The 72089-nt window shown below is 40.9% G+C and overlaps 1 protein-coding gene across 3 annotated transcripts; it reads left to right on the top strand.

The window, feature by feature from the left end:
- Positions 1 to 19259: 19259 nt before the first annotated feature.
- MSL3 (MSL complex subunit 3) lies at positions 19260 to 67740 on the top strand. Of its 3 annotated transcripts, none has more exons than XM_067566138.1 (13): positions 19260 to 19690; positions 22725 to 22807; positions 23992 to 24087; positions 24534 to 24634; positions 25812 to 25903; positions 26807 to 26929; positions 27393 to 27553; positions 37111 to 37269; positions 37799 to 38061; positions 41075 to 41184; positions 41928 to 42027; positions 42689 to 42773; positions 61966 to 67740. In XM_067566138.1, exons 1-13 carry the CDS (start codon positions 19592 to 19594, stop codon positions 62063 to 62065), a joined length of 1572 nt encoding a protein of 523 aa, XP_067422239.1. In that variant the 5' UTR covers positions 19260 to 19591; the 3' UTR covers positions 62066 to 67740. The 3 variants fall into 3 exon arrangements, with proteins under 3 accessions (XP_067422239.1, XP_067422240.1, XP_067422241.1); XM_067566139.1 differs by lacking the exon at positions 19260 to 19690 and adding an exon at positions 19751 to 20424; XM_067566140.1 differs by lacking the exons at positions 19260 to 19690; positions 22725 to 22807; positions 25812 to 25903 and having other exon boundaries at positions 23998 to 24087.
- The last annotated feature ends 4349 nt before the right edge of the window (positions 67741 to 72089 follow it).

The following is a 72089-nucleotide window of genomic DNA, read 5'->3' as shown; positions in this document are numbered from 1 at the left end:
AGTGCAGCGCACCATGGGTAGGTATCCCAATGTGTCAGTTCAGGGCCCAAGCATAATTTTTTCGGGCCCACTACAAACTTGTAACATGAGCCCTCTCCCACACACATACCACAATCCCTCATCCAATACATACAATCTCATGAGCCGTGAAAACAGTTTGAATTCTGAAATTACTGTAACATATTTTACATTTCTGAAAAATGCCCTCCCTTTGCTATTTTTGTTTAACATAACACCCAGCCTGAGAGTCCTACAAGTTTGCTGACTATTTTGTAACTTTTTGGTCATTATAAAGGTATTATAACCTGTCAATATCTTGACTTTTTTATTCTAATGGACCAATGTGACTGCAAACATTTTATAATTAGGCCAATTAACTTTAAAGCTTTATTTTTCTGGCCTTTTTCATTGCAAAATCATGAATTAGCTCCCCAAAGTCAATTTCTCTTGCAAGTTCACACTCAATAGACAAGACAGCTAGGTGGCTTAACCGTTCTTTTCTGGCCACAAGCTGTGTGGCTTCTCAGGCCACAAGCCTGGATCTTTAAAAAGACAAGAATCAGATAGTGTAGCACTACTCTCTCCTGCTTCTTGTAAACCTTCTGAATGTGGTGGTGCTAGTGGTGATTCTACATGACTATCTTCAAGCATTAGATTGGAGTCACAGGATGCATGTTCCAGCAGCTTTTCTTTGTCATCAATTGCAAGTGCCACAGACAGAGTCTCTATATTGAAATCATTTTCATCTTGATTATGTTCATCTGCTTCCCTAGTTAGTATATTGCCTGACTGCAGAAAGGCCTTGTCTGATTTGAAAAACTGGAGGATAGATTGGTGTCCTTTAGCTTCTTTTAGTGCCCTTTCTTTTATCTCCTTACATTTCAGGCTGCCTGATTTGTATTTATAGACACCACCAGACATGGCAGTATGAGGGGGGGGGGGGAGGGGGGGAGCGGGGTGACTGTGAGTGAATTAGACACTTACTCACATATATTTTGGGCCTGCAAATCCTACCAAAAGAAGCAGCACTGGCTCCCATTATCTTATGGTGCTTTGTTTTGCCCCTCCCACCAGCTGTCCCTCCTTCCTGCCTCAGCACAAGGAACTCTGGGACTGGTAGTTCTTGATCTTGATATGATAGACCATGTCACAGAGAGGAGCACAAATCTCTCTGTCTCTCAGTCTCAAACTACAAGTCCTAGTTTAACTGCACAAGCACATACTCTCTATTCTAGAGAAGGGCCTGGGCTGGTAGGCCCAGGAACTCACTGTTCAGAATGTATCTTGAGACTGCTCTAACAGGGCTTCTGATTGGCTCCAGCAAATCTCACAGGATCTGAACAATAGATACATAGATACAAGGAAATAAGTTTCTATAAATATCCTCAGGCATGATTTACAATTTAGCCTCAATTTTTTCTTCATAGTAATGGGGGTTGCAGCCTGGGCTGGGCCCCCCAGGACCTCCGGGCCCTGGTAAAGTGTACCCTTCCCCTCCCATGTGGGGGCCCTTGACAGCTCAATGTCTTTTGGGAAATGTTTGCGACGTGTTGCAGAGTACACACAAGTCCAGCAGGGAAGAAGCGGGGGCTGGGAGTCAAGTCTCCATCCTATACCGCCATCCAGATCCCATAATTTTCATGCCTTTTTTAAAAATCCCACAAACCCACGTGGCACTTGTCACTGTCTGCCATCTCTGACAGAGGCAAGCAGCCAGCACAGCTCTGCATTATTGTCATGAGCATTGCAAACACAGGATGAATGATCCTTTGGTATTTGCAGAGCCACAGGAAGTACTGCAACAAAGGGGAACATGACTATTTGCTTGAGGAAAGATTGCTGTGGGGCATAGCGAAAAACAATTCAAAGTTGTTGGTGGTGTCCACAGAGCAGCTGCAGAGGCTAGGGCACCGCTTCTGGGCCCAAGAAACGAGCACTGGCTGGTCAGATCACAATGTAATGCAGGTTCGGGACGACAAGCAGTGGTCGCAGAACTTTTGGATGCAAAAGGCCACATTCCTGGATCTGTAGACCAAGTTTGTCCCAGCCCAGCAGCACAGGAACACCAGAATGAGAGCTTCACTGACAACTGAGAAGTGAGTAGCGATCACACTGGAAACTTGCAACACCAGATTGCTGCCACACAGTGGGAAATCATTATTGGAGTTGGAAAATCCACAGTGAGGGGTATTGTCATGCAAGTGTGTAGGGCCATTAATCATACCCTGCTATGCAGGGCTGTGACTCTAGGCAGTGTGCAGGCAAAGCACACTGTGTGGGCCCCCAGCCCGGCTCCAGTGGCATACCCTGTGTCTCTGGTGCCCAGGGGCTAAGCCTGCATTGCTCCCTCCCTTGCACACGGCAGGAGGGGTCCCCGGCTCCCACAAGATGACACCGCCCCCCAGCTAACCCAGGGAGGGGGGTCTGTACCTGCGGATGGTGGGGAACATACCTCTTACCTCCTCCTGTGCGGGGTGTTACCAGGAGAATTTTAGAGTATGGGGTTACCCTAAAAACTACCAGTCAGGTGCGATGGTCTGCCCTATTGGAATTTCCAGGGAGACAACCTGCCTTCCCTTGAAAGGACACAGACACAACCATCCACAACAAGTTGTGTTACTTCGAAAACAGATGTTAAGTTTATTTAGAAGTGAGTGGTTACATTGAGTAGAGAGAGATAGAAGTTAATATTATAACAATAATACATCTATATTCTTAACAAACACTATAACACTTAACACTATATTTAGACAGCAAGTGTTAGCTAGATGGTTGTTGAATGGGTACTAGAAGGAGGAGAGTCTGACGCTTGCTCCAAACATTCTGTCTTCTTGACAGGCCTATTCATGCATCTTTGGATGTATAATGGATTAGAACTTACAAAATCTCCTGCTCTTCTTTTGTCTGGGGCTCCTGCTCTGTCAGCTGCTAAGAGGGTTACCCCAGGCTTAGACACTGTGCGGAGTCTGAGTTAGCCTGTCGCATACAGCCTGTGGTAGTTCTTTGCTTAGCAGGGCTTTCTCATTTTCTAAGGTTGGTTCTTTGCCTCATTGATCTGTTCTTTTGACTCCTTCTTTTTGGTTCTTCATGTCCTCTGATCTTCGAATGCCTTCCTTCTTCTGTCTCTTCCTTCTTCTGGTACCAAAGCAGCCTGTCGGCTGTTGCCCTTATATACAGTTTGGCAGTTGAGAAGGAAGGGGTCATTCCAGGAGGGAGTGAGAGAGGGAAGGGGTCTGAGGGAGCTATTGCCATTACCAGATTCACCATTAATTTTCTATCCTAAAAATTATTTTCCTAAAACTTATTATCGTTTAATCATCACAGAATGCCTAGACACTGATACCGCTCTTAGTTTGTTTAATTAATTAATTAATATTCTTCTTCTCCATTTTCAAACCTCTTTTGAGGTTTTTCTGCAAACCTTTTCACCTGATCATTCTTTTTAACGGATTCAGACAACTGAGACAGAAATCTTTGGCTACAGGGGCTCCGCCCCCCTACCCTCACTTACTCCTCGTGTGGCTCCCGGCTCTCCCATTCCAGGCCCACAGTCCGGCTCAGACAGGGCAGCCTCACCCCCTGGCCTGGGGGGGGGTGCCAGGCTGGCCCTTCACGATGCGCAGTTGGGACAGGGGGTGCAGGAGTCTCTGAGGGGTGGCTGGCTGTGCCCCCCACTGAGCATCATTAAGGGCAAGCCTGGTGCCCCCACCGGCCGGCGCCCGGGAGCCTGGACCCCTCATTACGCGATTGCCCGGCTTCCACCAGGTCCCAGTGCAAAGCTGCGACTCTGGCAGCAGCCACCCATCTCCCACCCGGTCCGGTGTGCAGCCGGGAGGCAGGCTGCAGCCATCTGCCTCCCACCTAGTTCCTGCTCCCAGCCAGGAGGCAGGTTGCAGCTGCTAGCCTCCCACCCGGTCTGGAGCAGGTCCCCCCAAAGCGTGGGGCTCGGGGCGGTCACCCTGATCCACCCTGACCTAGGGACGACCCTGTTGCAGGACATTGTGGATGGATTTGCAGTTGTGGAGTTCCCAAACTGCAGTAGGGAGATAGATAGACATATTCCTATTTTGGTCACAGCCCACCTTGCCACAGAGTACAACAACAGAAAGGTTTACTTTTCTATGGTTATGAAGTGTTGGTGTATCACCAGATATGTTTCACCTATTAACATGGGCTGGTCAGGGAAGCTGCATGATGCTCACATCTTTACAAACACAAGACTGTTCAGAAAGCTGAAAGCAGGGACATTTCTTTCTGTCAGATGACCATTGGTGATGTTTATGACAGTTTGTACCCCTTTGTTCACCCCTTTTACAATATTATGATAGATTTTGTACAAAGTATGCCTTGTGAGGTATCATTTGAAAATTCATAATTTGCTGATCATTATTGTCCTGGTAAAATATGTGTGGCAATATGGTATGTAAAGTTATAAGATTCTACTGTGTGATATTACTAAGACATTCCACATTTCAAGTCTGGAGAGCAGTCCCACACCAGTTCCCCAGAGACAAAAGGCTAGCTAATGCCTCAGTGAGGTGTCAATGAAATCAAATGGGCCATCACCTGGTTAAGTGGCCATTCTTTGGCAGGAAAGAGGGTGTGGGTGAAAAATCTACATCTTGAAAAAGAAACAGCTTTGGGTTCCCATCCAAACTGAACCTCAGCTGGAGATGATTCTCAGAGAAGAGATATATAGAAAGAAGAAATATAAGAAGGGAGAACAGACCCCCCCACATTATCTCTCCCTTTCTCTCTACCCACAGCATCAACAACACCTGAAGAACAAGGAAGCAACACTGGACTGGGGGAGGGATTCTGACTGAGAGAAATTCAGCTGGTAAGACTGCTGAAACACGTGGTGAGAGAGACCTTTGCTTTGAATTCATTTAGCTTAAGTTAGGCATTAGTTGCATTTTACTTTTATTTTCTTGTAACCAAATCTGTTGACCTGTGACTGTTGAGCCTGTAGATTCAACAAGGGTTTGCAGCATTTGTATTTGCTGCCCATTATGTCCTGGTGCATCTCCCTCTCCTTTAGCTGCTGGGACTCCTGGGCCCCTTTTCTTTCTGCTCTTTCTTTCTCCAAGCTGTCTGCTGTATTCACACTCCAAACCCTCTGCACAAAATCCGATGAAGCACTGGCTTGAAGGATCTTGGTGAATGTCCACTTCTTTCTCCTCCTCATCAGGGTCAGGCATTATGCAGGTGTGGAAGGATGAACCACTCAAGATTGCAATGGTACCAGCATACCAGATGTATGTACAGTCACAATGGAAAGCGTAAAATAAATTTCAGAACCTGTCTTCCCTGATTCCCATATGAGATTTAAATAAGACTTGCTTATTAACACTTCAGCACAGCTCCAATCTCCAGCACCACCAATGGGGTGAGCATGGTCCAGCAGGGACCAGGTGGGAGTGGTAATGAGGGGGGAATTGTTCAGCTGTGTAAAACAAACAAATTTCAGCCCTGGTTTCCAGGGATATGGAATGGGCAATGGCACCAAGTACTTTCCACATGAGGTGGTAATTCTAGATAATATCTCACTCCCGAGGGTTCCAATTACTGAAGTCTGGGGCGGCTTTCGAGTAGAAACAGCGACGGTTTTCCAAATGGAATGTTCCAAATGGAATGTTCTCCCAGCTGCTGTTGGAGGATCCAGAAGCTGTGTCCAAGAAGAGATCCCAAAGAGTCCAAGCCTCTCCCCCCGACACACATTTATCCTTGTTAGTAGAAGGTCAAGAAAGAGGAAAAAAAAGTTTCAAAAGCTAGCCCTAAGGTCACCAGAGTACTTAATTCCTTGATTAACTAGATGTATTCCTGTAGAATCTGTATATCTTGAGGCCCCCAGACAAAAATCTCCCAGAGGGCATGTATAAATAAGCTTATTGGTCTTTTCCTGAAACACAGATTCCAGCACATCCACCAGAGACGGGGTGCAGGATTAGGCAAAAGTTGAGCAAGAAGCTCCCCTTCCCTCCTGGTTTAGTTATGCCAAGGTTGCACAGGCCTGCAGAAAGGCTTACCAAGTTTGGCTGCTGTTAGCAACAAATATGATAGTCAATATTACCATTTCAAGTGGTCTCTGGCCCTTTTACTGGTCTGTCAAAATCTCTCTGTACAGTTTGGAGTGGTGGTGTTACTGTGCCGCCATAAATGGGCACTTACATCAGTGGGAGACAAATTTGAGTATAGACGTGTACAAATAGGTCGATGCAAGGCGGCTTACATCAAAGTAACTTTTTAGTGTAGACCTTGCCTCAGTGTCATGGGATCATACTTGTACCGCCCCTATAGGCACCACTTTCAAAAAGGTTCCTGCAGCTCAGTAGCATCAGAGGCATACCTGGAAATATACAGAGGCCACCGTATAGAAGAACATTCTTTGTTGTTAAAAAAGAGCCACTCTCAATTTCTCTACTAGCAGCTCTTTTAATATAAGAAGCCAAAGGTCAGGAAGAATGTTGGCATATGTGCCTCCACAAAATAGGTCTCCTTGCAAATTATTCTCACAGGAAATCAACTACTAGCAAAACAAATGCTACCTTAATTACAGTAACATCAGTTATAAAGAGACAGTTCCAGTTTCTGGGAACCTTATTGCAAGTTTCAATGGCACGTTTAAATGTGAAAGCAAACACAGTGCTTTGGATGGGGTGAATATATATGCTTGCCAGTGATAATTGTGGCAGATGGTGTGCTCACCTCTGCTGCTAAGTAGGTGGGCTAATTAGTGTCTTCTAGGTTGTTTGATTATCCTTCTATTCCCATTTGAAACAGCTACAAAGGAAACACAGGGCAATGATTTATCCACAGCAAGTCATGCTGTAAATCAGATATTTAAACTCCCTCAAAAAGTCAAGGAATCCTGAAGAAGAGTAGAGACTTGTTTTCATAACCATGGTGGAATACTTGACTGTCAGACCCTGGAAAGGCTTTAGAACAAATGTTCTGAAATCAACTTATACTCACAATAAAGGACAAGAAGAAAGCATCCACCGGTAGTTAGGCAATCTGTGTCCAGTACTTGTTTCTGACACAGTCTTTTTTCCTGGTCTTGGAGAAGTTACCACTCATATAATAATTCTGGGTGAGAACCTCACCCCTGCTCTGGCCCCTGTGCACCAGGTAGAAATGCCAGAGCAGCATAAGGGGATTCTCAAAGCTTTGGATCTGGCCAGGGGAGAATTCCCCTGGCACAGAAACAGAGGAAGACACCCCATAAGGCTGAGGATCCATTTGCAAGCTTTGGAATGGGGGGAAGGTGGGGCTGGTGGGAGGAGGGGGATGTCAGGTGTGAGGCCACAACACGTAATGCTGTGTAGATTTTTGGCAGTCCTATTGCTCATAGCCAGCCAGGGACAAGCTGCTGTGACTTAAATAAGCCCGTAGGGTTGTCCATGGTATGCTGAGTGCAGCTCAGAACAGGGCGTGTGCAAAGTTGGCTTAACGCTATCATAGTTTTGGCCCCACTCCCAGGGTGTGAGGTCTGTGCTGTGCTTCTAACTTCATTCTCTGGATGCATCTGCACCAGGGAAACAAAAAAAAGGTGTGTTCTTATGTTGTGTTAGTTCAGATATGGTGACTAACAGGAGGTAAAATCCTAGTGAAGACAAGGCAACTTGTAGTTTTCACATGTGTTAGCTCATTGTTGCAGTTGCACTGTTCTATGTGCACTTATCCTATGGTTCCCAGCACATATCCCTTGTGGAAGATTCAAAAAGGCCTGGAACCAAAAGGAAATGTGAAGAAGAGGTCAAATTCCCATAATTGTCTGGGAAACTCCCATTATTTCCCAGAAACCAGCACCTTTTCCAGGTCTTTTTCTCAAGATGGAAGCTAGGGTGAATGTCTCATCATTCTTTGTTCATCAAGAGAGTCTGTAGCTCTTGAAAAGTAATCACAAGGTATCTTTGGCTCCAGTGAGGTAGTGGGGTTTATTCCAACAGTATTGCCAAAGACCAAGACCAGCACAAAATGATTGCTACAGCAATCATGCCATCCTCAATCTCTGTCATAGCTGGATATGGGTATCTTTTAAGGATACGTTCACTAGGTGGAATGCTGTTTTTGGGTCAGGGTCACAACCAGAAATAGCTGGGACCAAGTGCTTTGAGACTGAAGATGAACATTAGTATCTACATAACTACTGACTGAGGAAGAAGACATTTTTGTAGTGATGTGGTGTATTTCAACATCAAACCATGAAGCTGAATGCTCTGCTCCCCGAGGAGAGTGACACTTGCCCTTAGATAGTTACTAGTCTGCAGGGGAGCCCAAATATTTATGCAAAAAAAATATTTGCTTGAAAGTTTGCAAATAGTGAATAAAAAACTGTATCTGCAGTATTCAATCTGCTCAACTATCAACCATTATTTTGTATTTGGAGTACATCTTCAGTGCACAGTTGCATAGTTACAGGACTCTGTATAGGATAGCCAGTGCTGAGTACTTAACTGACAGAAAATAAATCCGGAAAACTTCCCAGGGTATGCATTTGCCTTTCTAATATACACCTCAGAGAATAAGAATGAACAGGGAGGAGCTCAGGACAATAAATAACAGCACTGGACTATTCTATTTCTGTAGAATAACTGTCTCTCCTGCATGTGCATGTGTGCACGCACCCTTGCTCTCCAAATCTGGCGTATTCTGAATCAAGTATCTGTATGCCAGACATACATAGATGTGTTTGACCCGCTGATAAACCATCTGCAGAACACACCACAAGCTAGATGTTTGACTGGGGGGGGGGGGGGGAATCTGGAGAAGGGGTTACTGAGGAGGAGTGGGGGTGAAAGAAAGTTCACAGCTCAGTTAAGAAACCTTTGAATAAAAATTCTTTTCACTGCTTTTATTTCCTTCCTTCTCATATTCCTGTGTTTTTTCCCAGATTTAACATAAAAGTTCAGTCAAATGGTAATGAAAACACTTGGTTGCAATCTCAGGCAGTCATTTTTCAAGCAATTTTTTTTTTAGACTCACCAGTGAACTCATACTTTTATTTTTAAAGATTGATTATGTTGAAGTATTTTGATGGGTCAGGTATTTAAATTCTTGCATTTTTAGAGGCCTACAGATACAATATTTACATCTAGAAATATGATTTATAGTGGCAGTGTCCCTTTAAACTTCCTGGGCCAGATTTTATGCTGATTTATGCTAACCCACTGCCTTGAATGGGATTGCATGGGTTTGTAAATCAGTGCAGGCTTAATGGTTATAGTTCAACTTTCTCTTTCTAGTTCATAGCCATTAATATAAGCAAAATAAAAGCACAGGTAAAAGCATTCAGTGCCTCTCTCTCCACTAAGTTGGGCAAAATTCCATTTTCTCTGTTTTGTTCTGTTGCCAATTTCTTATTCTTTCCCATGGCCCAAGCAGGATCCCTGCTGCCTTTAGTTTAACAGGTCCATTAAATGGAACCGTATTAAAGCCTTCCTGAAAATCTAGATCATCCACGTTGTATGCATTTCCCATTACCCAATTCATCTGTAAATTCCTCCAAAATATACATATGTATTTAAAGCCAAGGATGTTAGTTAGATTGGATCTTTCTATTTAATTTGCATATTTTCCCTACTTTTAATGCTCTAGGTCCTGGTTAAGTAAAGCATTTAAGCAGATGCTAAACTTTCAGGATGTGCTTAAGTGATTTGCTAAATAGGGATGGACGTAAACACATGCTTAACTTAAAAGTTAACTTAAAACAGGTGCTTAAGTGCTTTGCTGAATTCTCGGGCCTTACTGTCTTCCAGCAAAGCAACTCTTGGACGTCTGTGAATCTGTCTTTACAAGAAGTCTTACCATTTTCTGTTTACAGGGTGCCTGATCCTTGTTAGTTGCAAATGGTGAAACAAATGTTTTGTATGGTGTTTCCTTTTCTTAAGCTAAGGAGTAACAGTAGTACTCTTAAATCAGCTTAAGACCCCACACTAGAGGGGATGCAGAGATTTAACTAAATCAGTTTCTATGCCTATTTAAACTGGTGTTTAAGGAGGTAAGATGTAATTTCAGGATTTCATAGTTCCCTCACTCTAGTCCACAGTAAATCTCCCACCCATGTCAATAAGTTTGCACAGAGATCAAGCGGACAATATAGTCTTTTATGCAATAACTAAATTTTTATTTATTATTTTTTCAATAACATTTCTTTCAGTATCAGTAACTAAAAAAAAAATATCAGTTTTAGGCCACTGCTGCTTCTGCCTTTAGTTTCTCTCCCTTTTGTTAATGGGGTATCTGTAGGGTGGTATGGGAGAATGAAGAAAGGCAGCTGGGAGAAAAAAAGGAACAGCTTGAGGAGAAAATTTCATAGTTTTAAACTTTCCATGCCCCCACCAAGTGCTACGCTCCCCTTTAGCTACAAAGTGAGGCCTCAAACACTTTTCCCCCCTACTTTTTATGGTATAAGCCATACCAGAACCTGCAATATTTTTGGCATTTTTTTCTGCAGTAGCAATTGAGTTGAAAGTGAATGGTGAGACCGGGCTTTCCAATCCTCTTCTAAGGCTCTGTCAGAAGATCAAAGGGGCTGGGGTTCCTCTCTGCAAACTTGTAGTTGCCTGCTCTCTATTCACCACACCAACTCCTTGCCTCCCCTGGGTAACATGACTCCTGCAGGACCCATGATGCCAGGGCTACCCCTGACTCATATTTGCCCCAGAACCTCCTTCCCACTGTATGGTTCTATGGCCTAGGAGGATGAAGTAGTGTTAAGACACTAAAGACTCTCTGTCTGCAGTAACTTGTCCCAGCTTCTCCCACATATCTGGGTGGAGTTGAAAAGATGTGATGGAGAGTTACCAGCCCTCAATACTCAGTGCACCCTGATCTGTCCCTTCCAAAATCATAAAACCAGAATCACATGGATCCTGAGTGGAGGGTTTTTCTGTGTATTTTGAGGGGAGGAGGGTATTTGAAATGGAAATGGCACTCCCATTCCAAGCTTGGATCCACAGGATCCCTTCTGCACTTACATGATGGGGACCACAGGGTGATGGCCTTAGTTATTTCAAAACCAAATTTTTATTGACCAATTAAAGGAACATTTCCCCATTTACAACTAAGTGCATGCCAAGTTTTGGTGTTTAAAACCAAAGTTAGTTTGGGGTTAGTCAAGCCAAAAGGGAGTGGGGGGAGGAATCTGAAAAAACAAACAAAAAAATCAAAAAAAAGTTTTTAAATGTTTAGATAACTCAGAAGAGGCCTAACAGACTTTTGTGAAGCTTTTCCAAAGAAAAAAGTCACTTAATCATGTGTGATGTGACAGGGTGCTGACTGAGCCCTGTGGGTTAAGCCAGCCTGCTGCCACAGAGCCCTAGATAAGAGGGGAGTGGAGCTAACTGGGAGAGTCTGCAGAGTCTGGTAGGCTCACTCAGTCTAGCCCTATAAAGGCTCAGAGGAGCGTGGTGCTAGGGGGGAGCTGCAAGGGGGTGGGCTCATCTTAGCTTAGCCTGGATGGTGAAGTGGTAGTTAGAGGCAAGCTGCCCTAATTAGGGAGTTAAGGCTGTATGGCCCTAGCCTGGGACTGTTGCTGTATATAGTTGGTGGTGGGGAAGCCTGTAAATAAAGAGCAGTGGTAGGAGCTCAAAGCTGAGGACTGTATGTGGTTTGTGGGTGCAGAGAACCTGACTGGCAAGGGGCCGTGTGTGAACCTGCTACATATGGGCTAAATCAAGCATGAAAAATGTCAAACAATTTAGGAGAAAATTATAAGCAACTGAAAATGGGGATTAGAATGAGAATGCCCTCTCAGTCTTAACTATAACATTGCTTCTCCAATGCTATAATAAAAATTGATTAAGTTAAAGAACAGTCTCCTGAATGTGGGTTTTTGCCCATTCAATTTGTGTAGATGTGATTCAGAGTTACTCAGGTCACGTGAGATGAAAGAATCTCAAGAGTACTGCTTGGAAATATATCTTCATTACACGTGTCATTGTAAGTGATTTTTCACTAAGGTTGCTTTGGTATCCCTGTTTCATACGCTTCCCAGAGATTGCACAAGTCAAGGACCATCTGTATTGAAGACATCCAAACCTTCTTTGTAAAATTCTAAAACATATTTGTTACTGTATATCATGATTTTTTGGAGCCTTGTTTTGTCTGATTTGTTTAGTATACATGTACTGAAGCCAAAAGAGGAATGGAATATCCTGTTTGGGTGACCCCAGAGCATAAAAGTAAATATACAATAAAATATGTTGTTTTAAAATGATCTTTTGATATCTTTTCTATTTTCACTACTCTGGATTAAGGAGTTGGCTTTGTGGGGTGGAGCCCGGAGTCTCAGTAAACAAGGAAGTCCCAGGCTCAATGTCTAAACTAAAGCTGCCCAATGATGATTTGATCATATGTCTCCCAGTAGAAATATAGGCAAATTTACCAGCGGACACCTGGGTGCCTAGCGACTTCAGATGCCTACAGAGTTAGGTGGCAGCTGAGCAGGGGTTTTGTGAACACCAGTGGCATCAGTATGTTGGCCTTCGATGCCTAAAGGGGCAGTTAGGTGCCTATGTTGCGCTTGTGAATCCAGCCCTCAGACACTATAATCATAGTAATAGTACCTAGTTCTCATATAGCATGTTTCATAGTTAGATCTCAAAGCGGTTTACAAAGGGAGGTAAGTATTACTAGCCCCGTATTACAGAGACCTGAGACACAAGGGTGAAGTGCCTTGCCCAAAGTGTGATAATTTTCAGCATGCCCAGAACTGTCACCTTGTTACCGCCCTGCCACCAGAGTGAATGAAACTCAAGATCAGCACCTTGTTTAATACTGCCACACTGAGATATAATTATAGTGAAAACAAGAGTAAGTTTATCAAAGATTCAATTGATACCGAGTAAGGATAATCGAGACAAAAGAGTTACATATAAAATAAAATCATAACATGCTTTCTAGAGACTTAACTGAACAGCCTAACCTCCTGTCCAAAGCAGTTTATCTCACCCCAGATGTCTTGGGCTGCATTTTCAACCAAGCCTGGTTGAGATCCCAATTTCATGAATGTGAATGTATTGTCCGTTACCTCATAGGCCCAGGATGAGGGGGTGTCTCTCTTGCCTTCTAATTATAACCTGCAGAATTTATTGTCTGTACTCAGAGACAGTATAACATCTGTGGCTTGCTTACTTCTGTGCTGTTGCCCCATTGACTTCACATTCCTTTGATAATTTTGTATGTTAATGGGCAACCATGGTGTTACCTTATAGTTCTTAGTTTACATCTGACAGAGAGATGGGTGAATCACTTGTCTGACAGGAAACCTGTTTCTCTAGCTCTGTTTTGACACAGAATCTAAGAACATATTTTCAGCATACATACATAACTTCTTACGTAGTATCTGTACATAAATTTCATGTTGATATCAGTGACCACTGTGATCCTGGCTTTCATTTAGGGCCTCATGACTTTTTTGGCAAACCAGAATCATGATATTCTTGTAGCCTCCTTGTCAGTTAGCACTGAGAAGTTTTTAGGGTAACACAAGATCACCTAACAAAGCTGGGAACACAGGCCTTGTGAATCTCAGTCTAGTACTCTATCCTTTTAGCCACATTACCTCCTTCACTGATGAGTGCCATAGAAAAGCGTAAAAGGAAATCAATAATTTTGTCTTTAGAGCAGGGTTTGAAAAATGTGCAGTAAAAAAGGTCTGGCGCCATACACTGAACAATGAGGAGAAAACAAAATATTGAATAGCTGCTTATTAATTGAGCACCATCTATCCTGTGCATTGAGTGAAGCAGAGGTTCCATGGAAAGAAATAGCATGTAGTTAAAGACTGTAGCATATAATATATACATACAAGAGGGCTAAATTAAAATTGCACAGGCAACCTTAATTCTGGCATTCCCTCTAACTTTTGAGTGCTTGATTGCAACATAATAAAGTTCTTTTAGGTTTTTTTGTATTCAATTTCTAAGGTTTTTAGAAAAGCAAAATGAAAAAAAACCAAAAATTCCACCATGTGGCATCACATGGGTTGTTAGCTAGTTAGAACCTTCAGATCCATCACATGGATGTCTGTCACTTGATAACAATTTATTACTGCTATCAGTAAGCTCCTCTTTGTGAACCAGAAGGGTTTTAGAGCCTATATTTAGAGCCCTGCACAGTTACAAAATTTGTATTGGCATCCAATCAGTGATCTGCAAAAATGGTCTGCGGATATAAAGCAGATATCCGTGGATTTGCATGGCTCTAGTTATAACCTTTTTATTAAGGATTAAGGAGGCAAAAGGAGAGGGGGGAATGGGAGTCTTTCAAAAATGGTATGCCTCTTTCTGAGTCACTGACAGCTCAGAAGCAAATTATCTTCCATTCTTATGGATCAAATCTCTAACTGGTAAAGCACAAAATGGGATACTGGTTGATGTCTGCTACAGACTATTAAATCACACCAGAGAACAGGATGAGCAGATCCTTAAGCACCTATCTATAAGGGATAGGGAAAAAACTCCATAATATTGGGGGACTTCAATCTGAGCAATATGCCAGAGATCTCATGCTTCTAGTAATACATTGTCCCTGGAATTATTATTGACAGTTCTTCCATTCCCATCCAGTAGTGAACCAACACCATTGTTAGAGTTCCTTTTGCTTCTGATGTACTTAAAGAACTCCTTCTGCAGGCCATGGAGTTCTCCTTTTGTTCTTTTATTACCCTTATCAATTTTCTACAATTCCTAACTTCTCATTTATATTTATTCATTGCTATCAACCTCTTACTTTTTTCCATTTTATATATTGCTTTTATTTTTACAGCTGCTTTCACTTCCCTACTAACCCAGATTGTTTTTTGTTTTGTTTTTTTAAACCAGTGTAGTCTTCTTTCTTGATTATAGGATTGTGGCTTCTTGAACATTTAGTAAATTGTTCTTAAACCATTCCCAATTAGCTTCCCTTTTTTCATTTAAATTTTTTCTCAGTTGATTTGGCTCATAATTGTTTCAGCTTTGTGAACTGGTCCCTTTAAAGTACCAAGTATTTATATTACTGGATGGGACTTTATTCTGTTTGCACATAATAACAAATATAATCACATCATGTTCATTTCTCCCCAAGCAACCACTAATTTTAGTTTTGTGATTAATTTTTCTTGATCTTCCTTTGGCAAAAGAAGGCAATGGAGGAATCCTGCTGGGAAAGAAACAGATGTGAGAGAAGCTTTGGAGGGGCCAAGAAAGGGGGCACAGAAGCAGAAGACTTCAGTAGCCCAAGAGGCAAAGCATATGAAGTTATTAGTTTGGAAATTTATTTATTGGACTTTCATTTGACCTTTCTGTTGCCCTGAAAGTGGTGACTTATGTGACTTGACCAGAAGGCTGAGCCACAAAAGACACAGCAAGAGGCAGTTGGCTTGCAGTAGGCACGGGAACCAAGGATAATGGCAACCTCACATATTGATGCAAGGTGATATTATAATGGTAAGCCCAACCTATCATAGCTATGATAAATGGATTAAAAACTGGCTGACTGATAGGTCTCAAAATATAATTGTAAATGAGAAATCATTGAATGGGTGTGTTTCTAGTGGAGTCCTCCAGGGATTGGATCATGGCCCTATATAAACCATTTAATACTTTTAGCAATGACCTGCACTAAAACATAAAATCATTGCTGATAAATTTAGATGAAACAAAGATTTGGTGAGTGATAAATAATGAAGAGGACAGGTCAGTAATACAACATGATCTGGATCACTTTGTAAGTTGGATATATGCAAACAATATGCATTTTAATAAGGCTAAATGCAAACATGTGCATCTAGGAACAAAGAAAGTAGACCATACTTACATGATGGGAGACTCTATCCTGGGAAACATTGACTAAAAATACTTGGCTATGATGGTGGACAATCAGTTGAATCTGAGCTCCCAGTGGCTAAAAGGGCTAATGTGATCCTTGGATGCATAAACAGGGGAATACTGAGTAGGAGAAGAAAAAATGTAAGAATGGCCATACTAGGTCAGACCAATGGTCCATATAGCCCAGTATTCTGTCCTCCAACAGTGGTCAATGCCAGTTGCTTCAGAGGGAGTGAACCAAACAGGAAATCATCGAGTGATCCATCGTGTGTCATCCACTCCCAGCTTTTGGCAATCAGAGGCTAGGGACACCCAGAGCATAGGCTTGCATACCTGACCATATTGGATAATAACCATTGATGGACCTTACCTCCATGAACTTATCTGGTTCTTTTTTGAACCCCATTATAGTTTTAGCCCTCACAACATCTCCTGGCAATGAGTTCCCCAGGCTGATTGTGCATATATTACTTCTGTTATTTGGTACTGGTATGATTGCTACTGGAATACTCTGTGCAGTGTTGGTGTACACAATTAAAGAAAGAGGTGAAAAATCGGACAGAGTTCAGAGAAGAGCCATCAGATGGATCAGGAAACACATCTGCTTGTGAGAGATTCACAGAGCTCAGAATATTTTGTTTATTTAGCTTTCAAAAGGAAGGTGATTTGATCACAGTCTATAAGTACCTACATGGCAACAAAATTTTTCTAATACAGGGCTCTTCAATCTAGCAGACAAAGGTATAACAATATCTAGTGGTTGAAAATTGAAGCTGGCCAAATTCAGTCTAGAAATAAGGTGCACATTTTTCATAGTGAATATAATTAATCATTGGAACAACTTACCAAAGGTTTTGGTGGATTCTCCATCACTGGAAACTTTAAAATCAAGATTGGTTGTTTTTTCTAAAAGATATGATCTAGTTCAGTGGTTTTCAACCTTTTTTCATTTGCAGACCCCTAACAAATTTCAAATGAAGGTGCAGACACCTTTGGAAATCTTAGACATAGTCTGCAGCCCCCTCAGCGGTCCATGGATCACAGGTTGAAAACCACTGTTCTATGGCAACAACCACCTTTCGTGGACTCCTTAGGCATAGTCTGTGGCCCCCCCTGGGGTCTGTGGGCCACAGGTTGAAAACCACTGATCTAGTTCAAACAGAAGTCAATTCAGGAAAGTCCTTTGGCCTGTCTTATACAGCAGGTCAGACTAAATGATTACAATGGTACCCTCTAGACTTAAAATCTATGAAAGATAAGAAATATGAATTTACTGGCTCTTAAATAAAAGCATCCAAGAATATTTACCCAAAGTTCCATAGGTTTTGGAGAACTGCTTCTTCATCACATTGTATCTTTTTTGTGTGAGACCCGTAAAGATGAAGAAAGGCCAAGGGATGGGCATGGCCACGCAGCCTCAAATCTACAGGAAAACCTGACCTCAACCCCACTGATTTCTGACTAGATGTGGGGGTCTCTCTCTCCATGACTCTCTCAGAATCCCCTCAATAGCAGCATCTCCCTTTTGTTGCTTACATCCTTCCCAAACCTTTTGCTCTCTTCTCATATTGTATGCAGTGTTTGTTGTAGCTGTATCAGTCCCAGGATATTAGAGAGGCAAGGTGAGTAAGGTGATATCTTTCCCAGACCTGAAGAAGAGCTGTGTGTGGCTCAAAAGCTTGCCTCTTCCCATTATTGGCTTTATTAATTCTATTGTTACTATCACGCCTAGTACTGTCACCCTATGCCTGAAATAGTGTCTCTGATCTAATTTACCAGCCTCCCTTTCCTCTGTTAAATTCCTCTTTAAAACTCTGTTCTTTGAACAATTCCTCCTTCCTTCACATCTTCAGTAACCCTGCATTTGTAGTCCTGTATTTATTTGTAAGATCCCTTCGCCTGGGAATTTTCTGAATCCATGTTTGTTAAATTCTAAAATGTAAGTAAATAATAATAATGTCGTAAGCAGAGCCCTATAGTACAACCTCAATTATTTAAATATCATTTAATAAGCTGGGTTTCAGTTAATTAAGGGAATTGTCAGTGAAACTCACAGAAGACAGGAGACAAGACACTGTTTCTGATAAGAGGGAGCTTCAGATGATTGGGGTGAGGATAATTAAAGTTGTACTGAATTTGAAAAACAGAAAAAAGTTTGAAGAACAAGCTATGGAAGGAGAGAGGGAGTTTAATTTCAAAAGTGACTTTATGTCATATGTTTAGAACAGCTTTAAATGCAAATTAAACATGATTTACAAGTAACTTAGGCACCATGGTTGAAATTCTGGCCCTATTGGGGTCAGTGAGGCCAGTCTTTTGCCCTATATTTCTAAAATTTAGGTTAATTTATAAATATGTTCTGTAACTCACTCTGCCTCACACATTTTCCCTTTGTGAGGTATTTTTAGTGCAATATCTAGAAAGACAAACATTTATCTCAGGTTTATGTTGTGCAAAGTGAAACTGTAGCCTCCTAGTGAGGGGAAAGGTCTGCCAGGATTGGCATCCATGTCTTGTTAGGTTCATGAAGAGATTAGATATATACGCTCATCGATCCACATTGTGCACACACACTTTGTTTTCATGTATTTCAGATGATTTTGACCTTTCTAACTGTTGGGATCACAGCAAGGAGAAAACATCTTTCCAAATGATTAGGACACAGACTGGAATATGAGCACTTTATCTGACCAGGAAAGAAGCCATTTTCAGAATGAGGTTAACAACAAAATGCACACTACAAGGAAACAAGGCTTTATAGAGACGAATAAGCAAACGTATGATTGAGGATTTATGAAGTGCTTAGTATTTACAGCACAATTTATTACTCTCGGATCAATTGAGAAAAAGGTATGATGTGCAACTGTGAAGGTTATGAGGAGCTGGTGCTGCAGAAGCACGAAAATTGCAAACTGGAACACATACATGTAATAAAATGCTAATGTTGAGATTTCAATAACATTAATTTGGTTACATTTCACATGAGAATTTTCAATTGTTGGACAGTGTTAAATGTATAATTTAATGTAAACTATAGGCACTGTTTCTCTAGTTAATGTAGCTTCTGGAACTTTCATTTTGTGTTTTATGGATGTTTTCATGTTTATATAGTATTAAAATGTTAAATTAAAATATAAGGCTTTCATGAAATATATAATAACGGTGACTGTGACCAAAGACAACAATCTTACAATGAACTCTATAAAGAAAACCTGAACTTGCTAACACTTGTTTTCATTTTTATTTAGGGTTTCAGACCCCTCCATTCTAGGTAATCCACACACTACAGATGTCATCTAGATAATTAGTTCCAGAGAGGTAGCGGGTGGGGGGTAATAGGTGCCTACGTAAGACAAAGCCCCCAATAGCGGGACTGGCCCTGCAAAATTGGGACATCGAACCCCCCTAAACCAGAGCTTCATCTCAGAACCAGAGGGATTGGGGGGCGGGGACTGAAGAGAAGCACCAGTGAGTCATGACTGGTTTATTTGTCACATTATATGCAGCTATGCAAAACAGCTAATTTGCATCCCACGTCAATCATGCAGCTACATAACACAGGCGCGCCGCCAATCCCTTGCCCCTCTGCGCCCGGCGGGCTCCTTCAGCCCGGCAAGTCTCCTCACTGACACAGGGCGGCCCCGCCTCCTCGTCCCCCGCGCTAGGCTTAGCTGCCCTCCCCCCCAGGGTCCCTGGCCGGGGGGGCGTGGCTATCGCAGGCCCCGCCCACGGAGGGGGGCGGGGTTTTCTCCCCTCTTCGCCATGACGAACAAATGACCGCGCGGGGAATGAGATTGAAGTTCCAGCGAGGGGAGCGCGTTCTCTGCTTCGAACCCGACCCCACCAAGGCCCAAGTGCTCTATGATGCCAAGGTGACCGACCAACCGACCAACTGTCCCGGGCCCGCGCCGCTCCTGCGCGGTGCCGGCTGTTTTCCTCGCCAGCCGCGTGCGCGCGCCGGCTCGAGCCCGCGACCCTATTAGTAGCCGGCAGAGGCAGCTGCTCCGCCCTCCGCAACCGCAAGAGGGTGCGGGGCTCGCTGACCTGCGCGGGGGGACGGGGAGCAACAGGCCCCGCCCCCGGGTCCCGGCCGGAGGGGCTCCCGCTGTCTCCCGCCGGGCGCCCCGGCCGGGCCGGCGCCAGCTCTGCCGCGCAGCCCCAAGCCCCGCTCCCTTCGTCCCGCCGCGCGGACCTGACCCCTCCCTTTCCCCGCCGTGTTGAGCGCCTGGGGCCCGAGCCCGGGCCCGGATCTTCAGGGGGCCCAGGCGCCTAATTCCCCGAGGAATCAGTCGGGTTCAGGCCTCTGACCCCCTTGGCGGTTGCGGGCCTGAGGCCGCCAGTCAAGCGCTCCGCTCCGCGCTGCGTCCCCCTCGCCGTCTGTGGTACCGCCAGCCCTGCCGTGCTCGGCCCTGGCAGGGGAGAAGGTGGCAGCCGCGCGCGGGTAATAAAAAAGCTGAACGCGACGGCCTCAGAGCCGCAGGGCTCCTCCCTGTCCCGGGAGCTGGGACCAAGTCCTTGGGCGCCTGCCACAGGGCCTCCGCTTCCCAGCTCAGCCGTGACTGGTTACTGCGGGTAGCGTGCGGGAGCGCGCTCGGGTCAAAGCATGGTAAGCTGGGTTCGAGCCAGTGGTGCTGCTGGGTGAGGCGGCTGTGCCTGGGGAATGACACGCCCTTGGCCGAGGGGTTCATTTCTAGGCAGTGGAGTGGTTCATTTCTAGGCATTCCAACTCTTTTTAAAAAAAGGTGTAGAATTTTTTTTTTTTAAAGAAATGTAATGCTTTTGGGTACCAACAGCATTGAAACGCCCTTTAAATAAAACCTTAACTCAGGTTGTGTAATGGGGCAGATTTTTGACTTTCCAGAGACTTCAGCAACTTTGATATATATATTTTTGCATCATCACATGCAAAGGATAGTCATTCTGAAACGGCTAAGCCCAGTTTTCTGTGGTAGGGGACTTTATCAGTGTCTCTCTTTGAAGATTGCCCTTTCAGTTGCCATAAGAACAGCCAGGCTTGTATGGCTGACCTGCTCCCTTTAGTCTTCCACAAGGTTAGTTGTCTGTAGGAGCTCATTAACGTGGCTGTTATGGAGTTACATATTTTGTTAATGGTCCCATGTGTTCCAGAGGCTTCGCAAAAGATGTAGAGAGACAAAAAGAATTAGCAATATGAATTTAACACATGACACAAGAGAAGGTGACCAACAATGAAGCAGGGTCTGACTTGCAGAATAAGCGTTCCAACGGTAGGATCCTGCAGCTAATGGTGTGCATTTCCAGTGTTTTATATACAGACATTGATTGAAAAGAAATGTTATTTTGAGCTGGTCAACAATCATAATTTCCAATCCATAGAAAATTCTGACAGTTTGTCTCTTTATCCTCATTTGGGACAAAAATATCAAAGTTTTTCAAGGAATTGAAAGTTCCAAAGCAGAATTTTTCAGAAGTGTCCAAAATGTTTCAACATTCTTGAACTGATACTTTTAATTTGGCTTTGTTCAATGTTAATCTGTGTCGTCTTGAGATGATGCAGTGCCTCATGAGAGTTGTCATTTGGGTGTCTCATCCCCCATTCTCTTCTGTGGTCCTTGCTCCTTAGCTGGATCTCCTATGATACACTGAGTTGCTTCAACTGGTGAGGAGATGTGGTCTAAATCCAGTGAGAGAGCCTGGCCCCATAGAAGAGAATGGGGGCATGAAGCACCTGAACTACAACTCCGATGAAACACTTCAACAGCTCAGATGGATATAGGTTAATGTTGACCTGAAACAAAATATTTTGGTACAGTTCAACAAACCAAAATATTACAATGAAACTGAATATTTAGTTTTGATTTTCCCAATGAAAAATGTCAGCAACATTGAAATTGTGGAAGCTGCATTTTCTGCGGCCTTCCTTCCCCCCCCTCCAGCCGCCCCCCCCCCCCCGCCATCCCCCCTAAAGAAAATATTAAACAGAAAATTCCAGACCATCTCTAGTTAATATGATTTACTTGGTTATTTGTGAGCATTGTGGAAGAGATGAGGTTTCTAAAGGGATTTTTTCCTAAGAACCACTATATAACACTGTAGTGTGTATTTAAGTCTTTTATGTGAGGCATGATTGTCCAGATTAGATTTTAAGTTATTTGACAGTAATTAAGACAATCCTTAAATCTTTCTGATTGTTGTTTTTGGTTTGGGGGAGATGTCAAAGTGAAAGTACTTTGAATCCAAGAGTAGGCTGGAAATACAGTAATAGATGGAATAAAAGATAAACTCTTTGAGGGGGTGTGACTGTATTATCTTTTAGTATCAAGGATATATCCGTCCTCAAAATCTGTCAAACTGTCACTTGGAGTTCAATTCAGACATCTGTAAAGCGTTGTTTTCTTAATTCCGCATTGTGGCCTTGCATACAGTTCACAAGAAGAGTGTTCAGTAGTTTTAACTAAGCATTTGATCTTCCTTCTCTATCATGATGCTGCTGGTTAATCTCCAGTATTGAGGCTCTGCAGAAAGTAATTTAGAGGAGACAGGAAGGCTACTTGTCCAAATGTAGTACCTCTGCAAATCCACACAGTTCCATCCTTCTTCTTTAGAGCACTTTTTGGGATGCTTTGAGATGGATAGGAAATGATGGGGCAGGGCAGGGCCTGTGGTTAGTCTTGTCAATGTTTAGATCTAAGTTCTGTACACAAGCTTTGTCTATCATCTTGGGTGCGTTTAGTAGTTCCATGGGCTTAGGAGTGGGTGCATGATTTCCTACGGTATGGATGTTCAAAGGCAATACATTAGGTTTCCATTTACTCATAAGTATCCATTCTTTTCTTGCACCCACAATCCCAGTCCCTAAACATTGATTTCTATAGAAAGTGCACTGTAATCTTTGTGTTATGCCACATTCAGTGTTTTCTGTTTCAGATTGTTGATATTGTTGTTGGAAAAGATGAGAAGGGCAGAAAGATTCCAGAATATCTGATCCATTTTAATGGTTGGAACAGAAGGTGAGACTATACATTGCACCATTTTATTTAAAAAGTTTTAGTATATACAAAAGCCTTTCAGTGGCATGCTGTATGTAGCCTACAAGATGGTTCAGGGTAAGAAATAAATAGAATTTAGGTTTTGGGCCTAAGTTAGCCGAAGTGTAGAAGAGTATGGGAAATGGAAGTTGCTAGTGTGAGAAACTTGAAGATAGGAAGGACATGAGGCAGATTATGTTGCTATTATGTTTCGGTTATAACTGGTTTGAGCAAGGTTTTTAATGAGTGAATGTTTTATTAAAATGTTATCTATATTGATAATATAGGAAGGGCATTGGTGCAGATGTTCATTTAAATGATGTGTAATATAAAGAGCCAATAAGAAGGTGCAGGGAATATAATTATGGTTAAGGTCAGTTTAAAGTTAATTAGTATTATAATGGAGTATAAAAGGAGGAGCCTTGCTAAATTGCAGGAGACCTCCAATTAACATCAAAAGGGTACTGTTAGGTTGCAGGATTATAAGGCTGTACTTCACTCTGTTGTTGGTGCACTGATTACCCATTGATACACTATTTTCATCTTTGAGTGCAATTATAATTGTAGTATTGTGTAAGATAATTGCATGCCTGTTTATTTAAAAGGAAAATGATTAGTTAAGCAAAGTGTTGCCTAGTGGTTTTCTACTAATTACATTTTCTGTAACTGATCTAGAGGCTCAAACCTGAAAACAAAGATGGGTTTTATTGCCTGCTTATCTTTAACAATTTTATATTAATTTGGAACATTTCAACATAAAGACTACAATGCCTTCATAGGAAGAAATATTTCTATAATGAAAAAGGAGGACTTCAGTAATCTTTATTTTGTGAAAGCCCTATATAAAGCATATATTAAAGGCAAATTCATTTATGTTGAGATTGGTTTGTGGCTCCTGTGTGGTTGAAAACGGAGTTGCTTAATGGTGAAGTCTAGAAACATTCTAAAGCCTTTATTTTTCCTTTATTTAAAAAAAAAAAAAAGTCATACAGATGATGCAAAAAGATGCAATTCTACATCATAGCACCATTTAATTCCAGATTTTGCTTTGGAAGAGCACTGAAATATTAGTTTGTGGATGGTTGTAAATCTACATTTGTCATTCAGTATTTGTTGGTAAAGTCAATTTTAATTTATTAACATTTTTTCTTTTGTCCCGTATTTAGTTGGGATAGATGGGCAGCTGAAGATCATGTTCTTCGTGATACAGACGAAAACCGCAGATTACAACGTAAATTGGCAAGAAAAGCTGTGGCTCGCATGTAAGGAACATGTTTATCTCCTGACTCTCTTGTCCAAAATAACTATATATTAATTCTGAAAGAGAAGACTTATTGCTATAAATGTCCTGTGTACTGGATCCACATCCTTGTGAAGAAACATCACTGAAAAGCATATTGAGGAGACTTGAAGCACTGCTCTTTTCCCAAAAAAGGAATATCTGTCTCCAGTACTTGCTAGCCTTTTATGGCCACAGAGAACAGGGTGGCAGGAGTCTAGTAAAATGTAAAAACATAAATGTGTCCACCACCAAATGTTGTCCCTCAAGTAAATTATTTTTGAAATAATAAATACAATCACAAACATTCATCCCCTATATCTATGTTGTTCTTGCTTTTGCATGTAGCATTTCTTCTTATGCTTTGACAGCAATAGTAAACAAGTGGAGTAATGACAGATTGAACAGTTCACTCACATTTTTCTTTAGGAGAAGAAAGGGAAGGAAGAAGAGACGTTGCCGTCTGCCTGGTGTTGACTCTGTGTTGAAAAGCCTTACTGCTGAGGAAAACGATGAGAGTAGTGAAGATTGTGAGTTATCTTCTGTTTGAGTTGATGGCTACACTTGCATCATGCTATTTGCTGAATTGTTAACTTATTAAACTACAGTAGCGGCTCAATTTTACAAACACCAGTCATGAACAACCAGTTATACGAACAGTTTTTCCCGGGTAGGTGTGTGAGGAACACACAATGCAAGTGATGTTGATGACGAACAAGTTGGCATCCCTTGTACGTTCTCCTGCCTTCAGTGTGCTGGTAATCATTTTGCAGTGACTTGAAGGACAAGAAGAAAACGATGCACCAACACCTACACCTAACTGATTTAGGACCTTATATCTTATTTTCAAAAGGGATTTAGGCATGTAGCCGTTGTGATGCTAAGAGAAGCAACGTCTAAACAGCGTTAAAAATCTAGGCTTCTATCCTTTGACCTGTGACTAGTGTTCCTCTGTCTGATCCCAGCCTCCCCTGTTGTCCAGGGCAATAAACCTGATGTTTGCCCAGTTACCACTTATGCTAGTCCTGTTCTTCTGGGCAACAGGATTTTTCCCAACCTACCTTGTAAAGAGGTCTGTTTCTTGCCTACAGTATGCTGATTGTCATTCCTGCCTCTTTTTTCCATCAGCCACCTATCGCGTGGCATTTTTGCTAGTAATTATAAAGTCTGTTTGTATTTTTTTTTTTTTTTTTGCACTGTCAACTCTTCATTAGAATGCTGGCCATTGTCATTCCTCTGATCAGATATCTTTATACCATTATTATTTGCGACTTTAATTTCAACATTTAGTATAACTTGCTCACAATTTGCATTTGGGCATATCAAGTGATATTGGTTTATTTAAAAGCTTTTTCTTTTCACCTTTTTAGCTGAATATTCTAATCTCTTGCTCACAACTAGAGTCTAGTAAATTAAAAAGAGCTACTGGTTCAAAAATTATGTGAATTTGCATATATTAGTGAATGTTCATCAATTAAAGTTGATATATGAATACTGTTTGTTTTGAGCTTCCTAACTCTTGTATGCTAAAATACTTAAAATGTGCTTTCATCATTCCCAGTTTATACTTCATTACAAAAAAAAAACCTAACAGCCTGGAATTAAATGTTACAAAGTGAAAAATTGTTGGGTATAAATCTATATCCAATGTAATATGCAGAATAAATTTGTGAAATATGAAAGATAACTCATTTCTCTCTTAAACAGCTATAAGTAGTTCTTCTTCTGATGACAGTGATGAAGGAACAGATGAAGAAATAAAAAGTGAAGAAAGTGACATTGAAGAGAGGACAGAAATGGTATATTCCTATGAGCTCCCTTAATTTTAATAATTCTTAGTACTTTACTTGTTTGAAGCACTGGGAAAATTGAGACAGGTTAAGAGAATTAATTGCTCAAGGCCACGCAGTGTGTAGTCATAAGGCCAGGATTAGAACTTATGATTGCTGACTCTTAATAGAGTGCTTGTTGTGGTTGAGACATTCAAAACCACTAAAGATGTTTTGCTCTCTTTACTGGCATTGATCTCAATACAAAATGTATGAACTTAGATGTATTTCTTTTACTCTATTTCCACTCTTCATATCTGCCAGCAAACATCACTATCCAAATTTATAGTTAGTGTAAAATGTTACTAGTCTCTTCAGGTGAAGAGGCTTCTGATGCCATTGGGATCTTAATGGCTGATGTACACAGTTTACTTTAAAGAGGATCTTCCAACTCAACTTAGGCTAAAATTTAGACCTATTTGTAAGAATCTAAGACTGGTAGAAATGTTTCCACTGTACAAAAACATAGGTGGAAACAGGTGTGATAAAGTTGTTTGTAATCTAAACATTGGAATAGAGATCATTTGAAAGTGAAACGGGTTATGAACAAATGGAAAAACTGACCCAACTGATGATTTAATTATTATTACATTTAACGTGAAAGAGCAAAGATAGGGAAAAATAAATAGAATTTTTATAACAGGACTTTTAAATAAATTGAAGGTGTTACTTATAAGAAACTAAATTCTTCAAATTCACTGTCCATCTAAATTCATAAAATACACTGTTATATGTATTTTACCATACAAGTAATTGGATTCAGTTTTTGTTTGGCAGAAATTTTAATGTTTGATCCAGTTTTGCTTGAGTACTTCAGTAATTAACTAGTTAACACTAATAATTTTTTCTTAATATTGGTTTGCGCTGTTGCAGAAAGAAGAACAAGAGACTCACACTAAAAGGGACATGGAAGAAAGAGCAATAAGCATAGAAATTCCTGAAGTCTTGAAGAAAAAGCTTGAAGAAGACTGTTATTATATTAACAGGAGAAAACGGGTATGATTGGTTTCATGAGTGAGGGTATATGAAAAAAATACCTGAAGGCTATCACAAGTCATATTTGCATGTAGGATTTCCATTGTTTTAGCTAACTTGCTTTTACAGCAAAGAAAAGCTTCTAAGACTACAAGGGATAAGTCTTCTAAATTATTAGAGTAGTGATTTATCAATATATTAATCTGTAAAATTGGATTTCACATCTTTATTTGGTTTTGTTTTGGGAAATTTGGAATAGAACACTGGGCTGATCTTCTTTTGCTATCATATTTATATGTTCCCCAAGACTGGGCAGTTAAGGGATTGAGCAGAAGTATAATTTAAGGTGCAGATTGCAAACATATTTATAAAGTTTGCTGAATAGAGACTAGCTAATTAGGCTAGGCAATGGATCACAAATTTATGTTGTGGTTCATTCGTTAAATCTATTTATTTGACAGTCATCTAATTGTCTCCTCTTCAGCTAGTGAAACTGCCTTGTCAGAGAAACATAATAACTATCTTGGAGTCGTATGTGAAGCATTTTGCCATTAATGCAGCATTTTCAGCCAATGAAAGGTCTCGGCACCATCAAATGACTTCACATGTCAACATAAACCTTCATTACGTCCCACCAGAAAAGAAGTAAGTAATGTCTACCATTTGTTTGGGTGTAGAGGAAGAGCAATTTGAATGTCAATCCCAGGTTTTAGATGATGTGTGCATTTGTGCCCATCCATCTACAGTGGCCTCACACCCCAGTGTGTACACCAAAATGTACCCGTGTTCTGATGTGTTGTCTTACCAAACAGTATCAAGACAACTTTATGTTTAGAGATGAGAAAATTACTATTATCCAAAAAGCTGATTTTGGAATTACTAATACAGGGATGTTAACACAACACTAATTTAACCAAAAATTCCTTTATTAAGACCAAAGGCTAAATAGTATTTTATACAATTGCTCACAGCCTAAAGAATGAGCAGTCACTACACTCAATACAACAACAATGTATTCATAAACATGTGATCAGTATTTCAAATAAGCCTCTCAAAGGCCAAACATAGGGGAAACTATTTCATCCTGGCATTTTCCAGCATGATCATATAGGGTCTGACAAGGAATCTTCAGATTCATAACTCTTTTTATACCCTTCAACAAAGAGCCCTTACTACTCTAGCTGCCAACCAGTTTGAGACAGTTCACTCATTTCCAGTCTTAATCCAGAAAAGTTTTACGACTTCCCCCCCAGAAAAGATTTACAACTTCCTTTCTCCCCAAGGCCTCTTCTTCCTGCTGACCAATAGCTTTTTTGCTGCACCTAGGTTCACATAGGGCTTTGCTTTTTAAAATAATACTGGTGTGGAAAGCTCCATGTTGGCTCCTTCTTAGACAGATTCTTTCTTTCTTTTCTTTTTTTTTTTTTCCCCCCTTAAAACTATTTGCAGTCACCCCCATCAGTCAGAGACCATCTTTTTAGAAACTTTGCCTTACCTTATTATTCTTTGAATCAACATCATCCCTAGTTCATTCCTTTTGGCCTTAGATTATTACTTGCTAGTTAGGGCCTTTCTTTACAACACATAGGGCTTGTCTTCACTTACCTCGGAGGTTCGGCAGCAGTCGACCAGAGTTACGCAAGCTACACAAAAAACTTGAGTAACTCCTATCGGCTTCTCTGCTTCTGTTCTGCACGCCCTCTTCACTGCACTGCACCGATGTGAACTGCATCCCGTCGACGTAGCGCTATGTCACTTGAGAAGGTGGTCTTAATATGTCGATTTCTGGATCGACTGAGCGGGTCTTCACTGACCGCTCAGTCGATCCAGAGAAGTCGATCTGACAACAGCGAATTTGCCGCCGTCAGTGAAGACATAGCCATATATTTCCTTAACTCAATTTAAGTTAATCCTCTGTCTTTAATTTCATATTTATTTGACACTTGCATTATGATAAAGCATCACTCTCCCTTCTGTCACATAAATCGAAGTTATTGTAGGGGTTTTAGCCATTTTAAGAATCTCTGTATGTATGGGGGCATTTTCACCTCTGCAATTTAGCAGGAATCTCCTTTTAAACTCCATTATAATACTAATTAACTTTAAACTGACCTTGAACCATAATTATAAATTTTGAGCTTCTTATTGGCTCTTGTCAAGTTATAGGAGCACAATCTCCAAAAGTGCAGGTATATCACAAAATATCTCCAGAGGACACTAGTTACAGGCAAGTCACTCTTTTGTGTGATTAGGCTGCCGAATGCTCTTGATCTCAAGCATCACTATGCATGTGTAGTGATAAAACCATCCATCCATCCATCCATCTTTGTGGGTTTTAAAGCATATGATCCCTCCTGCTCAGGGATTAACTCCTCTTGAAGTAACAATCTAAATGGGTGGGCTGGCCTATTTCATGTTAACATTGGGGTGGAGTCTTTAATCCTTAAGAGAAAATAAACTTTAATTTGTTTTGTCACATTCTGTTTTCAGTAATTCATAATTATCTTACACTATAATACAAACTGAGGTATTGCAGGGAGTATCATTCATTATTTTGACAGGATAATGATACTTAAGTTCTTTTTGTAGTACAGTGTCCCAAACTAGTGCTTATCATAGACATTAGAAATACAAATAGAGAACTGCATGTACTTTTTTATTAATTTAAGTTAGTGTATGTGTACTAATTGAGACTATTTAAAAAAACAAAACAAAAAACAAAACCTAAACATTTATTAGATTTTTAAATGTTGATAACACAAATTACAGCCTGGAACATTTGGGATTGAATTTGTTTAATTATTTTACTTCAGGTTTAGTTGGAATTTTGAAAGTGCAAATGGATTTTAGACTAGGAAAGGTTTTTTAATACGGAAAACAAGGCCTTTCTTTTTATGACTCCATTGATTGAACTACACTGCAGAGACTAAGAAGTCCACTCTTTGCTGTGTAAGCTTGTTTGTAATGCCATTTAGTATTTTTAGAAGTGGCAAATCATTAATCTATTTCACAGCAGTACTGGAGTGGTACCATTGTATATCCCTGTTTTTGAGGGTATAATGGGGCACTTAAATTATATGGGATCAAAATGCAGAAATTCTGCCAAAATGCTGATCCATTTCCTCCCACAGCTGTTATTTAAATCCAGTATTTTTTTCTTTGGGAGGAGAGAAGGAAAGATGGATGAGAACTTCATACTTTTTTCTTTCCATGCAAGTACTGTAAGTACCTTTAAAATTAACCAGTAGTTCCAGCTTTTAAAAAGGAGGTAGTGAGAAAACTCTTAATTTGGAGAAGACATGGACATTTTTTTGAAAAGTATCTTGAACAGTTTTGAAACATAGTTCAAATGTCTTGTCCGATATTATATTGGCAAGTAAATATGATCTTTTAACAGAACATAAAGCCAGCGAGCACAACAGCAGTTCATACTGACTGTCGCTAAAAGTTAAAAATAACGTTCCTGTCGTCTTGTATATGTTGTATTTGATAATGCAAATATCATTACCCTTACACTGATTTGACTTTCTTTATGAAAACTCCTGTCTGAGTTTATTTTTAGGAATATTATAAAGCACTGATACATGCGGTTGCACAATACTTATTATTTACATATCACTTTATACAATTAACTAATTCTCACAGCAGCTCTCTTTAAAGTAGATATTTTCTTTTAGATTTAGCATGTAGGAAGAAATGATTTAGAATAGAGGGTGTCTCTCAAATGTCCTTATTCCCTCCCCAACCCTGCTTCCTTTTTTGGTGGGGGGAGAAACCCCTGAGAACTGCCAGGTTTTGTGGTGGTGGTGGGTGTCCTTTAGAGGTCTCCTCCTCCATCTTGCACTTAATATTACTTATGCTTCTCAAAACTCCATATTCAATAATCTTCTTTTGGACAAGGAGAACTAAATGGTATTCCGTTGGACTCCTCTCAGTGCTACTTTTCTATCACCATACTGAAGCATGTTGTTCCATTTCATAGTACTTGAGCATACTGTTTCTATAGCAGTTTTAGTGTTAACCTGGAAACAAGAGACATTAGCTCTGGTATCAAACCTGCCAACTTCCTATTATGTTTCAGTTCATTCATCACATAGCCACTAGTGTGGATTGCTGATATTTTTTAAATATATTTGCAGAGCTGATAAGCAATATCTGCACACAAGATATAGTTTCTCTGGAACCAAAAGCATACTCATTGCTGCTTTCTAGATCTAAATGCATTTCTTGGTTTTAAATGTTAAGAAGTAGATTTGGGATCACTGAGCACACATCTGGACCATAGTTAAAACAACTGGTTAGAAGTCCAGTATCCAGATTTAGACAGATGAGGTAAATAATACAGAAATAGTGATAATCCTTAAACTTTAAATCCTTAAACCAGTTCAACTCTTTCTTTCTTCTCATTGCTACCCACAGTCACCTGGGACTTCATGCAAATTATTCAGCAAACTTTGAGGGACCTATACAAAGTAAATTTGACAGTAGTACTATATAGTGGATGTCTTGGAGCTTGTCTACACGGAGACTTAGTGTGCAAGAAGCTGGGGAGTAAATCTATAGTACAGTAGCTTACTGAGCATGATCTGGCCGTGTGGATCCTGCTACCATGCACTAAAGTTCCACCATCTCGCACTTCGTTATGTGGCTGTTTGAAATAGGGGTATGTCAAAGCACACTATGGAACTTTTAATGCATGGTACTAGGGGCCACATGGTGAATTATAGAGTGAGCAGGCTAACAGCTGTGCATTCACAAACTGGCTTGCCATGCACTAAGCCCTTTATAGCCATGCCTTTCTACAATAAATTCCATGGTTGCACAGCAGCAGTTGTGTAATATTAATCAGACAATCTGTAAAGGGAAATAGTTGTGGGTTCAAATAGACAAGTTAAAATTTTTGAGAACAATAATATGCAGTCTAATTACGTTAGTAAATAAATAGAGATGTTTAAAGGGAAGAAGCTAGTAACATGAATATTTCAAAACAGACGTATGCACAACATATTCTGCTTCTCAAATTGCAACAGTACTTAGATTATCAAGAACAAGCTATCAGGAGTTGATGTCTTCTAATGTGAATATCCAGTTGTTTTTCTTTCACTAAAATCTCTAAAATACATTTGTCCATTCTTCAAATTACACTTTAGGGTTGCTAGATAAGTTTGCCTACATGTGTAGGGCAAAGACTTAACTTGATGGTTGCTTAGACCTTTTAACAATTGTTAGAGTGTGTGTTAAAGCGGGGATTGGAGGGGGAGAAAAAAGGAGGGAGGGATTCTGAAAAATAATTGACTTTATTTCTGGTTGCCAAAAGAATCTTACCAAGCCTGTAAGTAGTATCTTAAAGCAACAATTTCTGGACTCTTTGTCACAAGCAAATTAAGGTCAAGGGATTATCTGTCACCTAAACTAGAGAAACTTTGTCCTTCTCACTGCTCACAAAGAGTCAACTAAATAATAAAATGTTATGCGCTCTTTGAAAGATAATGCTTTCCCAAAAGCTGTATTAAGAACATAAGAACGACCACACTGGGTCATCTAGCCCAGTATCCTATCTTTCGACAGTGGTCAATGCCAGGTACTTCAGAGGGAATGAATAGAACAGGTAATTATAAAGTGATCCATCCTGTCGATCATTCCCACTCTCTGGCAAACAGCAATCCCTGCCTATCTTGGCTAATAGCTATTGATGGACCTATTTTTCATCAATTTATCTAGTTCTTTTTTTGAACCCTGTTCTAGACTTGGCCTTCACAACCTCCTCTGGCAGAGTTCCACAGGTTGCCTGTATGTTGTGTGAAGAAATACTTCCTGTTGTTCATTTTAAACCTGCTGCCTATTAATTTCATTTGGTGACTCCCTAGTTCTTGTGTTATGAGAAGGAGTAAGTAACACTTCCTTATTTACTTTCTCCACATCAGTCATGATTTTATAGACTGCTATCATATCCCCCCTTAGTTGTCTCTTTTCCAAGGTGAAAAGTCCCAGTCTTATTAATCTCTCCTTATATGGAAGCTTTTCCATGCCCCTAATCATTTTAGTTGCCCTTTTCTGTACCTTTTCCAATTCCAATATATCTTCTTTGAGATGGAATGAGCAGGTCTGTACGCAGTATTCAAGATGTGGGCATACCATGGATTTATATAGAGGCAATATGATATATTCTGTCTTATCTATCCCTTTCCTAATGATTCCCAACCTTTCGTTAGCTCTTTTGACTGCCCACTGCACATCGTTTTGAGAGAACTGTCCACAGTGACTCCAAGATCTTTCTTGAGTGGTAACAGGTAATTTAGACCCCATCATTTTATATGTATAGTTTGGATTATGTTTTCCAATGTGCATTACTTTGCATTTATCAGCATTGGATTTCATCTGCCATTTTGTTGCCTTGTCCCCCAGCTTCATGAGATCCCTTTGTAACTCTTCACAGCTTTGGACTTAACTATCTTGAGTAATTTTGTATCATCTGCAAATTTTGCCACCTCACTGTTTACCCCTTTTTCCAGATCATTTATGAATATGTTGAACAGTACTGGTCCCAGTACAGACCCCTGTGGGACACCAGTATTTGCCTCTCTCCATTCTGAAAACAGATAATTTATTCTTAGCTTTTGATTCCTATCTTATAACCAGTTACTGATCCAGGAGAGGACCTTCCCTTTTACCCCATGACCGCTTAGTTTGCTTATTCCTTTGTCCTTTCACTCATACTTTTGCACACCTCTCTGTGGTCAGTGTATATGAATGTATAGGTATTTCCTTTGTTGTATTAATGGGAATATCTGAGCTTTTCACCAATATTAACAGACTGTACGTGAGATAAGAGAAGTGTCCTATTTTGTAGACAAGGGGAGAGTAAAGGGATTGCTCGGTGGGAAATGAATGCACAGAGGTAAAGACACTTGCCCATATGGTGTCTCTGGAAGATTGTTGGCATGTCTAGGAATACAACCCAGATTTGATTCCCAACCTCCAAGATTCATAGAAATGTAGGGCTGGAAGAGACATTGAGAAGTCAAAGTCCACCCCCCTGCGCTGCGGCAGGACCAAGTAAACCTAGATCATCCCTGACAAGTGTTTGTCCAACCTGTTTTTATAAACCTTCAATGATGGGGATTCCACAATCTCTCTTGGATTAACTACCAGTTTGACTACCCATATATTAAGATACATTTTCTATACTAACTGATCTAAATCTTCCTTGCTGCAGATTAAGCCCATTTCTACTTGTCCTATCTTCACTGCATATGGAGTACAATTGATCACTGTCCTTTTTTATAATAGCCCTTACCATATCTTAAGACTGTTTTCAGGTCCCCCTTTGAGTCCCTATTAGATATGCCTTCCCAATTTGACAATTAACGATTGATAACTACTCTTGAATACGGTTTTTCAACCTGTTGTGCACCCACCTTTTAGTAATTTCATATAGATCTCATTTACTTAGAAGACTGTCATGTGGGACTGTGTCAAACACCTTACTAAAATCAGGATATATCATGTCTATGGCTTCTCTCTTGTTTGATAAGTCAGTAACCCTGTTGAGGAAGTAAATTAGGTTGGTTTGGCATGATTTGTTGTTGTCAAATCCATGCTGGCTATTTCTTATAACTCTATTATCTAGGTGCTTACAGATTGTTTAATAATTTGTTCCAGTATCTGTCTGGGTATCAGAGTTAGGCTGATTATTCTATAATTCCCTGAGTCTTTTGTTCCCATTTTTAAATATAGATGCTACGTTTGCCCTTCTCCAGTCTTCTGGGACCTCATCTGTCCTCCATGAGTTCTCGGCAATAATTACTAATGGTTTCTCAACTAGTAATTACTACAAGATGGCTTCAGCTGGTTCCTTAAGTACAGTAGGATGAATTTCATCAGGCATTGCTGACTTGAATACATCTAATTTATCTAAATCTTCAAGCTGTTCTTTCCCAATTTTGGCTTGTGCTTCTTTCCCCTTATTTTTGGTATTACTTGTGTTGAGTATCTGTCACCATTTACCTTTGTGGTAAAGACTGATGCAAAATAGGCATTAAACACCTCACCTTTTTTGATGTCATCTGTTATTGGCTCTCCTTCTCCGCTAAGTAGAGGACCTACACTTCACTTCATCTTTCTCTTGCTCCTAATGTATTTAAGTAACCTTTTCTTATTGCATTTTAGGTCCTTTGCCAGGTCCCTTGCTAGGTAACTCATTTTGTGTCTTTAGCCTTTCTGATTTGTTCCTACATGTTTGTGTTATTCTGTTGTATTTCTCCATAGGAGTCTGTCCATGTTTCCACTTTTTGTGGGATTCCTTTTTAATTTTCAGGTAATTAATGGGCTCCTCATGGAGCTCTATTGGCCTCTTACAATCCTTGCTATCTGCCTTTTTACATCACGATAGTTTGCAGTTGTGCCTTTTAATATTGTCTCCTTGAGATTTTCTTCCTGTGGGACCTTACCTGTCAGTTCTTTGAGTTTGTTAGTCTGCTTTTTTGAAGTCCATTGCCCTCATTCAGTTTCTCTCATTCCTTCCTTTTCTTAGAATCAAGAAATCTGTCATTTCATGATCAGTTTAATCTAAATTGCCTTCTACCTTCACATTTGCTATCAATTTCTCCCTGTGGGTCAAAGTTAAGTCTGAAATGGCTATCCCCCTGGTTACTTCCTCTACTTTCTGGAACAGAGTTGTCCCCAATGCATTCCAGGAATTTACTGGAGATGTTGTGTTTTGCCATATTACTTTTTCAACAGAAGTCTGGGTAGTTCAAGTCCCCCGCTACTACCAGGTCTTGTTTTTGGATGTTTCTCTTATTTGTTGTAGAAGTGCCTTATCCTCCACCTCTTCCTGATTTGGTGGTCTATACTAGACTTCTACCATGAGGGCACTCCTCTTTTTTTAACCCTTTTATCTTCACCCAAATACTCTTTCCTTTTCTGCCTCCCATTTCCTTCTGGACCTCAGACCAAGTATATATATGCAACACCTCCTCTGTGTTTACCCTACCTGACCTTCCTGAACAAGTTACATCCCTTCTATACCAATATTGCAGTGGAGACTTATCCCATTAAGTTTTTGTGATGCCAATTAAGTCATAATTTAGTGTATGTACTAAGATTTCAATTTCTTCCTGTCTATTCCCCATACTCCTTGCGTTTGTCTATAGACATCTAAGGCTTGGTCTACACTTACCTCGGCGATTTGGCAGCGGTTGACGGGAGTTACACAAAGAACTTGCATAACACCGTTGATTTCTGTGCTTCTCTTCTGTGCGCCATCTTCACTGCACTGTGCCACTTGAGGAGGTGGTTTTAGTATGTCGACTTCTGGATCTACTGAGTGGGTCTTCACTGACCGCTTAATCGATCCAGATAAGTCGATCTGATGGCAGCGACTTTGCTGCCATCAGTGTAGACATAGCCTCAGATGTTGAGCAGATTCTCCCACTTGTTACTCCTCTGACTTTACTGTAATTTTCCATGTCCCTCCATCTAACTCTCTGTTAAGGTTGCCTTTTTTTATACTTACATACTGGGTTTTTGTCATCTGCCCCTTTGAACCTAGTTTAACCTCATTAGCGTTGGTACATGAAGATGCTGTTCCCCTCAAGATCATCTGTCCTCCAAGTTTAGGCCCTAATAATGGGATTATTCACAGTGTCCTGTTAATAAGCATGTAAATCTTGTAGGATTGGGGAGTTAGCTTGTAACTTCATTGCAGCAATTGCATTGTCTTTATCAATGCTGTGTTCATTCATGATCCTGTATAAATAAAAAACAGCTCTGGACTGAACAGTTGTGATAATTACTTCTTTCTCTCATACAAAAAGCCCTTTGCTCTCCTGATTTAACTTTCCCGAGAACTTCTAATATACTAAAGTAAGTAATTTTAATGTAATGTTCCCTGCCACTCGATCAACATGATAGCACCAATGACTTCTGTAACTCTTTTATAACTGTGTGTCTTGACTACTTACAACAGATCTTTTTAAGCAGAGGTAAAAATTGGTGAATTTATTTCCATAAAATTCAGATATCACTTTCACCCTTGGGACAAAATAGATTGAATTTTGGAGTGTGTACTAGTTGTCTCTTCATGGTTTGTTTTTAAAGGGGATTTCCTATAATTATATCATGAAATCTTAACATGCAGCTTCAGGCTGCCTCATCTAGAACTGAATCCTCTTCTCCCTCCTTTTCAACCTTTTCTCTAGTGTTGAGTTATGTAAAGAAATGGTGGATGGACTGAGAATAACCTTTGACTTCATTCTTCCATTGATCTTGCTCTATCCCTATGAGCAAACACAGTTTAAGAAGGTGACTTCATCCAAATTCTTTCTTCCAATAAAAGAAAATGCAGCAAACACTAACAGGTAAGTTGGATAGACTCTGAATTTTGTCACTGTCCTCATGAGGCAGTATATGCAGTTTGTTGAGCACTAAAACACATTTTTAAGTAGATGGGGTGATTAATCATAACATGTTAGTTTTGTATTTGAAAATGGTTTTTATAAAATCTTGAACTCTTTCTTCCAAGAATTGTTTGTGCTGGGGTTTTTTGGGTCCTGGTTTGAAATTTCTGTTGCAACCAGAAGGTTAACTTACCCTTGGAAAGAAATTAAGTGATATAGAAGAAGAGTGAAATCTTGGGAACAGATTAAAATTTAAAATTCTATTTTATTGCTGTAAAGTGCTTCAATATTTGAAAAATAAATGCTTATATTTGGAGAACACAATTTTTTTAAAATAACAAGCTACATTATCCCCCATTTTTTTTAAAGGAGACTTTAACCCTAATTTGGACAATTATTTAGCTAGATCTGTGAAGAAAGGAATTTTTATTAATCTGGAAAACTGTTCTCTTTTATAATTATATATGACATTTTCTCCCTCGTTTCCTAGAAATCAAGAGGAGCTATCCCCAAGTCCACCTCTGCTGAATCCACCAACTCCTCAGTCCACAGACAGTCAGCCTACAACAGGAGAGCCAGCAACACCCAAGAGACGAAAAGCTGAGCCTGAAATACTACAGTCTCTGAGACGTTCTACGCGTCATACATCAAACTGTGACAGGTTGTCAGAAAGTAGTGCTTCTCCACAACCTAAACGACGGCATCTCGAGACGCCTGCTTCAATGCCAAAACTGTTTTTGCATCTGGAAAAGAGTAGGTTGCAGTTTTGATATTATGATCACAGTATTTTTGTGGGCTACAGAACAAATAGGTTTGCATTGAATAGTTCCTTATTGTCATATTAACCTCTGAACTCTAATTGTTTTATGCACCAAGGGGAAATCTGGAGCCATTGTAGGGGAGTTCAAGCTAGTAAGGGAAGCTGGGCAGAGGATGGCTTCCGTGAGAATCATGGGAAAGACTTGGAAATAGGTAGGACCATTAGTGGAGTGGTGAGATTGGTAAAGGGAGAGCCAGGTAGGTGGGAGGAGCCTGAGTGGTGACTGACCAATGTCACATAGAAGCTGCAGCTGTGACAAATGGCAGAGAAAAGGTGGTGGAGCTGCATGCTGTGGTTGTTAAGAAGTAACTTTAGGAAATGAAGGGAGAATAGCTGGCCAGGGATGTTCCATTTATTTAGTGAAAGGGCAAAGCACTACTGAAGTACTGGAACGTTGTTATTAGCCAGCTCTTTCCAATGTGCTGAATTACACATACTCTTTCCAGTATAACTGCTTTATTCACAGAATAGTTTCTGTTCTAAAACTTCTTACTTTTCTCATATTATGCAGAATTCTTTGCATACTATGAAGGATCCTGCCTTACTTTTATTCCTACCAGCCTCTCCTTCAACCATAAAAAATTAATATCCAGGATGCCCCGGTGTCAGAAATAGGAACTGTAAATTGAGTTGGAAGAAATTTTTTTTTTTAATTCCCTCTTTCCTGTTCACTAATTACTTTTGTCCTTTTTAGCTAAAAACGTCTATGCTCTGTATGGCTTCTAAAACTAATAGTAGGAACACTTCATTTTATGCCCCTCTGTGGACAACAAATGAAACTTTTTACCTATTCACATGTGCATTATATGGCAAATGGCCAGCTTTGCCCTAGTGGGTCTCGTGCTTTTGCCTCTCATAGTAGGCCAGGGTATCACCAGTTACCGCATCTCCCCAGGCGAGTTGATGGTCCCTCTGGTGTGGCCCTGTGGAGAGGGGAGAAGGGTAGGGACCCGGGCCTGCCCACTCCTCCAAGGCCTGGGCCCAGGGGCCCTGTGACTAGCAGCTATGTGCTGCTGGTGCTGTATTCACAGCTGCAATATTTTTCCTTGTGTTAATTTCCCCCCCTCTGTCTTTTCAGTTCCTCTGGCCCTGCTACCTGGGCCAGACTTTCTTACTCATGCCCCTATGCCTGGGGAGTAGCTCAGTCCTGCTTGAGCAAACTTTACCCCTCCTGAGTTTGGAGGAAGGTACCAGGCCCCTCTCTGCTCCTCCGCACAACACTACACTCCTCCAGCATGTGCCCCGTCTGTCTGGAGCAGAGGGTTTTTATCAGGCACCTGGCAGGGCCTTAATTGGCCTCAGCTGCTCCTAATTGCCCTCTAGTAACTCTGGATAGTCTGCAGGGAACAGAGCCCTGAGCATTCTGGGGCTTACATACTGCCCTTCTACTTCTACCACTTTCCTACTGCCCTCTACCCTTGCTATGTCACAATTAGTAGAGGCTATCTTATAGTTCATTAAAATTGATAGATGTATTACCATTCTTGTAAACTGTCCCAGTTGATTGCCACTGATATGTGGGGAGGCCTCTGGGACTCAGTGTTCTGGGCAGATTTTGGCTAGTCTTGGGACTTGGGGGAAAAGGAGTTGCAGACCAATTGATACTCGATCAGTGTTCCAGTGTTTCTGTTGGCTGGCTGTAGAGTGAGAAGCTCTGAGGATCTGATGCCTGTAACAGGCAGCTTCAAATGGCTCTGTGTCCATCAGATAGTAGGTGGGTGACCACTAGGATTGTTCTATAGGGGTATAGGCCACTCCAGATGAATTGGTTTACAAGGATTTGTCTGAAGTGGTTGGATTAAAAACGGGTTGCCTGGCTTTCATAAGTGACATTCAGCAGCTTTGAAAATCAGGGCAAAGGTTTTCAGATTGAGTGTTCTGATGGTTGAGCGTCACTCACAGGAACCGTTCTTTTAACTCGAGTCTGCATAAACTCTCTTTCACATTGTCCATGAGCATGTGTGACTTTTCTGACCTTGTTGTTCATTTAATTCAGACATTTAAATGTGATCTAGTCATCTGGAAAAATTACTCTAAAAATGGATTCCATATTGTTGTCAGTCCCAAAGCAAAATCGGGGAACAGGATCATAAAGTCATAATTTTTCAGAGTAAAAAGAATGTGATTTTTAAAAAATAAAAGGAGCAGATCTTCAGAGTTCTTGTATATATTCTATCATATAAGCGAACTTTATTTTTACCCCGGTGAACCAGCACAGCTGTGGGAGTGAACTGGATACGTTTCTGGTTCCTACATGACCAAAATTATTAACAGTTCCAGTGGCAAACCCATTGTCTTCAAATTCTTTCTCCTGTTAGACCACTGTCTCCCCAGTAAAGGCAACAAAAAGCAGCTTTTGGCCAGTAGGCTCTTTTAGTAGTGAGAACTTATGAACCAGAAAGAATGCAACTGAACTTGAACGTTTTGATTCAGTTTGCAGTTCTGTCTGCAAGAAGACACTTGTAAACCTGAACAGTTTTGATCTGGAAATGTATTTGGACTCAAGGCTTTCACAACCTTCCAGTATTAGTTTTACAAAGTAATTTGTTTTTCTAGCATACGGTGTTTTCAAAGTGTTGCAAGAGTGTTTCAGGGCTGAAGGCTGAACGGCCAATGGTGGACTGGGGAATTGGACCTCCTCTCGCTTAATTCCATCTACCCCACTTGGCCTCCCCCCCTTAACAACTTTACACAGAAACTGTAGACTTAACTGTTTGGTGCTGGTCAGAATTGAAGGAGCAGTTTTTATTGTGGGCAGATTTGATAAATTTGTGTTTGAAGTGGATTGGATATCATTCAGTTTGTTCCTGTGTTTAAGATTTTAAAGGTTTTATCAGAAGGCTTGACTCTGTTTAATAGTTGCATAAGAAACTGACCTTTCTAGCTGAATGAAATAAACCCCACATCTAATGGATCTTTGTGTATTTTTCTGTTAATTTTTTGAAGAAACCCCAGTCCATAGTGGATCATCATCACCTATCACTCTGACTCCTAGCAAAGAAGGGAGTGCAGTATTTGCTGGTTTTGAAGGTAGAAGAAATAACGAATTGAATGAGGTAACAACTCCAGTACTGAAGAGTCATTTCCACAATTGGTGCCCTCAATTGATGTTAGATTTAGGTGAAATAACTTAGGACCCTGTAAAATGCAACGTTTTTAGCAGAGCAGGGCAGTAGCATCTCTATAGTTCAGAGTAAAATAGTAGTTTAGTTTATTTGCTTAGTTTTCAGTCCACCCATCAACCTAAAGTATTTTTTTACCATTCTCTTGTCAAGTTGACTTTTTGTCTGTCCAACACTTATTTTAAAAATTAAGTAATTTTGAAACTTGTGTGTGTCCATGAGTGACACACATACAGTAAAACCTTTAAGCAAAATACTTCATTTAACGTTTTAATACTCTGAGAAATTAGTGTGACTGGGAAGAAGGGAGCTAGTTTTTTTTCCTAGGTTCTGTTGAAAAACAGTATTCTATGTTTCTGCTATTAACTCTGTAGCACTAGTTACATAACAAAATGCTTATTCCCAGAACTGTGCTAGCATTGGTTGGATAGTCTAATTCACAAGACATTCCGATGTTTGTGTTTGGAGGGCATGGAATGTACATTTGGCATAGTAATGTGTACAGTGAAGTTACTTTCAAACAAGAAAGTAAACAAAAAAGGAATTTCAGAAAATATTTTAAAAATTTGATTGTCCTCTAATCCAGATCTCTATGTGAATTAAGTCAGGCTATATATAGGCTGTACTATTCTTGATCGTGCCTTGATATGTTTTTGTAACCAAAATGTTGTATTTAGGTGTTGTCTTGGAAACTGATGCCAGAGAACTATCCCCAAAGTGACCAGCCACCGCCTCCCTCTTACATCTATGGATCTCAGCATTTGCTGCGGATGTTTGGTAAAACATAACCCTTGTTTTATGAAACACAATCTGTATACTGTACATCTAAATTTACATTATTATTTTAAAAATTTTTCAACAGTGACGTTAGGCTTCCTAGTGTCAAGTAAATTTGGCTCATAATTTAAAACTATTAGGTCCCATGTGCACTTTACAGAGAACAGCCATCTAAAAAGACTTGGTGTACCTCACACTGGTATCGCAACATTGTAAAATGGAAATTTTTAGGTTTAATGCAGTTGTCTTGTTGCAGTAAAATATTTTGAAAAAAGTGCATTAGATTTTAAATACATTTTAAAACACATTTGTTCTTTATATCAGCATTTAAAATCTGACTTTTTGGGTGCTGAAGCCATAGACAGTGTTCTGAACTCACCTTGTTGGCTCTGTACCAGTTAATTATTTAAAAAAAAATATATTTCCAGTGCAGGTCAGGAAACAAAAGTAACGGTATTAACTTCCTCATTATGGGCATTCCTCTAATGGACATTAAGGGTTTTGGTGATTATAAATACTTTCCAAAGAGAAGAGAAGCTGCTAGAGGAAAGATTTTTATATTCCTCTTCTATGAGTATTAAACCAATTATTGGGTAAAAGCAATTAAACCTGTTTAATTTGTAGACTAAGTATTTTTGTTTATTTCTCTGCTTATTTACAGTTAAACTTCCAGAGATACTGGGGAAGATGTGCTTTCCTGACAAAAATCTAAAAGTTTTGGTAAAGCATTTTGAACTCTTTTTGAGGTAATTTGACATCATATACTACATGTGAAAATGATGAGGTTATATTAGTCTAAACTTTCAAGAGTAACTAGTGATTTTGGATGCCTTGATTTTTGGGTGCCTGAAGCAATACACTAAAACGCCTGATTTATTTATTTTATTTATTTATTCCCAAAAGCTCTGAGTACCATTGAAAATCAGGCTTTTTAAAGCATGAAGTTGGGAACCCAAAAATCACTGTTCACTTTTGACAATTTAGGCCATTGAGTCCATCTGGTGTGTAACTACAAGAGTTAAATTATCATCCTTAGACTTTGTCATAACTTTTGTTTAGGTGCTTTCATAATTCATAGACTAAAGGGGGAAACAAAATATTCATCTATATTCTGTGATGGGCATACAATGGTTCAGAATTATAGCACATAAAACTTATTTCTTTGAGACGTGTTCCTGTGGGTGCTCCATGTTAGGTGTCCATGCACTCTACACGTGAGATCGGAGATTTATTGTAACATTGCCTGGTTGGGGTCACACATGCGCTGTTGCCATCTCATGCGACCAATCGTCCCTCAGTTCCTTCTCTACCACTGTGGCTTGAGTCCAAGCCCTCAGCAGTGCCCTTCTTCCTCAGATGGCAGATAGTTATTGGATAGTTAGTTAGTTATTAGGATTAGGAATTTAGTAAATAGTCGACTCTCCCCTTTTTTCCTTACCCTATCCTCAGAAATTTTTTTTTTCTTTTCCCCCTTTCCTTTCTTTCCAACAGTGAATAGTTAGGAAATAGGTTGCTTAGAATCCCTACTAAAGCAGAAAACTAAAACTGACTAAACCCGGACATGCCTGGTTCCCCAGGGTTCAGGCGGTGCCCAACTTGCAGGCTCTCCTTTCCGCTTTCAGATGATCACCCTCAGTGTTTCCATTCCCTGGGTGAATCGCATATTCCCCAGAAGTGCTCACATTGTCACAATTTAAAGGCAAGAGCAAGGAAGGCTAGAGACCTTCAACTAAAACTCCTGCTGATGGAGAAATCGTTGAGACCCACGTCGGAACTGGAGCCAGGGTCCTCTCCCAGCCAATCTTCACCATCTGCAGCCTCTGACATAGAGCTGGCCACAAAAGCACCTAACAAAGGGTCTGTTCTGAAAAAGACCACAAAAAAGCGCTCTTCAACTTCACCTCAGAGGGAACCAATAAAGAAAAAGCATTCCTCAGCCATGGAAACCACTTTGGTACTGTCGGCACCCAGCGCTTTGGACTCTGAGACTTTGGTATCGCCACGTACTGCGGGTACGCATACAGCGAAGGACCCTAAGAGGGCGAGCTTGGAGAAAGGCAATGAGGGCAAAGAGAAGCCCACAGCCTCGGTACCTATGGAGCAGAAAAGACCCCCGGCACCAACTACATCAACCGTATGCTAATCTATGCCTCCACCTATGGTACTGGTGAAACCTTCAACAGCAACCACTTCGGTACCACCATTTACACCAACAGCAGTACATGCCTTCTGGTACTGCAGCAGTTTCTGAGGAAGAGAAATCTGATAGTCTCAGCAACTCCAGAATCCCCTCTCTTCGATACCGAGCGTGATGGGGTAACATCGGTACCAAGCCACATCATTACAATGCCCAGATCAGCCCCTCCACTATCCAGCAATAAGGAGGAAGAAGGATAAATACACTTGCCTCCTCACTCCTCCCCTGTTCATTCACCCAGAGTGGGGCTATCCCATCATTCTTCATCCCGAGCACCTAGTTGGTATGGACATCCCTAGGTGCCGCCTCCCATTTCCACTTAAGTGGCAATATTGGGACCCTGGGCCATGTAAATGGCTCAACATCCAAGGACCGTAAGTCCATCAAGATTGAGGGCACCATGCTCTCCAACAACTGCTCCACCTCCTTCTGAGCCACAAGAGGAAGTAGTCAAAGACATCAACGAAGTCTCCAATCGTGAGGATTCTTCTCCACCGGATTTATCATCCTCCTCCCCGGATGAAACCATAACGCCCCCACCACGGAGGATGACTTCAAACAATTCCAGGACCTCTTCAAAAGGGTATCAGAGGCTCTTGAAATATCCCTTGAAGAGGTATCTGAGTCACGACACAAATTGTATAACATTCTACAGACTGCTGCCTCCTCCAGGATAGCATTACCCATTAACGATGCCATCATGGAACCTGCCAAAACTATCTGGCAGACACCTGCAACAGCATCACCTTTGTGCAAGATGTCGGACAAGAAGAATTATGTCCCCTCTAAAGACAGTGAATTCTTATTCTCATACCCTGCACCAAATTGTTTAGTAGTGCAGGCAGTGAAGCAGAGGGGGAAACAAAACCATGCAGAACAACCCCGTATGATAAAGATTGGAAGAGACTAGATCTCTTCGGCTGCAAGGCATATTTTTCTGCAACACTACAATTTCAAATAGCCAATTATGAGGCACTTTTATTGAAATACACCTGCACAATGTTTTCCAAACTGGCGAGTTTTATTGACAGCTTGCCAGAAGACAAAAAAGATCAGTTCAGGGCCAACATCACTGAAGGCAACCTCATTACCGGCACGGCATTGCAGGCCTCGCTTGACTCTGCTAACACAGCTGCACGTTCCATGCCACGTCAGTAGTCATGAATTGTGCATCATAGCTCCATCTGTTGGGTTTTCCCAGAGAGATGCAGTCAGTTGTGGAGAACCTCTCATTTGAAGCCCCAAAGTTATTTGCTGAGAAAACTGACAAGTCTCTTCACTCCCTCAAGAACTCATGGACAAGACTAAAATCTACACACCTGCAAATAAAAAGAAACAAGGCAGTTTTATACTCAAAGATTCCACCCACCAAATGCAGAACCTCATAGACAGTATGACCAGAGGAGTAAACAATGTTGTCAAACCAGGAGATGTCACGCCAAACCAGCCTTCAACACCTTAGCAATCCACACCTAGGCAACAATTTTGAAGGTGTGGTCAAGAGCATGGAACACCCCAAAATGATACCGCTGGAAACACATATCTCCACACCATTCAGAGATTGACTGTCTGGAGAAACATCACAACAGACAGATGAGTTCTAGAAATGTATATAAAGACTGGTTACTCCATTCCCTTTATATCTATCCCACCAACCCAACCCCTTTTCCCCATACCTGTTCAGCGACTCCTCTCACGAGAACCTGTTACAACAGGAAGTATTGCACCTATTACAGCTAGGCGCAGTAGAACCTGTACCGCCCCAGTACAAAAGGGAAGGGCTTCTATTCACACTACTTTCTAACACAGAAGATGACAGGTGGGTGGAGACCCATTCTAGATCTAAGAAAACTCAACAAATTTTTCAGAATCCAACATTTGAAGATGGTGACACAACCAACAATTATTCCAGTGCTAGAGAAGGGTGATTGACCTCCAAAACTCACATTTTCATATAACAATACATCCATTACACAAGAGATTCCTGTGGTTCACTTTAGGAAGCCAACACTTTCAGTACAGGGTACTTCTGTTTGGACTATTGACTGCGCCGAGGGTCTTTTCAAAGGTTCTATCAGCGGTGGCAGCACACCTACGAAAACACGGCATCATGATATTCCCATATTTAGATGACTGTCTGATAAGGATGTCAACACTAAAGGAAGTGCTAGAGGCCACTCAAAGCACAATAACCATATTTACAAACCTAGGGTTACAAATAAATGAACAGCGGTACCTGTTCAAAAACTAGAACTTACCGGGGCATACCTCAACACTGCAGAGGCCAGACCCACACTACCCAATCTAATATCTACAGTGACAGACCGTCCTCAGGTATCCACCAGACCGTGCCTACAACTGTTAGGTCACATGTAAGCAACAACTTTTGTGGTTAAGCATGCTAGACTTCACATGAGAAGTTGATAGGCATGGCTTTGAACAGTTTACACACCTTACAAGCACAGCCTCAATAAACTCCTCACAATACCACCAAACTGAAGGAATCTCTAAAATGGTGGACCCACCTGGGAAATGTCTGTGTAGGAATCCCTTTTTTCCAAAGGACCTGACATTGACAATCACCATAGATGCCTCCCTAATAGGCTGGAAAGCACACCTACTCAACAACCCGATCCAAGGCTGTTGGTCCACATTAGAGACCAACCTCCATAAAAATTAGCTAGAATTAAGAGTGGTATGGAATGCATGCAAGTACTTTCTCCCAATGATCAAGAACAAATCAGTCAGGATTCTAACAGACAATATGGCATGCATGTTTTACATAAACCACCAAGGGGGCACAACATCGCACACTCTATGCACAGAGGCACTACATCTCTGGAATTGGTGCATCAGCCACAACATTGACATAACGGCATCATACCTCCCAGGCTGCTAGAACACAACAGTGGATGCACTGAGCAGAGACTTTGCACAAAGCCATGAATGGGAAATGGACCCCGGAGTCCTTCACACCATATTCAGTCAATGAGGGTTCCCTGCAATAGACCTGTTTGCAACAGCACAAAACACCAAGTGCCCACAATTCTGCTCCAGGGCAGGACTGGGTCTGAACTCGCTAGGCAATGATCTCATCAAATGGTATGCGCCCCTTATGTACACATTTCCACCCATACCACTATTAGCCAGAGTCATCCTTAAAATCAGGAGAGACAAATCCAGAATCATCCGATATCACCTATGTGGCTCAGACAAACTTGGTTTCCCTACCTTTTTCGCAAATGGCAGTGTGTCCACTGCAACATCTCCCGCAAATTCATCTCCTCTTATAGGACATGGGACGTATCCATCACCTCAACCTGACGATCCTGCACCTCAAAGCATGGTTACTCCATGGTTCACAGAAAGCGAATTTACCTGTTCAGACAAGGTAAAATAAGTCTTACTGAACAGCAGGAGACTAAACACAAGGAAGGCATACATTCACAAGTGGAAAAGATTCTTTACGTGGTGTCGTAATAAACACCTTAACCCAACTTCCTCTCATTTATCATGAGTATTAGACTACATATTGGAACTAAAAAACCACAGATTTACATAAGTTCCATTAAAATACACCTGGTGACTATCAGTATTTCACAACGAAGTGGATGGGGCCACTGTATTTGCCCATCCAACAACTAAACGATTTCTCAAGGGCATTAGAAACACCTAACCAGAGACCAAAACCCCAGCTCCTACATGGGACCTTAACCTGGTTTTACGCAGACTCATTGAACCCCCTTTTGAATCTCTTGCCATGTGTTCCCTACTATACCTCTCCATGAAGGTTGCCTTCCTCATTGCCATCATATCCACTAGGCGAGTAGGAGAACTGGGTGCACTAATGGCCTCACCCTCCATGAACAATTTCTGTAAAGACAAGGTCATCCTGAGACCACATCCAAAATTTCTACCCAAAGTCGCATCTGCTTTTCACTTAAACCCATTCATTAACCTGCATTTTTCCCTAGAGCACATGTGGATAAGAGAGAAGCAGCGTTTCTCACACTCTAAGTCAGAAGAGCACTGGCCTTCTATCTAGATATAACAAAAAGCTTTAGGAAATCACTAAGACTTTTCATCTCTACAACAGAGTGATCAAAGAGAGAGACTATTTCCAAACAAAGACTATCCAAGTGGATATCAGGGTGTATTCACTTCTCTTACCAAAAAAAAAAAACCAGGCACCAATTGGGACCCGCACACATTCCACAAGAGCAGTTTCAACATCCATTGCTTTCCTCAACAATGTATCCATTATGGATATTTGTAAAGCAGCCACTTGGGAATCTATACACACATTTTCAAAACACTATGCTATAGAACAACAATCAGCCTCAGATGCCCTATTTGGCCTCACTGTCTTATCAACTGTACATAACAACTCCAAAGCCCCTTCCTTCCATTGAGGGCCATTGCTCAATAGTCAACTAAAGTGGAGTACCTACAGGGACACTCTTTTGAAGAAGAGAAGATTACTCACCTTGTGTAGTAACTGAGGTTCTTCAAGATGGTTCTCCCTGTGGGTGCTCCACTACCCTGTCTCTTCCCTTCTACTTTGGAGTATATAGATATAAAAGATGCTCCACGGTAGAGAAGGAACAGAGGGACAGTTGGTTGCACGGTGCTACGTAATCACCAAAAACAGCATGAGATGGTGACAGCACATGTGCGACCCAACCGGGCACTGCTACCATAAATCTCTGATTTCATGCGCAGGGAGCATGGACACCTAAAGTGGAGCATCCACAGAGACAACCATCTCAAAGAACCTCCGTTACTGCTCAAGGTGAGAAACCTTCTCTCTTGACCACCACACACCTAATATCCCATCTATTTTGGCCTGGAAATAAATTTTATAAGTGAACATAGACTTACATCTGCACAGCTTGCACTGATGTCATAATCTGAAGATAGTGAGGTTGCAAAATATATAACTGAGGCAAGAAATATGATCTCCAGAATCTTTGTTAAAGATGTTAATTTATTAAAAGGAAAGAACCAGCTTGTACTTTAGGTCCCAAATAAAATAAGTTTGGCAAGGTTGGTAGCTATAAAAATCTTGTAAGAAGGCATTGAAAGACAATGAATGAAACTCTTAATGTCCCTTTTTGTGTGTCTTCAAAGTAGTCACATTTGAAAAGTAGTTATATGGAAACTAATATATCAGAAGTTGTTCAAGATTATCATTTCTATATAGTTTATGAACATATGAAAAGACTTTTGCTATGTTGTTTATTGAAAACAAAACAAATCCAAAGTGTAACAGTTTACCACAGTACAAGATTGTTCTGAGAAAACGTATAACTTCAAAGTTCTGGTGAGTCAGATTTTTGATCGCTTATTTTTATTTTGTAAAACCTTCCAACAGTAATCAACGTTTACTTACCATTCTATGCTTGTGACAGGTCACTATTATTCTGTAGTTGGATATTGTTTTTGCTTGGATTGAATATTAGTTGACACTTAAACTAATCCATTGTGTCTGCTATTTCTGTTCCTGTTCCACTGCTGTGCTGTATCTCAGTTACGTGTCTGGATGATAACTCTTTATTTCCATACTATTTACAATCTCTGCATTTTGTTAGACAGTATCCTTGAAAGATTATCATGAACACTTATCAGCCAAGGCACAAAATTTCTTTGCATATTCTTACCAAGGGGCAAAAAATGTAAAGGTATTTTACACACAAATTGGGGAGAAGGAAAAAATTGCCCTTCACAAGTGGATAACTAGAATTTTTGCCAAACACGTTTGTACAGACAACATCCATATCTGTCTTAGGCTTCCATCAAATTATCATGCTGAAATTTCTACTCTTAACCACTAACACGATACCTAATTATGGATATCGCTGAACTATTTCAAATTTTAACTTCAAAAAATAAACTCTGCTTCTTGGTTCATAGTGATGAGCAGAGCTTGAGCAGAGCTTGAGCAGAGCTTCTAGCCTAGTATTTCTTTGAAATCAATCTCTCTCTCTCACTCACACACACACACACCTGTATAAATTGCAGTTTCTGTACCTCTGTCCCACTCAGTCTTCCTTATATGGTCTCAATCATCAAAGTATCTAAGCCCTCCTGACTGTTTAAAGATAAAATAAAATGTCCTTGACACTATGTCCTTATTTGAAAAGTTTGGGCACTATATTAACATCAAATGTGTATTTGTGTCTTGTAGTGAGAGAACGAGAGTTCTGTAGCACTTTAAAGACTAACACATTTAATTTCAGCAGGCATAAGTTTTCGTGGGCTTCAGCCCACTTCCTCAGATGCAGTTGGTAGAAATAATACAGCAAATATTGGCAACATATACGTATCCAAAGGCATGCCATCCATAGAATATTGATAGTTTGAAACCTTTGCTTAACAAACATGGTGTGTCTGAGAAGTGCTTTCATTTTTCGAGGCTTACCTACTATCATCCTGTTTTTACAGGCACTCCCGATTTTATATGTTGACAGAGTTCAGTAGCCTAAATTTTTAAAGCTATTCAATTGAGTTAATACATTGCTCCTGAAAATCCTTTCATTTGGCTCTCAATCCAATTCCATTTTAACTTGAGTCTCATTACATTTTAAGGCACTAAATGGTTATGGCCCTCATATGTGATGGAACTTTCATCACAATGTATTTTAGCCTATCTGTTGAGGTTAGAATCAGCAAGCTGCTGGTGCATTCAAATTGAAACTCAAAATCTTAGAAAAAGGCCTCTAACTATTTTCCTTAATTACGAAACTCCATTCCTATTGCCATAGTTACAAGATTTTAAAGAAAACTAATTGTTTCATGGTGCTGCTTAAACAATTTTTGTGAAGTGCTTCCCAGACCAAGGAGACGGATACTTTTTTAGTATTCTTAGGCTGAATTACTATGTACTCTGTAGACTTTTGGAAATATTTGTTTTTAATTTGTGGGCCCCTGTGAAGGAGAGTTTCCTAAGTATAGCTTTTGCTATAGGAAGCTCTTATTCCTCCTTCAGATGAATTTCTGACAATTTCTGTAAAACAGATTCTGAACTTGTGCTGTAACTGTCCCAGTAACAATGACCTTTATCTTTATTAGCCAGCCATTCAAAAGTGCTTTTTTTTTTTTTTTTTTTTTAAACAGGTATACTAGCATCCATTCAGCTAGGGTACTTATAATCCAAAGTAATCCAATGGATCTTTTTTCCCCCAATACAATCTCCTGATTTAAAGGGAAGAAATTTTGGGGTACACTTTGTATTTAGTTTTATGTGGGACAGAGAAGGGAAACCCTGGAGAATATAATTCATACAAACTCAGAGCTTCAGAACCTTAATTTTAAAGGTAAAATAACTTTTTTTTAATTGTCAAATTATTCCTTAACAGAAGAGAAATTCTGAATAAAAAAACTTAACTCTTCAGGTTGGTCTTCTCATATTGCATATGCTGTCCTCTTCCATGTTTGGATTGAAAGATGATTAGTGAAATGTTCAGTAAGGAATCTCCTTTCACTCTCCCCCTCACTTTGAGTGAGATGTATTTCCCCTTTGAGAAGTGGGAGCTGAGTTGTTAGAGAGAAGCAGCCTATTCACCTGAGGACAGTTTAGTGAACATCTGTGGGAAGTTGCACAGTTCAGAGTAGCAGGCTGAAGTTCTCTCCTTTCTTTAAATTATGGCTGTTACAAGGGAGGAGATCTAGGCTGTCTCTCCTTATCAGTACAAAAGTGTTCCTGAACCCCTTTTTAACTAGCTAGTGTAGATCAGGCATAAGTAGTTTGCTATTATGCTGTTGGCATGAACCATGTTTAAATTTTATTTAAGAAAAAAATCAGTTAAACATACATGGTTTGATCTCTAATGTAGTCAGTTATTTAATCTCTGAACTTTAGAGACATGAATTTATTGTTTTAAATTTATAGTTTCACTTAAGTTTTTGGGCTATTGCAGTCTATCCTGGATTGAGAAACTTCCTTTGATATATCACTTTTGTCTGGAAGCTTATTTTACACTACATTTACCCACAGCCTGATGGATGCGCTAAATGAGATACTACTCTGTTAGACTTCTCAGGCAAACTTTAGATTGCTTCTAGACATGATTGATTTCAATTTTCGAGAATAAATATATTGTAGTAAGAAATGAGAAATATAGAAAATATACACTTGACAGTTTTTTCATTAAATGAACACTGTACCTATTGTGCTCAGCACAGCAGTCTTACAGACAGTAGTGAGAATTTCTTCATGTAATGTTGAGAAATGAATTTTCTTTAAGTACAGGACTCTTTGAAAATGTTCAAATTAAAACTGGCACTTGAGAGAACACTGCCCCTTTCCAGTCCTGACACCGTTCAAAACACTTTCTGTAAGAAGGTAAAACTGGGATGCCATTGAGGCTAGTGCTTAACTTGCCATATCTTGGTTGTAATTATACTGAGAGTAATCTATCAGTAATCCCTTCCAGTCCTACCCTTCTATGATTCAATGAAAGTGGAAGGCAGCTTGGGTGAAAGTGATCATGAAATAATAGAGTTCATGATTCTAAAGAATGGTAGGAGGGGAAACAGCAGAATAAAGTAATGGATTTCAAGAAAGCAGATTTCAGCAAATTTAGGGAGTTGGTAGGTAAAATACCCTGGGAAACAAGTCTAAGGGGAAAAACAGCTTAGGAGAGTTGGCAGTTTTTCAAAGAGACACGCTTAAGGGCACAAGAGCAAACTATCCCCCTGCAGAGGAAAGATAGGAAGTATGGGAAGAGACCACCCTGGTTTAACCAACAGATTGACAATGAGCTGAAACTAAAAAATTCTACAAAAAGTTGAAGCGAGGTCCAATTATGAAGGATGAAGATGAAAAAACACCACAAGCATGTAGGGACAAAACTAGAAAAGCCAAGGCACAGAATGAGTTTAAACTAGCTAGAGCCATAAAAGGTAACAAGAAAACATTCTACAAATACATTAGAACGGGTTGGCAATCATTTGGAAGGGGGTGCCAAGTCTTCCCCTCCCCCCCCATGTGCTGTGGGCCCAGTGCCCTGGCCAGGGTGTTCAGCGGCAGGGGGGACCCTGCAGGTCCTTTCCTGCTCCCCCATTACGGCAGTGGCGTACCTTGGGGGGGATGCCGGCCAGGCCCCCCTCTGAGGAGCCGCCCCCACACTGACATCCCTAGTGGCTGCCCCTCTCCCAAGTGGGCCCAGCAGTGCCCTGCTGCCTGGAGCCATGCTGCTCCTGGCCCCAAGCAGAGCTGCCTAGTGTCTGCTCCCCCCTTCCAGCCTCACCCCTCTCCCATGTGGACCCGGCGGTGCCCTGGCCGGAGCTGGCATAAAGCAGGTGGTTGGGGGGGGGAGAAGGGGAAGGAGAGGCTGCTGCATGGCTCCTGGCCAGGACAAATGACACACTGACCCGGCCCCACAGCCTCCCAGCACCGTGCAGGGCGCATCTAGGGAGCCGCAGGGACCCCGGGGCACACACGGGCCAGGCAGCCTTCCTGTCTTGCTTTGATGTCTTTGTCACCAGGGCCTGATGAAATGATGATCCTAGAATGCTGAAGGAACTGACTGAGAAGATGTCTGAGCCATTAGCAATTATCTTCGAAAAGTTATGGAAGACGGGAGAGATTCCAGAAGACTGGAAGAGGTCAAATATAGTGCCAATCTATAAAAAGGGGGAATAAGGACAATCCAGGGAATTACAGACCAGTCAGCTTACCTTCAATACCCGGAAAGATAATGGAACAAATAAGCAATTGATTTGCAAACACCCAGAAGATAAGGTGATAGGTAACAATCAACATGGCTCTTTCAAGAACAAATCATGTTAAACCAACCTAATAGCTTTCTTTGGCAGGGTAACAAGCTTTGTGGATAGGGGGAAGCGGTAGATTTGGTATATCTTGACTGTGGTAAGGCTTTTGATACCGTCTTGCCATGACCGTCTCATAAACAAACTAGGGAAATACAAACTAGATGGAGCTACTGTAAGGTTGGTGCATAACTGGTTGGAGAGCCATTCCCAGAGAGTAGTAATCAGTGGTTCACAGTCAAGCTGGAAGGGCATATTGAGTAGGGTCCTGCAGGGATTGCTGCTGTCTAGTTCTGTTCAATATCTTCATAAATGATTTAGATAATGGCATAGAGAATATACTTCAGGTATGTCTACATTGTGGGCACTGCATCAGGCGCCACAGATGGATGCAGCGGGATTGATTGAGTGGGCATTGGAGACCCACTCAGTCAATGCCGGAAGTGCTCTCTGGCCAATACAGTTAATCCACCTTTCTGAAAAGAGCAATGCTGTGTCAACCAGAGGGCATTTCCTGTCTACGCAGTGCAGTGAAGATGCTACGGTAAGTGAAAGTTAATAAGTTGACAGGAGATAGGCAAGCTCCGTACTGAAACTTGTATATTTCCTGTCGGCAGTGTAGATCAGTCCTTTGGAAGTTTGCAGATGATACCAAGCTTGGAGGGATTGCATTAAAATTCAGAATGATCTGGACAAACTGGAGAAATGGTCTGAAATAAATAGGATGAAATTCAATAAAGACAAATGCAAAGTACTCCGCTTAGGAAGGAACAATTAGTCACACACACACACACACACACGGAAATGAGTGCCTGGGATGGAGTAATTCAGCAAGGGGTCTGAGGGGTTATAGTTGATCACAAGCTAAATATGAGTCAAAAATGAAATACTGTTTGGAAAAAAGCAAACATAATTCTGAGATGTATTAACAGACGTGTTTTAAGGAAGACACAAGAAATAATTCTTCCACTCCACCCTGATAAAGCCTCAGTTGGAATATTGTGTCCACTTCTGTGCGCCACATTTCAGGACAAACTGGAGAAAGGCCAGAGAGTGACAAAAATGATTAAAGGTTTAGAAAACACGGCCTATGAGAAAAGATTGGAAAATAATGGGATTGTTTAAACTGGAGCAGAGAACACCGGGGGGGGGGGGGGGGGGGGGGGAACATAACAGTTTTCAAGTACATAAAAGGTTGTTACAAAGAGGAGGGTGAAAGTTCTCATTAACCTCAGAGGATAGGACAAGAAGCAATGGGCTTAAATTGCAGCAATTGAGGTTTAGGTTGAACATGAAGAAAAACTTCCTAACTGTCAGGGTAGATAAGCACTGAAATAAATTGTCTAGGGAGGCTGTGGAATCTGTCAGAGGTTTCCAAGAACTGACAAGTGTTTGACTAATCTGGGATACTCTAGTTATTACTTAATCCTGCCTTAAGTGCAGGAGACTGGACTAGATGACCTATTGAGGTCCCTTCCAGTCCTATAATGACCAGGACTAGTAGCTGGGAGCCGCCGCTGGGGTACTCCCATCAGCACGAGGGAGATCGGACCCACCTCCAGGAGCCTCCTCTGGTTGCAGGAAGCTCTGCAGCACAGAAGTGAGTAAGGGTGGCTAGCCCATGACCCCTGTACACCTGGTTTGTGACCCCCACGATTCTCTTTTGGGTCGGGACCCCCAAGGTTATAACACCATGACATTTCAGATGAGAACATCTGAAAACATGAAACTGACCAATTTTCAAATCCTATGGCTGTGAAATTGACCAGAATGGACCATGAATTTGGTAGGGCCCTATTCATAGAGGTGCATGTATACTTGGTGACACTGAAATTAGGTTTGTAGGATTAGGCATTTCATACATGGAGAACCAGGAGAAGAGGTGACTTGAGAGAGGTGAGATTATTAGTATTGGACTTTATTTTTCCATAATCATCTGAGGGGCAACATAACCTATGAAAGCCAGATACTTTGAATTATTCTGTATAATGTTGTGCTGACAATAGCACAACAGCTGAAAGCTATTGTCAAATAAGCACAATTAATGAAGAGAAATTTTAATTTCTTTAGTGGTTCCATGTGTTTCAGGAATTCTCTTGGGGACTTGATGGTTTTGAAATGGGACTGGATATAACTCCCACTGCTCAAAGCTTTTCTGAGCTAATGAATGTAAGGTAGTGCATGCTGGTGCCAGAACTCCTTTTACTCATGACACTGATCAGTAGTATGCATCATCTATGACAACTACCTGAAATCTTCCTGCCAGATACCATGGGCACAGTGTAAGAATTACTTTTTCCCTGATGTGTAATTTCAATGCATGTTTAATACAATGAATGAGCTGTCAGGCTGTAAACTCTTTGGGGCAGATGTGTCAGATTTCTGTCTGTGTTGTATGAGACACCTAGCATACCTTGATATGCTGTTTAAATAATAAAAGATGGCATCAGTGTGAGCTACCCCACCCATTTGCCATAATTCTGATCTCTTGATGAAAAGAGTAAATTCACGTTTTTTCCTCCTACATTCTTGGTGTCTGTCAACCAGTAGTAATTAGTCTTCCATGTTGTGGACCCTCTCTACTGGAAATGACCTTTCAGTCAAAACTATTTGTTTCATGAAAGCCTTCCAGAAGGCTACAGCTATTCACCATTTCTCCTATTCATGACTTTTCTTCTATTTATTCATTAGGATTTAGAGTTCCTAAAATAACACTTCTAAAAAGTTCAAATTTATCTTGGCGGATCCAACATGTGGCTTTTCAGATTATAGGAAAGTGCTTTCCTAGTAGTCAGTACCTTTTTCTGTTAGAAGCTATTAATCTTATTAAAACTCTCAGTAAATCCTGTGGGCAGGCTATTCCATTGCATCCCTTAAAACTTTCTTTTAAAAATATTGTAAAGCAGCTTACCTCCTGTACTGCAGTCTTGAACCTTTTGCATTATGGCAGTAAAGAACTTTACTGCTTTTGATACTTTGAATATTTTCCGAGTAGGGAGTCAGATCAACATTTGACAAAAGTATAAAGGAGTTTAATCTTATGAGACAAATGAGAAAAATCTTGTGTGGTTATTTTGTGTTGAAAATCAAAATAGTTGCAGAAGATGTGACTTTAAGAAAAAATGTTCCTGGCTTCTGCAGCCATATTTTTGTGGTAGTAACAAGTAATTTTGTTACTCATTGTACTAGTCAGTTGTGACCACTAGTCTGTGCTAACGTGCAATTAATGTTAAGCGGTTATGATACTAGTAGTCTCATGCAAGTGTGATAAGGTTACAAATTTCAGATACTCAGTTGATAAATGTGGAATGAATATTGTAGATATTTTAAAAAAAGATGTTTGCTACTGAGCTGGGACGTTTAGGTGAACTGAAATATTGCAAGATAAGAGCTGGTTAAAAGTGGTTTTCCAACAAATATGAACTCTGTCAGGAGCTTGGTTCTGCTGCCATTTCTCATGTTGAATAATGCTTTACTCTTGGTGAATAATCTCTTTAATTTCAGTGTAAAAACTCTAATTCAAGAAAGTATACCTATTCAGGACAGTAATTAATCACATGCTTCCAGGGCCTAAATATGGCAGAATCAGAACTCAAATGAGGATTAGAAATCTAATTAAGCAGAAGTCAAGACTTTGTGAAGAGGGGATTGACCATGTAGTAAAGTTTCTAAGTTTACTGTCTGGAATACTTCAACCAAGCAGATCCCCCTCATATAGGCTCCCATTTTATTAATGTAACTTAAAATTACTTCACCCTAGTATCTACCTCTTGATGCTGGATTCAAAGAGAGTGTCACTTCCATTAGAAATTTGTTCACCTGTTTTGTTTGTGGACTGCAAACTTAATTGCTCTTTCATAAATTCAGAATTAAAGTTAATGAGGGACTCTTATTAGCCCAGTTCTGTTTAAGTGCTTCATACCAACTCTTTACTCAACCCAACTATCCCAGGGACAGAGTCAAAGCTTAGCCAAGTCCAGTAATGTTTTATCATTCAGCATCTTTGCTTTAAAAATACTATATTTATAGTAGGCTTTTTGTAGCAATTTTCCTATAGTAAAACAAGTGCATAGTACATATGACTGACCACTTTTCTTGGTGCAGGAAGAGTTTCCCCCCTGACTCTTTAAATGGATATTTTTTTAAACAGTGCCATCAGGTGTCCTGTGTTAAGTGTTGCATAAAGTCTTTAACTGGTTGGGCAGCCTGGTAAACTTAGCAGAGAGGAACCTGCGTTGTCTAGTGATGTGGTGGAGTGTAGGAAGCCGCTGTGGCCTCCCTCGGAGACAGAGCCTGAGAAAGGGCACGAGAGCCCTGATTGGCCCAGCTCACACCCTGCCCCGGAGTCTGCCCGGCAACAAGGGACCCGGGCCGTGATAGGACCACCCGGCCAGGCCAATTGGCAGCCGCGGGGCGGAGCCCCAACAGGAAGGGGAAGGATAAAAGCCTGGCCCCTGAGCTCAGTAGAGCCCAGATTGCTGCCAGAGGCAGACGTGCTGCCCCGCCAGCAGAGGCCGAGGCCAGAGCCTAACCGCCGCCGACAAACCCCGGCCCCACCTGGGCCCGGGGATTGGATAGGCCCCTCGAGGAGCTGGACCAGACAACCCGGCCAGGACGACTGGGCCGAGTTACCCCGAGCCCGGGGCCGTGCCCTGGGACCGCCAGACTGGGCTGAGACCCCAGAGCAGCCCGAGTGGCAGGCACCCCCGGAGGCCGGGCCGGATTTGGAGGAACTGCCGGCCGCCCAGCCCCTCCCTGCAGCGGGACAGGACTTGGAGGAGCTGCCCGAGGCCGAGCCATTCCCCACCTCCAATGACCTGGAGGAGCTGCCCCCTGAAGAGGAGCTTCCTGCCTTACCCCCCATTGATGAGGAAGGACTGACGGCACTAGACCAGGTGGACTATCCCCGTGTCACGGAGGAAGCAGGTACTAGGGTCCGTGGGGAGGAAGTAGCCCAGGGACAGCCACGGCCTGTGGCTGAAGCCGCCTTATAGCCGGTGTGTTGCGGCGGGAGCCCCGCCGGCACAGTGGCAGCCGCTTCTGCCACTACTAGGGCCCTGGGCTGGGACGCAGTGGAGACGGGTGGGCCTGCGTCCCCCTCCCCTTCCCCTTTTCCCTAGCCACCCCAGGAGAATTGCTCTCCTGACCCCACCTGAAGCTGTTGCCTCCTCTGCTCACCCTGCCTAAGGGTTGGAGCCAGCGATCCGCCTGCTCCTTGTTGGAGCCATAGCTCGCCCTGCCGGAGGGCCTGAGCGATCCGCCTGCTCACCCTGCCTAAGGGTTGGAGCCATAGACTCCTTGTTCGCTCGCCCTGCCTGAGGGCCCGAGCGATCCGCCTGCTCACCCTGCCTAAGGGCGGACTATTAGGACTACTTATTTGCCAAGTGCGAGTCTGTAGGAAGCCGCTGTGGCCTCCCACGGAGCCAACGCTTCTACACGGAGACATAGATTACTCAAATCTTGATTACTGCATAGAGTTCTGGTTCTATATTAGTTTTTATTCAACAATAAAAGTGTTCCTACTCTTTTTATTCATCTTGGCAACTGCCAAAATACTGTACTCTAAACACCATTTATATATTATAAAGTATCTTCAGTTTCTGTGATTGTGAAGAACAGCCTTTTATTCTTTCAGGACCAGATACATAGGAACCGTCATTATTTCTGTGAACAGAAATCTGTAATAATAGAGCTGTAACTATGCTGAACCACTTAATATAATTTCTTAACCTCAGTTGAGAGTAATTTTCATAGTAGTCTTCAATCCTACCTATCTACCCCCTAATTATATATGCCTTTCTGTTTTGTGCTAGCCTGTTATGTACTGAGCGAAATCACCTGATAGCTTTTATAGGAACCAGTGTGAAACCAGTGGAGTGTGCATATTACATTGCATACAAAAAGTTAAGATAAAAGCATAGCGTGCCCGGTAAAGTATTCATAAGTCAGGAAATAGCAGAATGAAGTTTGCCCTTCAATTTGGCCCTTATACACATGCATTTTGATAGGCTTTCCCAGCATCAATCTGTGACACAGCCTCTGGAATCCTTGCTTTAAACACAAAGGAACATCCTTTTCCCCTTTCTTGCTCAAATACCTTATTTCTGGCATTATGTAATTTAGCTACATTAGATGAATTCTAAAATTGTCTTCTGTATGTAGCTTCCTAAGTAATTCCCTTTTCCCATCTACTCTCCCAAGAAGCACAGTCCTATCATTTGGAAACATGAGCCCCCTGTCTTGGCTCATCAACAAGATTTAAAACTGGGACTTTTATGTCCAAAATAGAGCTTTACCAGCCTACACAGGTGACTTTCTGTAATTTCTGTAATTTCTGTGAAAATGAATGAAATGTCAGAGGATGGCAGAGCCCCTTCTAAACAAATAGGGATGAATCAAAGAAATGTTCACTAGATAACATGTCTTTATCTCTTATTACTTTCATTTATTATAATTATTGAAGTAGTGGGCTTGCTTAAGCAAAACCAGAGAAATAACATCCTGTTCAGAATAAATTTTTAAGTAAATGCAGGTGTTGTAGAGAACGCCTTTGCATGGTTGCTGTAGTCTATTTGAATTTAAAATGAAAGATAAGCTTATGAGCTTTAGCAATTAATGTATTCTTGTTTAAATTTTGATTGCCTCGTGTGCAGTATCTTCTTTGTCATTATTTTTTACTACTTCCGTTTTCTTTACATATGAGATCAAAAGAAATCCTTATTTAAGGCAGTTTAGTGAGGAATAAGTTTGAAGAAACATTGTACAGTTTTGATGTATCATACGCTGTACATCATTGGTACCACTTAAATCTAGATCATATATACAAAAGTATTCATTATACTAAATTGACTAACCTGGAGTTATGGCTCCTAACAGATAATTCAGGTCCAACAGCCAACCACAGTAGGACCAAATTTCCCTTCCCCCTCACAAATGTGCAAAGTGGCTAATAGTTGCAAATACTAATTGATAAAATGTGATTATTTTCTACAGGGATTATTTCTGAGGATGCGTTTTTTTGTTTTGTTTACTAAACTCCCCCACTCCCCAACCCCAGTTTCATGTGTATGTGTCCCAGAGAAGAGAAATCTTGTCAATTTTAGCAACTATCTCCCCAGGTGCTTGTGGCTGCACCATTGTTTGGGTGGCTCAACTCTCCAGGCTGCTACCCTGCTTGGGCTTCTTTCATGTTTCTGTATCAAAGCTGGGTTCCAAATGTGGCTCCCAACCCCCTTTTTTTGCACGACTTCATGGAAGAGTAAAGGGAAAGTGCACAGGAAGTTAACTGGCTTATTCTTATGGGGAAAGGTGGAGAACAAGAGGTTTCAGAAGAGCAGGGAGACAAAAATTGATATGGCTGTGAAATTGCAGTATCTTCAAAGGGACAAGTGTGTGTGAGAGTGGTGTGGTAGTGTATCTGAATTGAGAATCCATAAAGGAAGGAAAGCACTGAATGCTCTCAGGACAGATAATGGGATTATACTTATTTTCAAGGGTACAAGCAGACTATTAGCTTTTATTAGATATCTGTGTAGAGATCAGATTCCTTTTAAAATAAATATAGGTGAAAGCACATAGTAGGCATGTGTGGTGTCTACTACAGGTAAAGTTGCAAAAACATTTCTGCTGTATTCCCTTGTTTTCACATGTTTATTTCCTGAAACTTTTGTTTTGCACTGAAATTTTCAATACATAGCCAGGGGATTTTTTTTATGAAGCTTGAGCCAAACTCCTTCCATCTCCTTTAGACTGGAAAGCATGAGGGGAAAGGCTATTTTCTTCACTGTGTGTGTAAGACTTTAGCACCTTTTACACTTTGAAACTTGTGCATAAAGGACTATATATGTCAGCATATGCTTTGCTAAACTTAAAAATACTTTGAGAATTGCACTGCCTATTTTACTGCATCTTTAAACCTAAGTCTTTTTGTTCTTTGTATGATTTTAATCTGTGTGCTTTCTTCTCAGGTTTCTAGCAGAATACCATGACGACTTCTTCCCAGAGTCCGCTTATGTAGCTGCATGTGAGGCCTACTATAGCACCAAGAATCCTCGGGCAATCTACTGAAGCTTTTAGTGAACTATAAATCCTACTGTACATAGCCCATGGTATTGCTGCTTTGTCACAAAGCTACAAGATGAAGATGAATTGGAATTTGAATGGCCTTTTTCAGATAGGGAAAAGGGAGTCTCTTCTATGACTGCTGGATTCCTTACCAGAGATGGACCACTTCTTGTTTCAGAGCTGTGCAAAGATTGCATTCTGAATTGCTCCAAGTGTTGCATGTAAGCTTCACATCTAGATATAAGAAGAAGCCCTTCACTGATTTCTAATGCACAGGACTGCATACAGTTCTTATTAAAAAGTGGGGGGGGAAGCAGATGCATTAGCAGTGGGACATTTTCATGAAAACAAATTCCTCATGCTGTCTTTCATTTTAATATGAACTGTTTTCAGCATGAAAAGTAAAACTGGCTTCACTCTTATATAAGGAGAATGCATAACTGGCATCTTGTGGATTTCGTTTTACACACAGAACCCACATTTCATTTTGTGAAATGGTCATGGTCGGAAGGATAAGTGCTCGATATAGAGGAAAATTGCATAGCTATTTTGTTGGAATGCTCTCTGCCTCAAGAAAGTAGTTTTCTGTGGCTTAATGAAAAATGTTTCTTGCTTTTCTTTTTAAAAAGGTATCAGTCTTTTTCCCATACTAGGTTGCCACAGTTACAAGGAGTGCAGACCTCACCAGTGATTCATCTTACTCATGTCTGTGAATGATTTCTAAGGCATTAAAGAACATGATGTTCTAACAAGTTCCCAGAGAGTAAGCATAGAGTGAATAAAGTGACAGCAATTATTTTGGCAATTTTTTTTTTTCTTAATAAAGTAACAGTGGTTGGTAATTGAAGGTGTGATGTTTGGGTGGCTGATCTCAAAAATGAGGCTTTGTTTGGGCTTTCATAGTATATTTTCACTAAATATTACTATGTAGAGAGCAGTGACTGTAAGAATGGCACCTTTTTGTTGTACAATTCTCTTCCCTGTCCATAAAGCAGAGGCACATCTCTTAGATTTATACTGACAAATTTTACTTTGGCACTGCAAAACTCATGCACCTGTGTGAGAATGAGCTCGATTCTATTATCCCTCTAATGATACATACTTGGCCGAAACAATGAGAATCCTGTAGCACCTTAAAGACTAACAAATTTCTGCGGGCATCAACTTTCATGGGCTGCAATCCACTTTGTCAGATGCATGCCCACGAAAGCTTATGCCCGCAGAAATTTGTTAGTCTTTAAGGTGCTACAGGACTCTTGTTGTTTTTGCTGTATACAGACTAAAATGGCTACCCCTCTGGAACTTTCCATACTTAGACAGAACTGGATTTTAGTTAATTCTGCCATCTTGGGTACTTCCATTACTGAGAGTGCCTAATAATTAATGTATTTATCCTCACAACACCCCTGTGAGCTGAAGTGCTGTTATCCCCATTTTACAGATGGGGAATCTGAAACAGAGAAAGGCAAGTGACTTGCCCAAAGACGCAGGAAACCTGGGCAGAAAATTGAACGTAGGTCTCTCACATCCTAGGCTAGTGCCCCAACCACTGGCCAGTCTTTCCTCCCTTGAAGCATCTGAGTTAGAGAATGATTACCTGTGATTCTGGAACTAAAAAGGCCCCACTTGAACTTGCAGGTCTGCGAGTTAGTAAAACCATCTTTTTACCTGCAAATAGCAAATTTATTCTGTAAAAAGAAACCCAGACAAGAAGAAGAGCTCAATGGCTTTTTGACCATATCAAAAATTTCTGTGCATAGTAGAATACAAGTGCACACTTGCCTAGGATAGGCAGGAATGAGTATTCCAGGTTTTATTTGTGGCACATTGGCAGTGATGTGAGAAGCGGCTTAGGTAGCACCTGCATGCATAGTGCCTGGTTCAAACCAGTTGTATGAGCAACTCATTTTTCCTTCCCACTCTCCCCCTGCCCCCCAGGTATAAAAACAAACTCTTGCATGCTATAAATCTGCTGCAATATGTCTGAGCCTGGTTGAAGTATTCGTTGATTTATGTTGAGTATAACACTAAAGGCAACCTGCAAATCTTCATACAAAATTTCTTCCTCTGGAGCAATATGTGCTGAATGCCCCCCAATCATCAGATTATGAAGGCTATTCACCACATTACCAGATATTCCTCAAATGGAGCAGAGAGGTTTGTAGGTTATCTTTTTATACCTATGGTTTAATTATAGTGGTTCTGAAAATGCTGCTGTAATTGAAGGTTAGTGAGCATTTTGGTTACTTAAGTTTTGTAGGCTGTTTGGAAGGATTTTTCTTTTTAAAAACAAACAAAATACTTTGGTTATGTTTAGATTTCACATATGTGGCTGTGTAGGAATAGTTTTTACTAAATGTGTGTTTTTAATAAAAAATTAATATGGATTTTATTTTATTTTTTTTATTGTGGGTAAGTGGCTAGTGCACAGTCATCTAATTACTTTGGCATTAAATATCTGCTGTTTTTTTTATTAAAAAAATTTGAAATGTACAATTGATATAAGCAGCAACTAACTGCATATTTCATTAGGATTTTAGTCCCTGACAGATGGGTGGTATGACACACACAATATATATGCAGCATTGCCATCCTCCGTTGTTCTAAAATCATGAGTCAGGCCCCCAAAAGTCATGAGATTGGCTCAAAAATGATGTTTACCTTCTGTTTTTCGGAGTTTCTAGAGTACACGTGGTCAAGTTGTCAAGTTTTTCTATACAACTATGAGCATTAGAAACTTTTTTTAAATGAGATCTGAGATTCTCAGCTAATCACAGGCCTCCAAGAGCTGGGACTTCAGGAAAATATCACAAAATTGGCAAAATTGTGAGTTGTCAACACTATATTGTAGCAGGATGCCATTAATCTGTGAAGTGTGTTGTGTATGTGTTGAATTTATTTGATGAAAACATGTGAGACATAACTCAGCTTCCGATAAGAGGGTTTTCAGGCAAGAGGTAGTTGCTTAAACAAAATTGTACTGTATAAAATGGCCAAAAAGATATATATAAGTTTATGGAGCAAACAATACATTTTTATGACTGAAAATTACTTGCAATGAATATTAATCTCAAGAGGAAAATACACTGTCTAGATTAGTGTTTCTCAATTGGTGTTCCGTGGAACCCTGGGGTTCCACAGGAACACTGTTGGGGTTCCACGAGCAGCTGTTCTCCGCGCCGCCGAAAAAGGAAAGATGTCCCAGTTTTTTTGGCGGAAGGTATCGAGTGTAAGTGTAATTTAATTTATATTTAATAGAGAAACGCTGACCTAGTTGTTTGTATATAATTTGCTTATTTTGACTTTTTTTTGGGCCCCATATGTAAAAATACTGTTAAGAGTTTGGGGGGGTTCCGCAATTACTTACCGAGTTCAAAAGGGTTCCGTGGCCAAATTTAATTGAGAAACACTGGTCTAGATAAACAGTGTATCAGAATGAAATTACATTTCTGTAGAAAGAAGGAAAGAAGATGACCTTGTGATGCTCTTGAATCTCTGATACAGTGGTAACATTGTTACTAATACTGTTCCTTCCCCCCTCCTGAATATTTCAGTTTCCTTTGCTTATCATAAGAACAAGGAGAAAATATGTTGCCTAGTGGTATTGTCTTAATACTCTTAAGCTATGGCTACGCTAGAGAGCTTACAGCGGTGCAGTTTCACCAATGCAGTTGTGCCATTGTAAGCTCGTTGTGTAGCTACTGTAAGCTGACGGGAAAGAGCTTTCCTGTCGGCTTAATTACTCCGCCCCCACTAGAGGTGGTAGCTGTATCAGTGTGAAAAGCTCTCCTTTCAACATAGTACTGTCCACACCAGCACTTAGATCGGCATAAATTGTTGCTTGGGGATGGCTAATTCACATCCCCGAGTGACATCATTTGTTGACTTAAGCTGTCGTGTAGCCATAGCCTTAGTTCCAGTCTCTTCTGGGTTCAGTAATTACATGTTCTTTCTAGCATTGCCCAAACACACATTGTATATAATCAATTCAAGCTTCTTGAGGCACTGTAGTTGCTTGTGGATATGGTATTAGGCTCCTCTCTTTCAGAGCCCCACTAAACATAAATCCTCTGCCCTTGCACCAAACTTACTACAGATGCCCATTTGTACCACCATATTATTAAACAACAACCAAAAAGACAATGTCTCTAAATGGAGGGCAAAGGCTAGAAAGAAAAATAAATGCCCAGAACATGGAAGAAGCATAATACTTGTATAGAGAAAATTGGCAAATAACTGTTTAAGTAACTTATTGTGTGCCGTGTTCGAGCTGTGTTGGCCCAGAAAGAAGAAGGAGCTCTGTGTGGCTTGAAAGCTTGTCATTTACTAATAGAAAGTGGTCCAATGAAAATACTACCTCACCTACCATGTCTTTAAATAATTTATTGTAAATGTACAGAAATATTTGGAAGGAGTGTAAAGCAAAACTGGGAAGGGAATAAGATCGGTCCTACAGATTCAACTGCAGTTCCCAGCAATGAGATGTGAGATGCATGCAGTGGTGACTGGAGGCCTCATGCAAGTATAGCCCAGGTGGCAAGTATAAGGTTTTAAAAGATGCTGGGTTGGGGAGCATGCTCTATGGTGTTACGAGAGAGATTGATGTGATATAACCTACAGCTATCCTGTGCAGTTAGCCACCAAAAGCTGGAAGCAAGGACACAACAGACTCAGAAAAAAATATGGCCTTGGCTTAGGTAGACAGAACAAAAACATCTGCGCAATTGCAGAGTTCCTAGTTAGGATGATAAAGTGAAAGGACAGATTCATGGGAGGGGGGAGGAGGAAAGTGAATGACTGACCTTGGTTTGGGTGCCTGTGTTTGTAAGTTTCTTGCTGAAGTAGCTTTGCTGGTTAAATAGAATAATGAATTATTATTCATTCTTGCTAGACTGTTGTTAGGGAGATTGTTAGCCTGTTAGGGGGCCCTTATGAGTTATGTGTTTGGTTTGAAGAAACGCTTGCTAACTAAGGGCTTGTCTACACTTACCTCGGAGATTCGGCGGCCGTCAACCAGAGTTACGCAAGCAACACAAAAAACTTGCATAACTCCCGTTGACTTCTCTGCTTCTGTTCTGCGCACCGTCTTCACTGCACTGCGCCGTTCCCATCGACGCAGCGCTATGCCACTTGAGAAGGTGGTCTTAATACGTCGATTTCTCGATCGACTGAGCAGGTCTTCACTGACTGATCAGTCGATCCAGAGAAGCCGATCTGACGGCGGCGACTTTGCTGCCGTCAGTGTAGACATAGCTTAAACTTTTCGTTTTGGAGAAGCTGTAGAGAAGTTTTGGATTTCTATAAGTAAGGAGACACTGACACTCTTCTCCCCATCAGCATGGAAAAAGACTGGCCACCTGAGACTTGCTACTGTCATTTGATACCACTTCAGACTTTGGGTAACTGTATTCTGGGGTGCTTCCAGACCAGGGGTTCTCGCAACATATTTTTTTTATGTCCTCAGAGTGTGGCCTCCAATTCTTGCTGGTGGCTGCTCTGACAGTGTTTCCTAAAATACTTAATTAACTTTAGGAAAAACAAATACACGCTTATACATGTCCAAATATTTGTAATGTATTTATGTAGGGTTTTTTTTTTTTTGCAGACTCTTAATAAAAATAATGTACAGTTCTCTCTTCTTTACTGGACCTAAACACAAATAAAGTGCTTTGCACATTCTTGTGTTTTTTGTTGTTTCTTTTGCTTTTTTGGTAAAAGGTGGATGTCTGTACAACAGTTCTACCTGGACTTTGCTCCTATTCTTGTGCTCAGCCTGTCATGGAGTAGGAGCCTCTCATCGTGATGGGGAACTGCTCAGACCTGCAGCTGCCCAGAGCTGTTGAGCTGCTGCGGTAGCTACACCACTGTAAACAGCAAGTGCAACTGCAGACGTGGGAAGCACCCACCCGTCTCTGTCCCTGCCTCCTGCACCCCTTCAGCGAGAGCACACCCGAGGAAAGGTGGGTTGGGAACTCTGTGGCCACCTGTGGAGTCCCAGGATCCCTGAGTTCCAGGCTCCCACTGCCCCTAGCAGGAGCAGGAGAGCTGCCCAGGAAAGCGCCCCAGTGACTGAACACTGCAGGCACTTCCACTGCCAAGAACTGCCTCTGGCGCCTCACTCATCGACTACAAACACCAAGGCAGTGCTTCTCGCTGCCCTTGGTAACAGCTATTCAGGAGCATGAGCTGGGTGTTGCAGGGAGGGGCTTCTGCTTTCTCCCTCTTTCCCCCCTCTCTACCAATGCTGTGTAGGTTGTCATAGCCACAAATCCACTGGTGGCCTCATGCTATGTTTTGATGTATGTTTTAGACTTAAAAACAAGGATTTTTGAGTGAAAGCAGTCTTGTATGTACCAATCATTCATCAGACGGAGGTGCTGTGCCCCTACTGATTTATTTCCTGACACCGCCTGGAAAACAGATTAGTTTACTATAGCTTTGGGGATCAGATAACCTTGGGTAACAGCTCCTTCCAAACCATTAGGAAAGTTGTAAGTGGGGATTCCTTTCCCAGACTCTCATTTTTCTTGCCAATATGGCTCCAATCTATCTAGATCCACCCTCTAAGGAACTGCTAAATACTGGTAGTAGTATCTTCTTATGCTAAGGGAGCACACACACACACATTGCTGGCTACACAAAACCATTGGAAGATGGGGAACGGGATCTCTGCTGTTTCTTTTTACCCATGTGCCCCCATGCACCAATAATAGAACAGCCCTAATTTTAGCACTAAAGGAACGAAAGCCAACTATTGGACTCAAGGTAGCAACAGTACCCAACTTCAGACCAATAACAATGAGAAATGTATTACATGCTAATCAGTGACCCGTGGAAAGGATTGAGATGCTAGTGAAAGAAAAATATCAAGACTACTAGTTTATCAGTTGGTATAGAATAGATGATACAGCCAAGGGTTCATACAAAACAAAAACTAGTGAAGACTGTTTTATAATTACTGGTCATTTTTATTATTAACCATAGATATCTCAGTGATTTGGGGAAGGGCAAATTAAAAGGGACTCATCATTGTATCCAAATTGTGCTGCAATACATGTGAAATCCACACTTTGTACCAAAGATCTTGACCACGTTTTTTTTCTAAGATGATCCCTGTTTTCTGGCTAAACAATGCTTTGTAGCTGTTGAAGTTTAAAGCTGTTTTTAAATTGGGTTTGAAACTGCTGCAAGTAATGGTGAGAAGTAGTCAGTGCCAGTATATGTCAAAACACTTTCTCTGAGAAGGCTCCCAGCTCAGGTAGACAGACTCATGCTAGTGGGGTTGAAGATAGCAGTGTGGATGACCTTGCCAGGTTTGGGCACTGCAGCCTGGTGGAGAGGTAGACTTCGGAGTCCAAGCTCTGGCCCGAACTGCAGTGCTGAAGCACCATCTACACAGCTGTTTTTAGAGTGCTAGCACAAATCTTCTGACCTGGGCTGGGAAGCTCACTCCCAGATGTAGTACAGACATGCCCTTAGGGACCAAGTTTATTCAGGGCTTATGTGTTAGCTGGAGAAGATGAGGAAAAATGATCACATTGACAAACTCTTGGGCCTCTCTTGAGAAAAGATTTGAAATGGTGGCAGCCAAGATGAGGAAACTGAAGAAGTGAGTCTGAGGAAGCATAAATTATATCTGTGTGAGGGGGTAGAGAGGTAGAAGGCGACAGCAAAAATGCTGGGGAATGGTCTCTCACTGTTCAGAAATGCAGTAAGATCATCTGCAAACCCCATCTGTAAAAGATGATTTCCATGTGGAGTTGCTGGAGGCAACCCTGCTGCTTCTGACTAAATGTACGAATCACGCATTAGGACAAGATATTAATTTTTCTGGGATGGTAAAACTGTCGTTAATCTAACAAAAGTACAGAGGGAGAGTCTCCACCTGAGATTTGGTCTCCTAAATAGAGAATTAAATTGAATACCAAATGGTGTTCGATCTCTGCATGCAATGTGTGCCTGTGTAAATAATTGGAGAATGCTTTCTGTGTCGTAGGTAATAATCAGTTTGGGATTCAATAAAGGGGAGTGATTTCTAAAGCTCCTCAAACCGGTGGATGTTTTTATTACTGTGAAAATTAAGGATTCAAACTGTAAATGAAGGAGGAATGTTTCCTAAGGGGCTGTATCCAAGTGGTGAAAAAGGAAGTTTTGTTTTGTTTTTAGAAAAGAGGTTAAACCATAATTGTTGAACAGAATGTAAAAAGATCCGAAAACCAAAACACCCTTTTGGACCTTTCATTTCCTTGCCTTTGTTTTAAGTGAGAGGAACTGAGTGAGAGAGAGAGAGAGAGAGAGAGCTGAGATTCTCTACACTTACTCTGCTACAAGCCTCGCTAACTTCTAGAGGGTGGGAGGTGTAAAAGGAAGGCTGGAAATCAGGTCCAGGACTTTATGAAAGCAATTTTCCCATCACCAATCTGTGAACCTCATTTCTTGAATTTTGGGGTAATTTTTTTTCCAGTCACATTATAACATGGTGGGTTTTTTTCTGCTTCTGTTGAAGATGTTAAGGATGTAGCTGATTAGCAGGGATCCTCAAAATCAGAGTTTGACATGGGGAAAAATGTGAAATTTGTTTTTACAGAGAATCTTTAGTTTTTACATTTTGTGGAAAAAATAAAAACATATATTAGCGATTAACTAAATATTACGAAAAGTACCAGTGTCACTTATTCAATGCATGCAACCTCCCCCTCTTGTGGTTGATTTTTTGAATGCACTTTAAATTTACAGTGGACCCCCATTTATCTGCTCTAATTGGGACTAGAGCCCGGTTGGATAACCAAAAATGTGGATAATCCCCACTGATCAGGCCAGGTCTACACTAAACAGTTAAGTCTACCTAGCTGTGTTGCTGAGGAGCGTAAAAAATCCACTCCCCTGACTCTCTGACTTAAGCTGATCTAACCCCTGATGTAGACAGTGGTAGGTCGACGGAAGAATTCTTCTGACAACCTAGCTACCACCTTTCGGGGAGGTTCATTAACTACAGCAATGAAAGAACCTCTCCCTTCAGTGTAGTGAGAGTCGGTACTGAAACACTGCAGCAGGCAGCATTTTTTGTTGCTGTCAAATAGCTTGACAGTTATGAGTAAAAGTGTCATTGGGAGATGAGGCACTGCAGTGGCCAATCAGATTTTCACATTATGCAAGTCTTTCTATTCTAAATATTCTGTCCATAATGGTTATCATCTAGTTAGAGTACAGAGATTTACACACTGTGTGGTTACTGTGTAGAAATAATAGCATCATGATGATGCAAACTGGATACCAATAGACTGATTGGACTGCAAGAGATTGCAGTCCAATCTGTGTAGTCATGCATTAGTAACTATAGAGCATCCCTCCACCTCTATTTTAGTATAATAATATTCTAGTGGAAAAAACATGCATTTGGTCAACCTATAATGTATGATATCTTAATGCTGATATCTAAATGTCTGTTTATGCTATGATAGCAAAAACAACGAGAGTTCTGTAGCACTTTAAAGACTAACAAATTTAATTTCAGTAGGCATACGCTTCCATGGGTTGCACCCCACTTGCTCAGATGCAGTTGGTAGAAATAATATAGCAAGGAATACTTTTTATGTTTAGAATAACTGAGGGTGGATGTGTGGCCAGAAGCTTTGAGATGAAGTGAATTTATTTTTTCTTTCTAAGCCTTAAGAGCTGTTGATGAGTTACTACTTCTATTTCAAGCTTTTATAATAAGATAGCATTCTAAATGAACATGCAGATATTGAGATTTCTCTCTCTCTCTCTAATTTGGAAGCAGATAAGATGAGAAATAAAGTAAAAGATTTGTTCTGTTAGTAAAATTGCTAAATGCATATCTGTTTAAATATGCAAAAGCATGTAGTTGTCATTATAGTGAGCCAATAATTAACATGTGGTCAGGTCATACCTGAGTTGTGTGGCATTGTTGTTAATAGCTTGAAACATTTTTTACAAGGCTAATTTGGGAGCTCAAAAATATTTCCAACCAATGAGACTAAGCTCTTATTACTAGGTAAATTACTTA

The sequence above is a fragment of the Emydura macquarii genome, unplaced genomic scaffold, assembly GCF_026122565.2.
Source record: "Emydura macquarii macquarii isolate MOO-44397 ecotype Brisbane River unplaced genomic scaffold, CSIRO-AGI_Emac_v2 contig_2734, whole genome shotgun sequence".
Classification (NCBI taxonomy): Eukaryota; Metazoa; Chordata; order Testudines; family Chelidae; genus Emydura; species Emydura macquarii.
The sequence above is the reverse complement of the archived record's forward strand: the minus strand, read 5'-3'. Positions and strand labels throughout refer to the sequence as shown.

Bases quoted from the DNA above. Each gene is read 5' to 3' on its own strand.
- MSL3 (XM_067566138.1), top strand. From the start codon at position 19,592: ATGACCGCGCGGGGAATGAGATTGAAGTTCCAGCGAGGGGAGCGCGTT. The intron at 24,088-24,533 runs GTAAGGAACATG...ATTTTTCTTTAG, and splicing joins AGAAAAGCTGTGGCTCGCAT to GAGAAGAAAGGGAAGGAAGA. The intron at 42,028-42,688 runs GTAAAACATAAC...GCTTATTTACAG, and splicing joins GCATTTGCTGCGGATGTTTG to TTAAACTTCCAGAGATACTG.